The sequence below is a fragment of the Leptosomus discolor genome, chromosome 9 (assembly GCF_034619465.1).
Source record: "Leptosomus discolor isolate bLepDis1 chromosome 9, bLepDis1.hap2, whole genome shotgun sequence".
In the NCBI taxonomy this organism is placed as follows: domain Eukaryota; kingdom Metazoa; phylum Chordata; class Aves; order Leptosomiformes; family Leptosomidae; genus Leptosomus; species Leptosomus discolor.
In genome coordinates this window covers 37,235,217-37,296,164 of record NC_141399.1, presented here as the reverse complement: position 1 = coordinate 37,296,164, position 60,948 = coordinate 37,235,217, and the positions used below count along the sequence as shown (strand labels likewise).

At 49.2% G+C, this 60,948-nt stretch overlaps 1 protein-coding gene across 2 annotated transcripts; it reads left to right on the top strand.

The window, feature by feature from the left end:
• The first annotated feature begins 1,377 nt into the window (after nt 1–1,377).
• LOC104354217 (gamma-aminobutyric acid receptor subunit gamma-4) lies at nt 1,378–42,626 on the top strand. Of its 2 annotated transcripts, XM_086470621.1 has the most exons (9): nt 1,378–1,433; nt 6,833–6,981; nt 7,185–7,252; nt 31,080–31,300; nt 31,877–31,959; nt 33,409–33,546; nt 35,090–35,242; nt 41,031–41,233; nt 42,333–42,626. In XM_086470621.1, the coding sequence occupies exons 1-9, from the start codon at nt 1,378–1,380 to the stop codon at nt 42,624–42,626; spliced, it is 1,365 nt and encodes a 454-aa protein (XP_086326747.1). The 2 variants fall into 2 exon arrangements, with proteins under 2 accessions (XP_086326747.1, XP_086326748.1); XM_086470622.1 differs by lacking the exons at nt 1,378–1,433; nt 6,833–6,981; nt 7,185–7,252 and adding an exon at nt 26,561–26,588 and having other exon boundaries at nt 31,072–31,300.
• The last annotated feature ends 18,322 nt before the right edge of the window (nt 42,627–60,948 follow it).

Genomic DNA, 60,948 nt, shown 5'->3' with positions numbered 1-60,948 from the left:
AAATGCCATCTCAGAGCTGCGATGCCTGCAGCTGGCTCCTATGGCTTGGAGGCTGCTCAGATCTCATGCTTGAGGGCTTAAGGTGATCACTGCAAGAATCAGCAAGGGAGAGCCTGTGTAGGAAGAACCTTGAAAAATCACGCAGGTTATTTACTGCTTGTACTGCTGTAGCACTCCTAGTCCCCACCAAGGCTGGTCCCAGCTACGAGGCACTGAATGCGCCTAGGGAACAGGCATCTCCCTACCCTGCCGAGTTGAGCAAATGAGACATCTCTGCAGCTGGAGAGCAGAGAAGTGATTGCCCGTGCTCACGTGTGCGGGGCCGGCAGGGACAGAGTCAGTTGTCCACTGTCCCACTCCAGCACCAGGGATGGTCCCACTCCGGTCCGGAAGGGGGGCACCAAATCCCCATTTGTCATCAGTGTTACCAGACCCTCTGGGAGATTCAGGACCAGCCCCTCTGGGGATGGGCTCCTGCAACTCTGTGGCTGTAACCAGCTGATGAAGGACAATTATTAGTACCCCATGTAGCTGTAACAAAGCTGGTTCCAAGCAACTCTCACCCAAAACTCGCCAAGACAGAACCCGTCATCCCTGTTTGCAAGTCGGACGCCAGCAATGACAAGAAACGCCCAAGTGCAGCTTGGCAAACCGTGAGAGCAGAGGGTGACAGGCTGAAAACCCAAAGCTCACCCGCGACCCCCGGCTGTTCCGCCGCTCCTACCGACGCACCCTCCCGGCTTTTTTTTTTTGGCGGGACAGCAGTCCCAACAGGTGGGAAAGGACCCTCTCCCGGCTACGTCTTCCTTGCAGCAGCTCAGCCCAGCGGGAACTGACGCCTTGCATATTTTAACAATAATTACCCACGCTTTTTTTTTTTTTTTTTTTTTTTTAAGAAAAAACCACCCAACTGTTGTGCGTTCAAAAAAAGCTACTACTAAGAGAAATCAAGCGCCTCGTTACGGAAAGGGGGAGCGAGAGATCCTTACACCAGCTGACGCCGCTCGCTCCCCGGCGGCAGGCAGATGCGCGGGTTTGACTCCGCCGTGCGCGCCCCCCCGCTGGCGCTCAGCCCTCGGGGGGGTGCGAGGGGAGCCAGCCCCTGCGCGGGGAGGTAGGACCCTGCGCCGAGCCCCTCCCCGCCGCGGAGCCGGAGAGAAGAGATGCCCAACTTTCCCCTTCCTCCCCGGCGGCGCGGAGCGGGGCGCGGAGCGCGGAGCCGGGCGGGCGGCGGCGGGGCTGGAGCGCGGCGCAGCGGGCAGCGGGGGGGCTCCGCCGCCGCCCCCGCCCCCGCCCCGCGCTGAGCCCCGCCGGGGCGGTCGCACTGCCGCCGCTGCCCCCCCACCCCACCCCGGGGTCGGTCCTCGCCTCGCCGAGATGCCCGGGACGGTGCTGCTGCTCTGCCTGGCCCTCGGGCCGGTCCTGCGCGCCAGGTGAGTGTGTCCCCCCGCCCCCGCCCCGCCGACCGGGACGCCCCCTCCCCGCCTCAGTTTACCCGTCGGGGCAATGGGAGGGGAGGGGGCTGGAGCCGCAGCATCCCTCCCCACGCCCCCCCCCCCCCCGCCCTGGCTTCAGCGGCACCTCTGTGCCCGCAGCGGTTCCTTCCAGCCGGCCCCGAGGCAGAATCGGGTCTGGTCGCGGCAGCACCCAGTGCTGCGTGCCCTTCGCTCCCCGGGTGCCCCCTCCGCATGCCGGGAATCAAGAGGACATTCCGTTTTCCACCCTGCCATCACCTCGCTGGCTGACTCCTGCCGGGGGCTGACCCCCTTATGGGGGTTCCCAGAGCAGGACCCGAGGGAGCTCAGCACCTCCTGGGGGCTCCTTTCACCACTGGGGCATTTCCACGCAGAGTTAGGCTGGGTGGGAAGGAGCTTGTGTCCCCTTCCCTGCACTCCATCCCGTGGCACCCCGAAAAGCTTGCAGCCTGGCAGGGGGAGGGCAGCGTGGGCTCCTGCCTTGCTCTACAGGTTGGCCCCAGGTGTCAGCTCTGGGTGCCGGCTGGGACCCCAATGCCACCGGTGCGCTGGGCGAAGAGGCGAGCGGAGGCGTGGGGGTGGCAGATTATGGTTCTCTCCCAGGGCCAGCGTTAGTAGCGCTTTTCTGTAAACAGCGATGAAAGGCCCCACGCACAAGGGGTTTTCAAGTTTCTTTTTCCTTTTTTTTTTTTTTTTTTACAATTCCTAGCCCTGCTGGTGAGTTTAATGGCTAGATGGGGAAAGAACATGTTGTCAGCAGATTGTTGCCCCCAGGGCTCGGGGGAAGAGGGATTTTACTGGCTGAAGCTAATTGGCAGAATAAGCCGCCTTAAAGCTGATCAAATCCCATTACAAATGCAGTCAGGGACAGGGAGCATGAATCCTGCTACTAATGGTCTGCTCTGCCAAGGCTTCCCGACCTCTGGTGCAGGCAGAAAATCTGTCCCTGCCACGGTCCTCCAGGGCTTGGCCTTCCCAGGGTCGAGGCAGCAAGAGCTGCCCCACGGCTCATGCCCTGACACCCAGCCTCTCACCAGCGTGCTGGTGCTGGGGGGTATTTGAGGGCAGAGGGGGGGGTCCATCGTGGTCCCAGTTCCTGTGCCCTACTGTCGCCGCAGCGCACTGCCACGAGCACTGCATTTTGAGAGGGTGAGTCGTAAGCTGCAAGATCACGTGAAGGAGCAGTTAAGTCATGAATTCTCATGCCCTTGAGTGGGATGATTTACCCCGTGGCTGGCCTGGCTTCCCTTCTGCCCAGTCTCTCATGTTTACCTCTTCCCTGAGCCCCACTTTGCCACGAGCAGTGTCTGGGCATGGTGGGGGGAAGGTGGAGCAGGAAAGGAAGCCTGTGGGAGAAGAAAGAGAAAAGGAGCAAGTTATATCAAGGTTTTACTCTGCATTCACTGCATTTTTTCCTGGCTGCAGCTTGTGAGGGTGTCTCGCCTGCCCTACACTTGGTGGGTGCTGGGGTGAGGAGCCTGGTTCTGGTGCCGCACGTGTGCGAGCTCTTCTCCCAGCACAAGCTGCAAGACCTGTCCCCTGGTGCTGGAGCGGGATGGACGCTTTGTGCTGGGTGACTCAGCACTCCCCAGATGGTCCCACCACCACAGAGCCTAATTCACCAGTGTTTCCCAGGGCATTTCCTTGGCTGGGACCAAGACACCCAACTCTTGAGCCCTGAAGGCAGGATCCCTGCACAGCACCGCACCACCACAAAGCTGGGCTTGGCAGATGGTTGAAACTGTGCAGACTTAACCATTGGGGCTTCATGGAGAGTGCTGTGAAATTAGAGGTACAAAGACAGGTGAAATTGGTAGGGTACAGTTTAGTGAGCCCCTTGTCCTTAAATCCTCTGTCCGCTTCTAACTTAGAGTAATTTGCCTGAGCATCCCTGTGCCTGCAACCCTTGGAGGCATTGCGATGGGTGGCTAGAAGGACACGTTAGCATGTGGTAATTAGGATTGACCACAGTGCTTTTCAACCAAAGGAAATGTTCTTTTATTTTGTTGCTGCCTGTTCCTCAGGAGCAGGAGAGGCTTTGAGCTGCATTTGCAAAGGGTCTGGACAATCATAGCCCCAGCATCTGCATCCGCTCTGGGATGTTCCTGCCTCAGGGCTAGGGATGGCTGAGAGGCTATGTGACACCTCCCTGGTGGGTGCAGGTCTCAGTACAAAATTTTGCTGGTCTCAGATTTCATTAACACACCAGGTTGCAAATAGTAGTGGGTATTGCCTCCTGGTCGAGCACCATCAGCTGTCCTACCAGGCAAGCAGCAGAGGTGTCTTCAAGGGCTCGTGGCACATGTTGCTCTTCCCCTCCTCCTGCCAAGGGAAACCTTCTCAGGCAGCTTGGGCACTGGGGGAGCCAGCCACGAGCTCCTCGGGTGACTTTGACTTTAACCATCAGTGTGCTTGGAAACCTTATCAAAACAGGTGTCTGCCTGAGTAAAACAGGATGAGGGAGGCAAGGCAGAGCACTGTCCTGCTGTAACGCCAAGGGTGGCCCAAGGAGGATTGTCCAACCCCATCCATATACGTGAGCACATCGGAAAGGACACCTCCCTGCCATGCAGGCCTCCTCCTCTGGGCAGCAGTGGGAGCTGCCACGGCCCCTAACGTATCTGTCATACCAGGGCTTTCCTCGCAATGTCCCCAGCTCTGCACTGCCATCATCCCCCCCTCCCAACCCCTGCCCACGCTTGCAGCTGCGTCCCAGCCCTGTGGCTGAGCACAAGAGTGCTGTGAGGCGGATGTTTTGACATTTCAAGAAGCAGAGGTGCAGAAATGTGGCCCTGCCTTTCCTCCTGGCTGCACGGAGACATATGAGAACTGGCTGTCCCCTGTCACCAAGCTAGTTGCTTTGCGCGAGGAGACGGAGCTGCCGGGCCAGCAAGTGTTCACAGCGTTTTGGGAATTGCTGCAGGTTTGCAGTGTGACATTTCCATTAGCAGCTGTGGGGGGACACGCAGATGTCATCTTAATTCCTCTCCTCTGCAATAGCTCTTGGACTCTTCCCTTCTTGATTCGAGTGGGGCCACTGGGAAAAGAGACTGGGCAGGAGGCAAGGGCTTGCATAGGGTAGCATGACAGTCACAGTCCTGACCAGCAAGAGCTAGTGTGTGTCTGTGTGTGCACAGACACCCAGAAGAAGCATATTTTCTCCAGCAAAAGCTGGCTTGCTTATGCTAAGATGGCTTAGTATGGTTTAGTAGTCCAGGATTAGCTGCATTAGCAAAAAGCATATTTTTGGTAGTGTCACTCCATCTGTAATAGGGATGTCACTCCCTGGAAATGCTACCCCAAGCCTTGGGGTGTTAATCAGCAACATTAAATGGGGGGAAGCCAGAAGGCTGAGGTCAGAGTAACCAGCCTGGTTTTGTTCAGCCCTGGAGGGATGTTTTAGACTCTACTGTGGCCTTACAGCTTGCAGGAACTGGATTTTGGCAGGGCAGTGGGACACGCAGTGTTGGGTGCCGGCAGGCGACCTGTCTTGGGCTGACTTCGAGCAGGATCAAGGGAACACTGAGAGAAGGTTTTCGGTGTAGCTGTTCCCACTCTGCTAGAGGCAGCCTGCATCACCCAAAACACTGGCAGCGAGGGAAAGCAGTTAGGATTGCTTTCCCCTGCCCTAACCTGGCCTGTGGGTAAAGACACGTGTCGCTCTTTGTGCCCCACAGGAGCAGGGCCAGCCCCAGATTTTGGCTCTGGCCAGCTTTCAGGTGGGCGCAGTGGTGGTCCCCTGTGCCTCCTGCAGCTGCTGGATGCAGCGGAGCTGTCTGCTCGGGTGCCTTTCAAAGGCACGCCACAGCATGACAGCCAGGTGAGCCCTCGCTGCCGCTGCTCAGATAGGGAAGCGCATCCTGACAGTGTTGCTTAAGACTCCTTAAGCATTGTTAGAAAGTGCAGCGCAATCAGACAAGAAACAACGAGCTGATGTACCAATACCTAATGTACGGCGGCAGGCAGGCAGCTGCACACAGCCCAGCCCTTGTCGGGAGACACATCCTGCTGCCTGAAAGCTGGGGATATGCAAAGAGTTTTAAAGTGACTGTGAAAGCAAGTTTTATCTGGGGTTTTAAAACAGGAGCATCTGATAAATTGACTGCAACACGTCAATTCAATGCATTTTTACCCCTTTCAAGTACCTTTGCCGGGCTCTGCCTCTCGAGGCGTTGAAGGGAGATGTGTATCCGTGGTGCCTGATTGCACCTCGGAGCTGGGAGGCTCCAGCTGGGAAGTGTCAACACAGCGGCAGCTCCTGCTGCGAGACCCTTTCTGGTGCTGGAGCACAGGTGACATGCTGACACGGCAGATGTCGAGGGGGGTGTTCGTGGTGTGGGATTGCTCGGCATCCTCTCCTGCATACGACTGCGTCACTCTAGGGACAATCTTGTGAATGAGCTGCCCAGAGCAGCGGCAGGTGGTTAGAATTTCCTGGGTGATCATGTGGACCTAATTTAATTAGAGGGTTTAGGAAAACCTCTTTAAGAAAAGGGAGGGTTACGAAAAGTTTAGAGAGGGCAGATTTGAAAGGCGGTGGAGAATGTGTTGCTAAGTAGATCATGTCCAAAGGAGGATGTAATCTTCCCTTGCATGGCTTGGAACCGGAAGATCGGGAAGATGGAGCATCTTTAAAAGGGAGCTAGTGCCAAAGGCTGGGGAGGAAGGGTTGGTGAGTACAGGGAATGGGTTGTGGCAGGTCTTGGCCCGAGGGCAGAGAAGTTTGCATAAGGCTTTAATTTCCGAGGATCTGGGCAGGGCAGATGGCTGGGTTCCTGGCAAGCCAGACGTGCATGCTGCCTGCTTGGTAGTTTTAGGACCTCTTTTCTCTGAAATGCTTTTATTGTAAATGCCCTGCTCCCCAAAAATGCTGTTTGTCACTATCTTCTTCCTCAGAAGAAGCCTGCTTCAGGTGCAAGTGGCAGGCAGAGCAGCTGAGGTATTTGGGGTTAAGAGGCAGCTCCAGGAGCAGGAGCTGCTGGCAGCAGAGGAGGGCTAGGAGCGAGGCAGGCAGGAACATGGCAGAGGAGGGCAGGGACTGGCTCCCACACTTCAGGGATGAGCAGTGTGTCTACAAAGGGAGCTGGGGAGGATGAGCACCCTATGCCTGCTTGTCCTGACAGCTGGTGGCAAGGCCCATGCAGGTCTGGGGACCCTGAAGTAAGCAAAGGTGCCAGGTGAGTTGTGTCTTCTTAGCAGCGTGGCTGAGAGGAGATCCCTGATCTCCTTATGTTCTGTCTTTTAGCAGCACTGCATCCTCCTCCTTTAGTATCTCTGAAACCCAGCTGTGCCCCTACTCACACAGAGCAGCAGAGAGCTGCCACAGTGATGTCTCTCTCCTTTTCTCTCTGCTGCAGGTGCGAGAGCACAGAGGAATACGACTATGATTACCTCAGCATCAATAAAACCTGGGTCCTCACTCCCAAGACACAGGAGACTGATGCCACACAGATTCTCAACTCACTGCTGAAGAACTATGACAACAAGCTGAGGCCTGACATTGGCAGTAAGTGTCCCCTGAAGCTCCCTGTGGCCATGGGTGGTGATTTGGCCTGGCTGCATCTTGTGTTTTCCATGCTTTTGTGGCTGCTGTAGTTGGGATTTTTGGTGAGATGGAGCCACACTGATCCCAGATGCTCCTCTGGTCCTCAGCCCCTCACAAATGATCCCAGCCTCAGCTCATCCATACCTATTTTACTTTCTTTACAGTTAAGCCCACGTTTATCGATGTGGATATCTACGTCAACAGCATCGGGCCGGTGTCTGTCATCCAGATGGTGAGTGGTGGTGTTGATGTGGGGTTGTGGTATCACTGCAACTGAAAGCGTGGGAGGTAGCTGGCCTAGCACTGCTGGCAGTTTGCATCATGCTGGCTAGACATGGCGTGAAGGGTGTTGTCATGAGAAGAGGTGGATGTGTTTCCCTTCCTTTGGGAAGAGGTGCTCTGACCCACTGATAGCTGGAGCTAGAAGGGCTTGATAGCCATCCCTGGTTAGGAGCAAGGTCCTCAAGTGCCTTGGTGAGCTCAGCCACCCTACCATGCTCACAAGCTCAGGGAGAAGGATGATGATGCTCTTTGGTCTCCACTGGCAATGTATGGACAGACACCTCTGCCTGGTGGCTTTGCCTTCTCTTGCCCGCAAAGCATGCAGTCACCAGGATGCTCAGGGCAAGTCGCACCACTCTGGTTGAGCCAGTGTGGTGGTGGCTGGGAGGGAGCAGCGCACTTCCCAGGAGGACTGAAATAGGTACCTGGAGATGGTTTCCATGGCAATGGTCTGATGGCGTGAAACTTGGGTGCCCAAGCCTGGCCTGCGGTGCTGGAGAAGGGCAGGCAGGGTACCTTGGGTCCAAGGGCTCTTCTTCAGTACGTAGGACCTTAGACTGATGCCACCACAACTGCAGCAGTTTCTGCTCATGGCTTAGGACCCTGCTATACTGGGAGCTGTGGAAACACTCAACAGAAATGTTCTTTGGTCTGAAAAGCCTCCAGGCTACACACTGGACAACAGCTGATTATTTATTTTTTACAGGAAACTTCCATTATTACTTTCCCTGTGAAGTAATTTTTTTTCCTCATTTCTAGCAAGAAACAATCCTGACTGCTCTCAGGTTTTGAAAGACTTCTTTGGCCCACTGGGCAGTGAGCTGGAGAGGACAAAAGCGAGGTACAGCCAGGACAATTTGCTCTTCTTGTCTCTCTCAATGCAAAACAGAGCAGAAACAGAACCAGCCCCCTTAAACTGAAAAAAGAAAGTTCTTGAGATGGACAGATAAACAGAAAATGTCCACTGAACAAACACCTCTGGGGTTGGAGGAATGGCATGGTAGTTGTAGTACCACTTCCACTCCAAAAAAGCAGCCCTTCTGATCAGTCACCACTGAGCATGTGCCTCCAAGCAGCGCCTGCTCACGAGCCACCAGACAAGCACCTGGCTGGGCACTCACTTGCATGATGAGGGCACCATCAGGAGGCCCAGCAGGGGTGGCCTCAAGGAGAGGAAAAAAAAAAAAATTCTTTTCATTGTTTCTGTGGGCCTAGTCTCCAGGAGAAGAAACACAGCCCAAGCCATGTGGATGTCATCCCTGGCTGCCAGCAGATGCTGCAAGCTCCTCCATCCCATGTGGGTCCGTGGACATGAAGCCACAGTGACTTAAGAGCAACAGTGCAGGGGGAAAGGTGCAGGGACTGGGCGTACTCACCTCTCCAGCCACTGCTGTGCCTGGAGGTAGAGCATAAGAGTCATGTTATAGGTGGTTGTCCCACCTGCTTTGCGCTGCCCAAGGATATGCCAAGAAAAACACACAAAACCACAGTGCACATCCTCCTTCCTTCTCTTGCCCTCTCATCCATTTACTTTTACCCCTTTCCACCCCTGTTGGAAGCTCTGCTCTCCTCCCTGTCGCAGGAGCACTGCATAGCCATGCAGGTGGTAGCAGTAGAGAGTGGCTTATAAAATCCAGTCTTGCATTTAGGAGAGTCATCGCTTCTAAACGGAGATACCAGGCACTGCTGCTACTCTGGTTTCCTAAGAAACACAGCTTATGCCCCAGTGATGGGTATATGAGAATGTATGTACGTCCATCCCAGTCTTTCAGTATTTTAGATCCTCTGAGCTAATACCAACCATATATGGCTGCAGACATAGAAGCTTCAGGCGTATTCAGCATCTCCAGTATTTCTGCGAAAGCAGGATGCAAGGCAGTGACAACAGCCATCCCCACTGAGGGGAAAAACTGTTGTGTGAACTCAACCGTTACTAGACACTAGAGAATCATATGGGAGAGTGCTGATGGAGGCAGCCCTGACCATTCCTAGGGCAGCTAAACCCATGTGTTTAGCTCTTTCTAAGAGTCAGCAGAAGCTTTTACACTTCAGGAGGTGAGGCTCCACGAATGCATAGGATCCAAGGGTGTCCCAGCACACTTAATGCGAGCTAGGAGTGTGAAGGCACTTGGAATTGCCTACATCTGCAGGGCTCTGCTGGGGAAGCTGCTGCCATGGGGCTAATCTACCCATTTGCAGCCTTCCCACCTGAGGAAGGTATTGCCGTTGGTGGGAATGGCATGGTGAGGAGCTGCACAGGCAGGGGAGGAAACCACTTGGCATAGAGACAGTTGAGGGATTTTGTGGCGTTGGTCACAACTGGCTGCACTGTCTCTCCAAAGTGCCTGGATGCTACAAGTGCAGGGGTCTCTACTGGGTCCCCACAGTCACCAGTGATCCGAAGGCACCTCCATGTGACTCCTCAAGTACACAGTCTATGGACATCTCTCCTTCCCCATCCCCTTAGGTACCTTCCTAAGCTTGAATCTGTGATGCCCTTGAGATTTAAAATCTTTCTCTCTGAGATGCTGGGCTGATATAAAAGGTACTGAGGACAGCTCGACCCAGGTCTCATAGCCTTGGATGGCAGCTTCCTGCCATCTGTACTCTGAATACCTCTGCCTGCTTGTGAGAGAGGCTGCATCCTGCTATAGTGTCTCCTGAAGCAAGACAAAAGAGCTGTGACAAAGCTGACACAGTGTCACCTCTAGCCTTGGCTGCTTCACCCACTTGTTTTGTGTTTGTTTGCTTTTCCATGCTGATGCAATGAATTAAGTCATTCTGTGGGTCACGCCAGCCACTGGCAGGCTGGCATCAAACATATGATACAGATCGACTTTGCTGGGGACGTGTCATTCCCGCTTTGTCCTTTTTTATATAGCTTCTCCCAACCCAAGAAGCTCTGCCTTCTCCTACCTGTCAGGCCTGTCCCACGTGCCTGATCTTTCCCCTCTCCCATATGCAATCTGAGGAAATGCACATTTCCAAGAGAAGGGAACCAGAATTTGACTTGGTGCTAGATCTCTCCTGAGCCCATGGTGAGATTTCTCTCTGCTGCAGATACAGAGGGTCATGTAGGCTGGAAGGTCCACTGGAGGGTAAATGTCCCATTGATCTCCTTTAGGTGCACTGCAATGACAGCATCTTACATAAATATTTCTCTTTCACATAGCCAGGCTATGTAGAAGATAAAAACCTAGTTCTGCTTTTAAGAAATATAGCAGCATTACTGTGGCTATTAGCTTGGACCAGCACGGTCTGTGCATCTGAAGCTGAAGGATCACCTGACATTCCGGTGGAACAGAAGGCTCCAACTTAAGCAATGTGGTTTGAATACTGGTGTCCTGTGATCTTCTGCTCACCCCTCAAAGGGTTAACTACTCACCGCTGCCTTCAGCCTGGTGATGCTCTGTCAGGGTTTGGAAGCTGGCCCTGCGTAGCCGCTGCTCAACCTCCAAACGATAAATCATGTCAGGATACAAAACTGATTCCAGCCCTTAAAAATGAATAGGTGATTTGTAAACGCCCTGTGCTGGGTGTGAATTCTGCATCCCTTTCATCAATCACTTGTCATAAATAACATTAACATTCAGGAGTCAGCAAAAGGCAGGCAGGTTTGGAGGGGGGAGAAATGTGAAGTGATTTCCTGGTGTCTTTCATAGACCAGAATGGCAATCTTGTTTCCCGTTTAGGTAGTTGAGCAAACTTTACATTGTCTCCTCCCTGGGGAAAGGACCCTCTGTGCTCTGCCGGCCAAAATGTGGCAGTAACCAGAAATAAAGCTGGAAGGTGGTTAAATGATAGGAAGAGGGATGGGGCTTGGTGAAAGAGCATAGGCTGAGAGGGAAAAGGGTGCAGAAAAGTGGGGCCATCAGGTCCCACATCTGTTTGCTCCAGTTGCTGCATGGACTGGGATTTCCTCCCCATCCCCATGACCCTGTTGTCTTTGGGTGGGACTGGGGCACTTGGCGCTTTTCAGGGTGGCGGGAAGCTGCGTTTATACCATCAGGGAAAGGATGCGCTCAGCCCTTCCAGAGCCACCGGGTGCCGGCCAGCAGCACCTCAAGCCACATGAGTTATCACCCACAGTGTCACAGCTTTCCAAGCTGTGTCACGGATCTGGATGCCCCATTAGATCCCCATAAACACAGACAGTGTTTAGGTGTCCTTGGTTTATCTCTAAGCTGTGCCTGGTGCAAAGACCCACCTTGGTTTTCCGAGCATGTTTGCGGGAAGGGGTGCCAGGGAGGGCTGCACCCGCAGGGACCAATGTAGGACACTTTCGGTTCAAATTTTTTGCTGACTGGTTGTTTGCTGGAGGGATTTGCTCCTCGTTTTGTTTTGTAATGGCTTTACTGCTATAGATTATAGCTTTAACTGGTGTCAAGGGCACCTAGAGTTCTGGATCACCTTCCTTTAGGGATGCTTAACTCTCAGGAAATGATGCGGTAGAAGTAAAGCAGTTGCCAACTATTGGGCTGAGTGACTTTCAGTCTTAAGGATGTCCATGAAGTGTCCATGAGAGCCAGCATGGGTGGGAGTGGAAAAAGCGCTTCTGTTCTGAGCTTGGGGATGGAGCAAGTCCTGCCCAGAGCTCCTTGGATCTCTCGGAGGTCAGAGCTGAATATCCTTTTCTTCCTTCCTTGCGCAAAATCAAGCATGAAGCTTGAGGAGTTGAACACTTAGAACATAGCCCAAACACTGTGGTAGCCTCCTGGATGAAGTGAATGGAGACATGCCACTCATCCAGGGACCTGCCTTGGTTACCTGCTTCAGGTGTCTGGGATCAGGGGTGGTGCAGCCAGGGCTAGTTTAGTTGCTGGAGACTCCTGTCTTCGGTTTGTGCAAGGAGATGCCCTTGTGTGCCAAATTCTGTAGCAAAACTTGATGACAGGTCTTCTGCTGAGATTGTGCACCACCTCAATCTCATTACTTAATGATAATAAAGATGGAAAGAGCAAAACTGGCCTCTGTCATTCACGAGGGGCCAGATTCTGCTGCCTCTGAAGCGCCTGTGGTTTCCAGGGGGTAGGGCTAAGCTCCTGCCTCCATCATTACAGCAAATTATTTTCTTATCTCTGTCTGTGAGTGGGGGACTGGAACCCAAAGAGCGTGATGTGTCCAAATACATGTGTTTAATCTTCCCTCCCTCTTTAGGAAGGAGATGCTGTGCACTATTAAATTCATAATGCTGTGCCTGGCTGCATTAGTTACCATGCAACACACTAGCAAAATTAAGGATGAAGAATATATTTTCCCACGTCTGGAGTACTGCAGAATAGATTTAATAGATTTGCATGTATGGTGCATTTGTGAAAACACCATGAAAAAGGAGGAGGGAGGGAGGGAAGGGGGAAATGTTTATTCATTATCAGCTGATGAATAATTAATTTACAAACGTTGTCTTGTTAAATATAAATTAAATCCTCATTTGACACACTTTATAATTTAGAAGTATAAGCCCAGCATGAATGAAGAGAACTCCCCACTGACTACTTTCATGTAAATCCCGAGGAGCCAGGGAGGGAGGTTTGGCTTTCAAAGTTAAAGCTGACAAGGGGTAGCAGTCGGGAAGGGGACTACTGTGACAAAGCCAGCTCGGGGACATGGGGCACTTTGTCTTTGCTCATGGGTGCTTTCAGTGCAGGGATGGCTTAGCAGGACAGGGAGGCAGTGGCTGTCTGCACAACCCTCTTCCAAGGATTGCTTTCTCCCCACTCAGAGCTGCGGGTGGCTGAGCTGCTGAACTGCAGCTCTTTGAGTAAAACCCCCATCGATGCCACGTTATCAGAGTGTGCAGCAAGCCGGCAGCTGTTTGTGAACAGCTGAGCTATCCCAGCAGCAGGGGCAAAGATCCCTAAGAGAGGAGCTAGGCTCCACAAAAGCTGTACGGGGCTAAGCCACCCTTGTGGAGAGCCCTTAGGCAGTCTGAGGCATCTCCGCATGGAAGCGGAGCCACATCCTGAGGAACGAAGGCTGTGCTTTGTTGGAAGGCAGTTAGTGTGGGAGCTGCAGTGGGAAGCCTTGGGTTACAGCCTTGGTGTCCTGCTGCAAGGCTTGGGTTAATATCTTCGTTTCTTCTTAATAGATGGGGAAACCGAGACCGATAATAATTGCCTGGCTCTGAGGAACACTTAAGTCTTGATTATACTTAGCTTTGGCTGCTTTGGAATAAGTGGGAAGAAAATGAAATGAAAATGGCATACTTTTTAAAATGCTTGAATATGTTGCTCTGGAGCACAAGATAAGCCTATAGGTAAAGGAAATTTGTTACCTCCTCCACTTCTTCCCTGATAATAATAGACTCCAGCGGTTGCACTTCTCAACTGAAAGGACTTAAAAATGCTTCACTAATCATCTGTCTAGGAGGCAATAGCCCAGATGCACCCACTTCTAGGGTGGATTGCAATGCCCAAAGCACACTGCAATGCTCTGCCAATGACTGCATACTCTTCTTGGCCGGCCCAGTGTGCAGCAAGAGTTGGGCATCAGCATAAATCTAGTGAAGTTGCACAGGACACGCGTTCATGTAATAAGCTAGGTCGGGTTTTGGTCCCTAATAAAGACATATATCATAGAAATTTAAATTGTTGGGAAATGAGTATTGCTCACTAAGGACCCCAGTGCTTTTTCTGGCCATTAGTTTCCATGCCTGAGCACCGCCGGAGCTGGTGGTGCATTTATAACATCTTTACAAATGCTCATTTGCTTGGAGAGTGCTCATAACTCTTGATTCCTTGATGTTCAGGAACGGTCACCTGAGCCCATTCCTGTGTGCCCAAGTTCTAGGAGAGGGACCGTTCCTCATGTAGCTGCTCGTGTTCATGTGGCAGTGAGGCTGGGTACACAGAGAAGGACAGCAGCTGTCCTGTAGCCATTTGTCATTGCCTCAAGAAAAAAAAACAATCATGGGGCCACTGAGGAATAGCACCAATTACATGTGACTTGTGGGACAAATCATGAACTGCAACAGAAGGTCTAATGAAATAAATGAGTTACTTCCACCCTGAACGTATCCCAAGAGCTTCCACAAGTTTCAGGGTCTGCTCCCAAACTGGAAAAGGGCTGATTTATTCACTATGAATAATTCAACCAGCTCCTTTTATTATCCAGAACATACACTAATCCCCTCCAGATATTTTCTGTGTGACATCCATGTTGGTATTTTATTTATAGTCTGTTTATTGTGCAGAAAACACAAGGAGTCTGTTATCAGAGAAGATAAACAAAAAGCTGGGGTTTTGCCTCTAAAATTGGAGCTAAATGAAATATGAAAATCTGGACAGCAGCCTCCTGGGGGAAAAGTGCTTTTCTTCAGAGGCATTTCTGGAGAACAAAGCCCTAAAGTTAATTAACATCTGTGCTCCCTAGTCTGACAATAAATGGGGCATGTGGCTGTACTCAGTCGTTTCTTAAACTGCAGTGTCAGTCCTGGCACACAGGTGTCTCCACACAGCCCACAGCTCAGGCGGCCTCTGGCCCTTGGGCAACACAGAATAAATCAACGTCCATAATGAAATAAATGGCTCTGGTAAATTCCTTCTGAATGGATCCAATTGGGATCAGATTTTTTGCCTTCTGCTGGGAGGAATGGCTCAATCCCGCATTCACTGTGTGCCAGCCTTTGGAGAAAACTCACATTTCTTCAGCCAGGCTGAACACAGAGGGGTTTTTTTGCCCTGAACCCTTGCAGGCAGCCCGGGAAGGATGCTTAATGTAGGTGCTTCCCAAGTAGCCAGTATGCTTCCTGTTCCCCACCTGAGAGCATTAGAACTTGTAAATCCTCACCCTTACCCACAGCAAACCTTTCTAACGCAGCTCCTGACTGCAGCAGCTGCACCTGGTCTCCCTTTCCAGAGGTGTCTGCCAGCAACTGTGTTTCTGCTTGTTAATAGACCATGATGACAGTTTTCCAGTGACCAGGAGACTCTCCTTACTGGGGTGTGGACCAGGTTGGAGGGATGTCCTCTGCCCTGGCAACCCTGGCAGCAGGCAGCTCGCTCTCGGTTTGGTAGGAGCTTTGCCCTGTGGCAGGGCATTCAAAGAGGCTTTGCCATGAGGCGCAGGCACGGACGTGGCTGCAGCTGCTGGGCGGCGGGAATGCAGCCTTGCCCATCACACACGGGTAGGGATGTGCACGGGAGATGCGGGCTTAGGCTCAGTGCTGCTGCGTGCAGCTACACCTTGCAAAGAGAAGGATGGATGCAGCCGTCTCCATCGCAAGCGCGTGAGCTAGTGGAGTTGCTCTGCGGGTCCCCAAAGTCCCCACTTCTCCATACAGAGACGTGTGTGAGTGGAGAGGCCAGGAAGCATGTGTTTTATTCAGGTACTGGTCTGCGCTGTGAACCTCATTAAACTGATTTTTCCAAGTCAAAGGGAAAGCACTATTGTGTCAAATCTGAAAGATATAGGCTCTGAGCTGTACCAATGGTTGTCACTTGATGGGATGAATTATATTTAAGGCAGAGTTGATGTATCTGAACTGAAGGCTTTAGATCTTTCCACAGGAGGGGTCTGGATATTTCAGGTGCGTGACAGCCAAGTCAAAGAGCTGATCAGAGGCCAGGGTTTCTGGTCTAGGGTAAACAGCCAGCATCGGAGGGGAGGGGGTCTCAGTTTTCTCTCCCACTTGGGACAAACAGCCAAAATTCTTAAGCATTTCTGAGGGAAAATGGATTAGGGACAATCAAAACATTTAAATTCAGTATCATCAGATTGTTTTGATTTTCTTTTCATACGGTGATAAATTCTGTCCTATAAGTAAAGCATGAAAATGAGTATTTGAAAATAAAATTAAAAGTGAAGTAAATCAAATAGATAAGGGAAAAGCAAAATATTTTGTTAGCTTACTGAAGAAAAAAAAAAGGTTCTGAATGAAATTATGAGGTTGAGATAATTAATTTTTTTCTGACAATTTTAATTTATTTTCAACAAAACTTCATTTTTTTTCAGTAGAAATCATTTCTATTTATTTCCTGCATCCTCAGATGAAGCAGTTGTACCATCTCCCCTAAAAGGCTGATGTGAAATCTGCCTGCTACAAATGTGTTATGAAATGCAGACTGTTTCTCAGAATTCAGTTGTGGGTGACCAGAGGCAATATGCTGCAAGGACCTCTTCATGCCCCGATGTTAAAGGCTGAATATTCAGACTATTACATCCCATCTCCGTGCACAGGAAGGGTTTAATTGCCCATGATACAAATTGCAAGCGAGCAGCAGTGGGGCGGTGATACTGCCAGCCTGAGCCTTCTCACAGCACCAGGGCTGGAGAGGCTGAGGCAGGGCTTTGCTTCTCCTCCCTGCAACCCCTCGCATCTCCTCCATGCCTCCAGGCACTTCCTTGGTGCCTCTGTGTCTTCAGCTTCGTGTCTTTTGTGCTGGTAGGAGATACGTGTTAGGGTCAGCAAGTGGGTGGGCAGGTAGATCTCACAGTCATCTGCCGCGGTGCCTCACGCTGGTCGGCAGCAGCCCACCCTTCCCCGCTGCCGGTTTGCTGATGCTGCAGCCGTTTCACACCGGTGCTGCTGACACTGCCCCCACCAATTCCCAGTGCAACAGCTCCTCAAAGCCCCAGCGAAATCGTGCTGGCTGCATGCGGCACTGTGGGTGGGGAATAAGTCTGGTCAGGGGTCAGGTGTGTTGTGTGCTGGGCTTGGTGTGTGCTGGTAGCACGGAGCTGACGGCAGCTGGGGACATAGTATAGGCCTTGCTTGTCCATCTTCGTGTCCAGGGGGCTTTGCTGTGAGGGTTTCTATGGTTGTTCTCTGGCCTGCTCTTACCTGGGAATGGCTCTAACCATCTGATCAGCTTTGCTCTACAGGAGAATTGCAGGCAGTGGCAATGGCTCACCCACAGGCAGATACACATGCGATGTGTGAACCAAAACACTCAGGAGTGTGGGTGGGGGAACACCTTGTCTCCTTGTGGCTGGGGAACAGGGAAGGTCAGAGCAGGGACTTCGCAAATGTTGTAAGCCTTGTTTCTGACACTTCCCCCCGATGTGCTCTCCTTCCCTCCAGCTTTGCCAGTGTACCTGTTACACCTCCCACACCAGAGCTGTGTCCCTTGGTCTATCATCCTCCTCCACAGACACCCAAAGCTACCTTAGTAGTGTAGTGAGGACAAGGAGAGGAAAGAGAGCAGCAAGATAGAGAAGTAGGGAAAAAATGGTGGGAGTTAGTTGGTCGTTCCTACAACCACAGGGAGGTAGGAGGGTGAAGTTAAGGTGATAACTGACTGATCTTCTCTTCATTTGTTCCTTGAAAAGAAAAGCTGAAGGCAAAGAGAACCATAATATTCAAGACAACCATTTCCTTTCATGATCTGGCAGTGGTGGACTGACAGACCTATCCAGAGCTTGCAGCCTTACTTTGTCACATGAATCCGCACCTTGTGAGAAGGCACAATGGACCCTGGTTCCCCCTGCCACAACAAGGAGCCACAGTGGTGACATAGCCTGGAACACTGTGCCGGAGGGATTTGCAGAGTAAATCTCAGCAGGAGGCTTGGGGCAGAAGGGTCTCTGCAGAGAAGGAAGGGGATGGAAGGGGCACTGGGAATGGGGATGCTGGGCACCCAGTTTGAACTGCAAGGGAGGAGTGAGCCATTGTGTGAAGCCAAGCTCCCTTCCCGCTGCTCACAACTGTTTGGATGCAGCTTCCTGCAAGCTTCAGTCCAGTTCTGCAGCAGTGAGGTCGGGGGCTGCTTAGTTGCTGGTCCTCTCTCACCGGATCAGCAAGAAGGGAAGATGAAAATACGTCTGCTATCACAAAAAGCCAAAGGCAGGTCCAAGTACTGGATTTAGTAAGGAGCACCAGAGAATGGGCTGTCCAGCTGCTGGGAACTTTGGACTAAGCTTAAAAGCCAAAATTTTTTGGTTTCTTTATACGTATGATTCTGGTAACTCTGCCAGTGCATTCCTTATACCTCTGTGTAGAAACCTGAGCCTTCATCTTCTTCACTACGCCCCAAAGATGTCCTAAAGCCATCTAGGGGAGCTAGGGAAGGTAGAGTAGTTGAGTTTTAAAGGAGGCATCTGCAGTAGGCTGGGTAGAGACCCAGCTGTTGGGAGCTGGAAAAAAGGAATGGGAATACCAGTCCTCAGTTTCTGAGGAGAGTCTTTTGGAGCCACCAAATGCCATGGGAAGTGAGCAGCCCAGAGCAGCAGAGCTCTGCAGGTCCTGCTTGCCCAGTGGCTGGTGTCATGGCTTCCAAATGACCGCCACGCTTGGTCTGAAGGGTGGGTGTATGCTTGGAAATGAGAATCAGCTGGCCTGGTGTCCCTTCTGTAACTGCAGTCCAGCTCGCTTTGCCCTTTAAATACCGACCAGGGGAGACAGAAAGAAATTGTTCTTTCTCTGTAACCTGATTCATTTCTCCCAGCTGCTTTCCTCAGCCTGGTGCTCCCTTGAAATCTCATTAGGGCTGGGCTGTGATTTTGTGGTGGCTTTAAAGAAGAGCTGCAAAAGGAAAAACAAAACAAAGCAGGGACAAGGAGCTAAATCAAGGAACTGGCAGGGCAGGAAGAGAAAGCTGGCAAGCACAGCAAGGGGGCATGAGGGACAACATGAAACAGGTTTCCTTGAAAGGGTCAGTGGAGCAGAGTACACTGTCCCCACCTCCTTCTTCATCTGTGGCCAGGAGAGAACAGCGTCAAGAGTGAGGATAGCTGCAGGGGGCACAAACCCCTCCCCTTTTATGAAAGCAGAACTTTCTCAGATTTTTTGAATGTGCTTTTTTCCGTGAGGATAAGGATTAGAAAGGGATTTATACAGGCAAACGGTGGTTTTCCTCCTGGCCAGCACAGGCATTTCCATGCAATGGATGGCATCCCAGGGACGTGTGTGCACTGTGCTTTCTCAGACCTGTCTTGGTGGGAGGAGGACAGAGTAGCTTCAGGGTTTGGGAGGTGGGCCTCTCTCTGAGGTGCCACCCTGGCTCACTGGTTCTTGGAGAGCTGAACCACACTGCCCACCCAGAGCCAGTTTCCTTGGGATGCTCTGTGCTGTGTCACGAGTCCTCGTGTGGGGCAGCCCGTTAGCTCACTGCAACCTGCGATTCATCCCCCAGGCGCAGTGCACCATGGCTGGTGGTGAGCATCGCTTCTTCAGTGCCAGTTCTGGGCTCTGCTGGCTTCTCCACCCTGTCAAGGCGCTGCCCATGAAGGCGGTTTGACAGAACTCTGATTGTTGGAAGTGAGTGGTTCTCTCAGAGGAAGGCATATTTAGGAGAAGGCTGTAGTGATTTTCCTGCTCATTATACTCTGTCCCTAAGCTCCTGTGACTGGCCACTGTAGGAGCCTCTTGGGACAGAGGGACCGGAGTGATTTTGTTTGTCCATTTTACTGGTTTTGCATGCTGCTGTGCCACGCCATGCAATTCCTGCACTGGGAAGGAAGTTTCTGGCTCTGATACACACAGAAAGCAGAGCCCCTATGGCTCCCTGTATCTGCCACCCTTTCCTTCCTGTCTTGACCTCAAAGTACAGCTTCTGTAGCGATTTCTTCATCACTAGGACTGTAGTGGGAGGGACTTTGTCTGTTCTCTTTGCATGACAATCAACATCCAGCTGAGATCACTAAACACCTTTCAGTCCATAGAGAGAGACAGTCCCTACCCTGGAGAGCATATGGCCTTATTAGACAAAGTGCAAAGAGAAGGTGGGAAGGGGGTGGGAAATGATGTGATGCTTGAATAGGGCCATTACAATTGAAGCTGTTTCTGTTTGAGGAGAGGTATGGGCAGGGTGCTAATGCCTTTCTTGCTGAGGCAGAGAAGCAGAGTGGTGAGCTACAGACCAAAGAAATTGTGGAGAGGGGCATGGAGAGGAGGAGGAGCAAAGAGGACTAGAGCAGGGAGTGAAGGAAAAGGAGGGAAAACACAAGAAAGCCTGGAAAGATGAAAAAACAGCAAAGAGAACTGGGCAGCAGATGTGGGCTGTTCAGTCCCTGAGCAGACAGGGGAAGGTGCTGACACCTTTACAGGAGTGTACAGACTACTGTGGACTACTCTAACTCTCCAAAACCCTCAGTTCCCCCAAATAGGGACTGGATGTGAGAATCAGACTCTAAATCTCAGATGCAGTGTTGGCTTTGCCACCCCCTAGTCCATCTGGTCGGCCAGAAGCAGCAGTAGGCTGTACCGAGGTCTGGCAAAGCCAGTGGTGAAGCCAGTGGTGGTCCCTTCTATATGAGGTACTAGACTGGAGGCAGGAAGACAGGCCCAGCTGACCAGCCTTAAGCCTAGAAGGATACATGCTCTAATACTTCAAAACAACACAGCCCCATGCCTCTGACAGTTGAAGGCATTTGTGTCATTTGATGTTTTGAGGACTTTCCTGCCTTCCTTCGCTTCACCTGAGGGCCATTTCCCTGCTGCTGCAACAGCATACTGCTCTCGTTCCTGCCTCTCCATCATAGGGAGGAGGCAGTGAGGCTGCAGTGCCCAGCTGAACTGAGCAGGAGCCTGCAGGCAGGCTCGTGGGAATCCAGCAGCCCAGAACAGTGAGTTTTGTAAGGACAGAGAGATGGGGCAAGGAGCACGTCAGAGCTGGAGGAACAGATCATGTTCCCAGGCAATGGTAGACTTGCAGATGTCCCCATGGGGACAAGCTGATTATCCCAGACACCCCTTCCCAGGAGCGCTTAGGACTGGACACCTTGGGTGATTTGTGGGACCTCCTACATTCCTTTGCCTGGTACAGGGGAGCTGCAGCAGCTGCTCTCCCAGTCCTAGGCAGTATTAGACTGCCCATCCCAGTGTTTCATTTTAATCGCAATGGGTGGCATGGGAATGGGAAGTGCAATTAAAGAAATTCCAGCTTTTCATCTGAATCTTGCCAAGCTGTCCTGGAGGAGCAGTCTTGGGGAGTTAATTGTATGCAGTGAGAAGGTTTGTCTTTTGGCCCTTTCAAAGGAGATTTCTTTTTGTCTCATCAAACACTCCATGAGCATAAAGGACAAATAAACAAGAGCTCCTGCCTGAAGTGCTAAGCATTCTCTTCCAGTTATCCTATGTGCTTCTGTCCTCACCTCTTCTCTTCCCCCACCTGCTTTCTTCTTCCGGCACAAAGTTGCTCCAAGCCGGGAGCATTTAAGCATTTAGCAGTAAGGTCTGACATGCAAACAAGACTTTGGACAAGTGTGGCTTTGCTCTGCAAGCAGCCCAGGCATTTTCTAGAGATCATGGTAACAGGGCTGCATCCTTGTTTACATCAGAAGGTGCTTACACATGACTTTCCACCCAGGCCATGTCCTGTCCTGAGAGTGGTGAAAAAAACAAACAAAAAGGAGGCGGCTCCTTCCCTGTGGTGCTTTGCATAACGCTTCATTGAAGTGTTTGGTATCTTCCCCTTTAATTAATTCTGCCCCATCTGCATACATCATCGTGTGTCCGTACCTCTGCCTTTTCAGCAATAACCTCGTCAGGGACAGTGCAGACAGACTGTGCTTCTGTAAACCAGAGTCTGGCTGATGTCATGTCTCGACTCAAGGACTTTCCTTGATCCTTTGGGTAATGACTGTTAATCAGAAGCTAAAACACACGTCTAAGTCGTGCCTCTGGGGCTCACAGTGAAACTGTGTCCCAGGCTACCTTCCCATGAAAACAGGAACAGGCACCACGGCAATCAGCAGCCATCTTGGGGCTGCACGTGAGGAGATAACATCACCGAAGCACAGGAAGCAGTGGTACAAGGGAACAGCTCAGAAGAAAGGGTTTGGAGGGAAAGAAACAGTCTGGAGCGGTTGGCTGTCATGAGCATAAAAGCCTGATTTTTAGATGTCCCTGCTTGCATATGCATGGGAGCAGGCATGAACAGAGGTGTGTGGGCAGGTACAGATCTCAGAAGTCACCACTTGGTTTTGAAAGCTGTAATGAGTTTGTGTGGCAAGGTTTTGGTAGTGGTGGGGTTATGAGGGTGGCTTCTGTGAGAAGCTGCTAGAAGCTTCTCCTGCGTCCAACACAGCCAGTGCCAGACAGCTCTAAGACGGACCCGCCGCTGGCCAAGGCCGAGCCCATCAGCGACAGTGGCAGCGCCTCTGGGATAACATGTTTAAGAAAGGAAAAAAAAGTTATTGCACAGCAGTAATTGCAGCGAGAGAGAGAGGAGTGAGAATGTGTGAGAGAAACATCCTGCAGACACCGAGGTCAGTGAAGAAGGAGGGGGAGGAGATGCTCCAGGCGCCGGAGCAGCAATTCCCCTGCGGCCTGCGGTGAAGACCATGGTGAGGCAGGCTGTGCCCCTGCAGCCCATGGGCGGTGGAGCAGATGACTGCCTACACCCCGTGGAGGGCCCCCACGCTGGAGTAGGTGGATACCTGAAGGAAGCTGTGACCCCGTGGGAAGCCTGCACTGGAGCAGGCTCCTGGCAGGACCTGTGGCCCGTGGAGAGAGAGAAGCCCACGCTGGAGCAGGTTTGCTGCCAGAGACCCCATGAGGGGGCTCACGCTGGAGCAGTCGGTTCCTGAAGGACTGCACCCCATGAAGGAGACCCACGCTGGAGCAGTTCGTGAAGAACTGTAGCCTGTGGGAAGGACTCACACTGGAGAAGTCATGGAGGGCTGTCTCCCGTGAGAGAGGACCCCACATTGGAGCAGGGGAAACATGTGAGGAGTCCTCCCCCTGAGGAGGAAGGAGTGGCAGAAACAACAGTGTGATGAACTGACCCCAGCCTCCATTCCTTGTCCCCCTGCGCTGCTCAGGGGGAGAAGGGGGAGAAACTGGGAATAAAGTTAAGCCCGGGAAAGAAGCGAGGGGTGGGGGGAAGGCGTTTTAAGACTCGGTTTTATTTATCATTACTCCTGTCCAAGTTGATTGGTAATAAATGACATTTTTTTCTCCCCAAGTCAAGTCTGTTTTGCCCATGACGGTAAATTCTGAGTGATCTTCCTGTCCTTCTCTTGACCCATGAGCCTGTCGCTATATTTTTTCTCTCCCCTGTCCAGCTGAGGAGGGGGACAGTGATAGAGAGGCTTTGGTGGGCACCTGGCATCCAGCCAGGGTCAAACCACCACAAAGCCCTGTCCAGTTCCTGTCTGCAGAGACTCCAAGGGTGAGCAAACCATGACTGGGGAGTTTGCAATCGACAGAGCAGCATGTACAGCATATCTTGTTTGAAGGCTTCTGGCACGAGCACAGGACACGGTGATGGTTTTTAACAGCGAGTTTGTATTATAAAAAGAACGCTGTCTCAACTGAGATTCCCTGGGCAGAGGCGAAAGACATTCAGACAAGGACAGCGCTGTCGGTGTTTCTGCAGAAGTAAAACAGATGGGAAGTTCAGTGTGTCACCTTGAAAACACAGACCATCAGAGCTATGCTCCCTTTGTCCTTGTGAGCTCCCTTAGTCACTCCAGCATCATGTCCAGAAAGCTCTCTGGGGTTTGATTTGGCGAGAGGGGGACCTTGGAAACATGATGAAACTTACATTCTCATTCTTTTGCTGTTTGTTTTGGGGAGACAAAACTCACCCAGAACAGGGACACAGAGGCATCCACAAGCAAGGTGTCTCACGCTACTAATGGGAGAACTGAGAGAAGCTTGATGCTGCCCAACCGGTCACTGAAGTGGTCAGTGTCAGACATTAGCATATGCTGTTAGTACATGTCCTCTCTGCTTGCTGCCTTTGGAGAGTGCTTGCACGTGTCATGCTAGAAGCACGTTCCTGCCCACAAGATGTGGGGACAAGAAGTTGTGCATCAGGTTTGAAGATTATTCTAAAATAAGGTTATTTTATTCAGTTTATTTATGTAGTCTGGAGAGTGTCTCCAGACTTTTTACTATTATCGACCATGTTCCCTGGGACACTGAGCCGGCTGCTGGGGGCAGCCCAGGGTTTGTCAGAGATGTTTGCAGGCTGGGAGGGATGTATGGCATGTTGTGGAGAGGAAAATACTCACCTGTGCAGGGTTGTGGAACTGCTGAACACAGTTCTGTCTGAAGGGGAGATGCTTGGGCTGACCCCTGTTTTTCAGAAGAGGGAGAATGGAGGAGAGGCTTCCTAGCTTGCCTTGAGCTGCACAGAGCGACCTACCAGCCCTTGAAAGAAATACACCCTGTTCCTGGGTCTCCTCCAGTAACTCCTGAGATTTTTCTGAATTGCAGCACCCCAAAGAGTTTGCCTGTGATACTTGCTTTGCTTAGCTCTGTGACTGACAGCACGGACCTGTCAGATTCACATCAGCCCACCTGAAACGCTGGCCATGCTTCCCAGGAAAGCAGCCTGCCTTATTGTACTGCAGCAAGGGATTTGCTTGGAGGTGCAGAGGGAAGGGGGCTGTATGAATAAAAATAAGTATCAGAACAACAAAATCTAGAATGAGACTGGCTAGGATATTAACCTCTCAGCCCCACTGTTTTTTAGGAATTTTCCAAACTATCTCTCCAGCACAGGAAAATGGAGGAACCTGTTTCCAGATCTCTGTCTCCTCTGTTTGGTTGAATACAAGTGAAGTTGCAAAAAACATCTTTAAATCCTTAATTTTATCCTAACTTAGGAAGACATCTAAGACATCTTCACCTGATGGTTTTGCTTCTCTCTTTGGTATTTGTCAGAAAGCTGAGCTCTTAAAGAACACAGAGAAGCTCATAGATGGATACAGAGGAACCATGGGGTACTAACTCCTCTGTATCCCACTAATTTCACGCTTGAGAGGGATCAGCTGAACTGCGCACACAAACTTGCTTTGAGCCATTTGAAAAGGATCTGCTGGCCATGCGCAGCTATATTTGTTTGGTGTATAAGGTAACCTGAAAATACAAAATGCTAATTTCAAGTTGTGTCATGCTAACCCTGTGAGTTTAAGCTGTTAGTCTGAAATTGGGTAGCCTCCAACTCATATCTGCTCTGAACTCAGCGTGGAACTTGGTCTAGAGTAGAGTTCCCAGGGCCAAATCCAACTGGAAATACAGGCTGATTCCCCATGTGTGTGCACATACGCACAGTGGTGAGAGAGGAGGCACAGGGAGGAGCTAACTGGGGCCAGGCTCGATGTCCTTGCTGTATCAGGACATAAGGATGGGCAGTAGGGCAGTGCTCCAGGGCCATGAAGATTAGGGCAGAGTGGCTGGGGCTGGGATGATCCAAGGAGCAGGGCTTAGGGTAGTACATAGTGAGAACAGTGGCCAGCTCCCAGCTCTCTTGTGCTGGGGACAGGCTGATTTCTGAACCTGCTTCTTTTCTCTTGGATTGAAAATTTTGGGGGTTTCTTGAAACTACTTTCCACACAGAAATCCCATAGCTTTTCACTTAAACTATGTTTTTAAAAATGAAAGGGTTTAAGAGTTGTCGTGGTTTAACCCCAGCCAGCAACTAAGCATCACACAGCCGCTTGCTTACTCCTCCCCACCAGTGGGATGGGGAGAATTGGAAAAAAAAGTAAAACTCATGGGTTGAGATAAGAACAGTTTAATAACTAAAATAAAAGTAATAATAATAATAATAGTAATGCAAATGAATATAGCAAAAAGAGAGAGAGAAATAAAACCCAAGCAAAGACAAGTGATGCACAATGCAACTGCTCACCACCCACTGACTGATGCCTGAGCAGTGATCCACCCCTCCCAGCCAACTCCCCCCAGTTTAAATACCGAGCACGACGTTCGGTGGTATGGAATATCCCTTTGGCTAGTTCATGTCGGCTGTCCTGGTTGTGCTCCCTCCCAGCTTCTTCTGCACCTGCTTGCTGGCAGAGCGTAGGAAACTGAAAAATCCTTAACTTAGACTAAGCACTACTTAGCAACAACTGAAACATCAGTGTGTTATCAACATTATTCTCAGACTAAATCCAAAACACAGCACTGTACTAGGAAGAAAATTAACTCTATCCCAGCTGAAACCACCCCTTATTCTATACCATTTACATCATGCCCAGGTCCCACACCTGCAATACACTGATGACATCATCATATGGGGCAACACAGCAGAAGCTTTTGAGAAATGGAAGAAAATAGTCAAGGTCCTCCTGGAAGATGGTTTTGCCATATAACAAAGTAAGGTTAAGGGACATGCACAGGAGGTCCAGTTTTTAGGAAAAAAATGGCAAGATGGACATCATCAATGCCAATGGATGTGAGCAACAAAATAACAGCTGTGTCTCCACTGACTTTTTTGGAGTTGTGGGTTTTTGGAGGATGTGTATTCCAAATTACAGTGTGATTGTAAGCCCTCTCTATCAAGTGACTTAGAAGAAGAACGATTTTAAATGGGGCCCTGAGCAACAACAAGCCTTTGAGCAAATTAAATGGGAGATTGTTCACGTGGTGGCCCTTGGGCCAGTCCAGGCAGGACTACTAACTAAAATTTGCTCTATACTGCACCTGTGGAGAAAGCCCCTACCTGGAGCCCCTGGCAGAAAGCACCAGGGGAGACTCAAGGCCGACCCCTAGGGTTTTGGAGTCAGGGATACAGAGGATCTGAGGCCCACTCTACTCCAACTGACAAAAAGGTATTAGCAGCATATGAAGGGGCTCGAGCTGCCTCAAAAGTGGCTGGTACTGAAACACAGCTCCTCCCGACTGCTGCTGCTGGGCTGGATGTTCAAAGGGAAGGTCCCCTCTACACATCATGTAACTGATGCTATGTGGAGTAAGTGGGTCACACTGATCACACAACAGGCTCGAACAGGAAACCCCAGTCTCCCAGGAATTTGAGAAGTGATCACGGACTGGCCAGAAGGCAAAGATTTTGTAATGTCACCAGAGGAGGAGGTGACGTGTGCTGTAAAGGCCCCACTGTACAATAAACTGGCACAAAATGAGAGGCAATATGCCCTGTTTACTGATGGGTCCTGTTGTACTGCAGGAAAGCACCGGAGGTGGAAGGCTGCTGTATGGAGTCCCCTACAAGTTGCAGAAATTGTTGAAGGAGAAGGTGAATCGAGTCAGTTTGCAGAGGTGAAAGCCACAAAAACATAGTAGTCTGCTACCTGGATTTTGGAAGCCAGTTTCACAAAAGGCCAGCTACTATTATTATTTATTATTATCCTATAATATAGTATGAGCCTAGCAAGTCTTTGTGCCTTTGTGCTCTATCTCAGCCAAAACCAGGACAAGAGTGCAGCAAAATCCTTTTGTTCTTTAATTTTTTTTTCTTCCAAGATTAAATATCCTTGTCAACTCCACAGCCCCTTATTTTCCACAAATGCTCTTTTACAGGACAGGGTTTTTTCCATTAAGTGTTTTCAGATTTTACCATTTTTTGGAACTGGGTTTCCACCAGCATCTGTGCTGCCCACATGAGGAAAACGAGGACTGCTCAGTGATGTGCGGCAGTGCCAGGTGATGACGGTGACCAAGGGCCAGCAGGGACATGCTGGAAGGCTAAATTGGACACGAGCCCACACAGCTAGCAGCAGCAACGCTGCAGGGCATTCCTCAGCATTGGATGAACTCACATGATAGTATTTAGGGTAGGCAGTCTTCAGTTTGCTTTACGGGTAGTTTATTATTTTATGACTGAAGTTTGATGCAATATTGCATGCATGCCAACATGTGTGTGCTACCCCATGTGTGATTCAAATGGCGTGACCTAACTGTTAGAGCAATTCCTCTTATTTTGCTAGCTCCTTCTGTTGAAAACACTAAAAAAGCCCATGCCTTTACAGAGAAGTTAACAACCTCCATGTGCTGCACAGCAGATGGTACAGTAATGTTGGAGGCGTATTTTACAATAACCTTTTTCCACATGGGGAAATTGAGGTATTGAGAAGTCTTTCTCTGATGCTTGGGAGTGAATCAGGGGCAGAGGGAAGCTACAGGGATAGTGTTAGGGGCTGAGCTCATCCCACCAATCTTTAACTATTCAGTCTTGATCAGCCTGGACTCTTCTAAGGTCAATAAGAATGTGAGGCATTTCCAGAAGACAGCTTGGACTGCTTCATATTGGGATCTCCCTCCAGAAGTGCCTACCCCTCTCCAGTGACTGTAGGGAACCCATGGTCAAATGCCTCCTATGTTTATCACCTTGGTCAGATACCTACAGCTAAGTGGGATCTGATTAATGCTCAGAGAAAGGTCTGGCCCACAGTTGATCAGTGCAGAGCCGCTGTTGTGCAAAGTTCCTCAGCATCAGTGCAAACCACACCTAATGGGAACAGGTGCCAAAGTCCTCAGGAACTGCTGCGGTTTAACCCCAGCTGGCAACTGAGCACCAGACGGATGCTTCCTCACTCCCCCACAGTGGGATGGGGGACAGAATTGGAAGGGTAAAGTGCTCCCAAAGGCCAGAGCATTTTTGTATAAATCTTGCCTCAGATAATTCTGAATGAAAATACATTTGTAAATACCAACATTTCCCAATGGGTTCCCCCACCTAGAGGCCCGGGAGCCAGCTCAGCTAGTAAGTCTTCTTTGTGAATAGCTGTGCTAATAATAGCCGCTGAAATTAGATCAAACCACAGGACAGTGACAATAACAGCTCAGATTTTTCAGAAGAGCTGAATGACTTGTGCACTACACCTTTTGCAAAGGCTGGCTATGAATGGCACAAGAGGAGATCTCTAATGCTGATCCTTTCTGAAAACCTGGACTTGACAACAAATACTAAACCCCTGGGATAGTTGACCCCCAGCTCTCTCAAAACATTAGCATTGGTCATCCCAGCCCTGAATGCTGAACTTTACAGCAGGACATCTAACCTGACCAGCCAGCCCAGAAGTGAGATCTCACAAGTCACTCCAGTTAGGAGTTAGAAACTGATAGTGACATCTAACATGGATTTATCATTGCATTTTTGGTTGCTTTCTCCTACACCAGAGATATTGCTTAGGAGGAGCAGTGTAAGCTCACACTGGCTCAAACAGGGTTTGCAGGGGTGGGGGAGTGTATGTCAAATGTTGTGTTATTTTGGCCCCAACAGCTGGCAAAGAAAAGAAAATGGCCCCAAACAGAATAAAGTCAGCCCTCTCCATATATATTGTTTTCTTGGGCTTCCATTGCCCCATCTTGTCCTTGCTGTGCCAATGCTTCTTTGCCAGCCTGTGGGCTCCATTTCACTGTTTCACAACCTGATCCATGTCTTCATCACCACATACCCTATGCCCAAGCAGTATCCTGTGTGATCCAGAGAATTCAGATGCTGGAACGGGCTTACCCCACCTCCTGTTTTTGGGCAGTGGCCATGCTTGTGCACTTGGCTTTGAGGGATGATGCTATTCTAGCTCTGTGTCTCCTCATGTCTGTTTTGAATGAACTATAGAGGCAATGCCTTCACTTTTAACCTGCTGCATCTGTCCCCATTCAGAAACATGTTAGGACCTCACTGCCACCACCTTTGCTCACCCCTATGTTTAATGAAGGATCAGCCCAGAGAGTGACTCGACCGCCTGACAGCAAATGCTCTTTTCTCATGATCTCATTCCTATGCAAAGGTCGTTTTAAGTACCAATCACTCATCACTGGTTGGCTGACAGCGGAGCAAGGGTGAGGAAAATGAAGCAGGGAGTCCTGAGCTCGCTGCCCTGTTCTGCCTGCCCCTGGTAGGACATGCTGTCCAAGGGAGCACACTAAGAGCACCACATCTTTTTTAACAGCATGGTTTGAGAAGTCGGCACTGAACCAGCAACAAGGGAAGAAGAGGGAGGATGTGCTGCAGTCATAAAAATTCCACTGAGATAAATCAATAGAGGGAGGAGTGGAATGAGAGGGGGAGATGTCAAAGTCAGACATTGTTCATCTCTGCCTACAGGAGAGACGGAGACAATACCTCTGTGGTCATGGAGGTTTAACAGGAGTGAAAGGGAGCAAAGTCCAAGTCAGAGAGAAGCTGTTAGGAGCAGGTAACAGCCTTTAGTACGGGCTGGATTTGGGGTTTGGTTCAGACAGCCACTGAGTGCCAGACATGCTCCTGCATGGCACTAATTAGCACCTTCTCAAGCTGGCTGAAAGAGAGGGTAAGGAGCAAATTGGCTTGCAGCAGCAATCAGCAGAACCATGGGCTAATGATGTGGACTACTGCCAGTCCAATCCAGACAGGAGCTGCCTCCCAGAAATGCTAGTTATCAGTAAGCTAGGACACACTCTCTCTCACCAAAACCAAAGGTCCTCATTATGATGGAAACTCTGTTTTCTGCCTGCAAAAGATTCAAGATTTTGACCTGCTTGCACCAAGAGCTGGGTCCATAGCAGTGCCTGTCCCAGCTTCCTTTTCTAAACTTCGGCAAGGGGTACCTGCCCAGGAACCCACAGTGCCTTGGTTTTTCACATTAACCATTTACAGTATACGTCCTGCAGTAAGGAATGGGTTCTCACTAGGTTTATGCACAGCACTACTTTTGCTATATGCACAAATTAAGTGTATGGAGCACTGCTGGGCTGTACCCTAATAAATAACAGAAAAGGCTGACTGTCTTCTCTGACAAGCTGGTGAGCAGCTTTTTTTTTGCCTGTGTTTGAGAGGTGTAGCTGAGCTTAGGACTGGATTCACCCAACATCCACACTGTTCCTTCATGCCTGTGCTTAAAAGGAGTGTTTGGCTTGAGCTGTCCATCAAGAGGAAGCTCAAGCCTTTGTTTGCATCATCTTGGCTTTCCAGGCATGGGTTAGGCCAAACGTGCTACAGCTCAGCCTACCAGTCAACACACAGTCTTTGGCTCCTCCTAAGTGTCCTGACCCCAAGCTAAAGATGAGCCTGGAAAGCTATCAGTGGTCACCTGCTCCCAGAGTTAAAAAGCAAATGTTCTGGCTGTCACTCCAAAACAATGGCCTGCAGACCAGAGGAGAGGGCTCCGCTTTGCCTAAATCCCTCCCAGAAAGACATGTTCTTCTTTCTCTTTCACAGGAATACACCATTGATATCTTCTTTGCTCAGACATGGTATGACCGGCGTCTTCGTTTCAACAGCACCTTGAAGGCCCTCACACTGAACACCAACATGGTGAGCCGCATCTGGATCCCAGATACCTTTTTTAGGAACTCCAAGAGGGCTGATTCCCACTGGATAACCACTCCTAATCAGCTCCTCCGCATCTGGAATGACGGAAAAGTGCTCTACACACTCAGGTACATCCAGCAGGCACTGTATTTTGCTGCTGAGGTGAGGGAACTCAAAGCAGAGGAGGTTTCCAGGTGCCCTGGGAGATGTCTCCCAGTGCTGATGGGAGTACACATGCAGTACTGGTTGCAGAATGGGCTTCCTCTTCCCAGGATAAAGGCTTCCAAAAAAACCACTGTTTTTTCCATATCATACCTAGAAAAAAGTCAAAACTACAAATGTTTTCCTAAACTAAAATCCTTTAAAAGTTTATGTTAGTCAGTCCAGCTATTGCATTCTGATAATAAACATTTGGCTTTTGTTCCCATAAATTCTTACTCCCACAAATGAATCTGAAAAGCTTATTAAAAAAAAGGCTTTTTTGAATGTGAGAATTATATGGTTTTTCTTACTTTGAAAATATCCAAACATATGTTTTCTTTTCCTGCTGTTTTGAAATGTTCCTGCAAACAGACTGATCTTCAACAAATTAGTGTTTCTCTCTCAAGGAAGCAAGAATTCCTCTGTCACATTCCGGTGTTGGAATCAAACGACCTTCACCAACACAAAATCTTAGTCTCCCTCTCTCTCTCTTCCTCTTTCAGGCTGACGATCGAGGCTGAATGTCTGCTCCAGCTGCAGAATTTCCCAATGGACACTCACTCCTGCCCTTTGGTTTTTTCCAGTTGTGAGTATACATATTTTTTAAACAGTTTTAGAAGGCAAGTAAAGAAACCTCAGTAGACTAAAACTTCTGGGGACACCATCCTCCCTTTTAGCATTTTTTCACCTAATCTCTTTGAACCTCTTCCTGGGCCATTACATGTCATGCTCTGAAGCATCCTCCCACTCCTGGGCTAGCAGAGGTCATCAGGGACAGATTCACAGCACCCCTGAGTTTCTCCTGAGTTTGGGTGGACGGTTGGAGGTGATTATTTCACTCACCTTCATATATCCCTTCAGCTGGCAGACAAATGGCACCCATCCTGCCTTGCATCTTCCCCCTTCCCCTGCTCTCTGAGGGGACAGCTTGGCTTTCCAGACCTCAGACAGGCCCACTTTCTGCACCCAAGGCCATTGCAAAGGAGGGGCACTCAGACCTCCCCTCTCAGTCCCCCCTTGTCCATTCTGATCAGCAGAGAGGGCTGCTGATGTTGGCACATCTCCACTTGGAATTTTGCAGGGAGCCTTTCTGCACCAAGAGATTTCTGTCCTCATGCGTTGGCTGAAAATCTGATTTAGTCATCTTAGCTCGGGTTCACCTCTCCCGCTTCCCCTTCCACTGAAGAGATGCAGCTCACGTGGCTCTGAGGTGCTTCAGAGGGAGGCAGCGTGCTGAGGAGATACCATCCCCTCGTCTCCCACCATCCCTCATTCTTTGCTAATTAACAGTACATGCCATACATGCTCGCTAATTAGAAATACAGTTTTAGTTAGCTGCCAAGCTCTTGCTCCTTCCCTTCTCTGAGGAACTCTCTCGTAGGTGTCGAGGTCCCTGCTTCACAGTAGGCTTGTTTCTTTGTCAAGAAAGACAGACCAGGAGAAGCCATGCTTCAGCCTGCAGGAGCCAGGTCTTCTTCTCCAGGAAGAATGCACCCCTCCTTTTCCATACATAGATCGGGTCCCAGGACACAAGGTACAGAGCTACAGCAGCCATAGCCATGCTGCCTCTCATGTAGGCACCTTTGTGTTCCTGGTGTACTCATGCTTGGGAAGGGAAGGTAGTCATGAGGAGCAGCTGAAGGCCCCATGCTGCACCAGGGAGATAAAACCTCAAAGATTTTAGGCTGGTGCAGTCCTCTTACACCAACCCAAGTCTCATTCCCACCAGTGCAGTCCTTAGAAAGGCTCTGTTTCCAGCGTTGCTTTTCCTATCCCTAGGATTTGAAGTGGCCCACAAGGGATGGTGTCCCTACTCCTACTGCTGTCCCTACTCCCATCCCCTTTTGGGATGCCTAAAGGAATCTAAACAAAAGGTATCAGAAATACCTGCCTGAAAGTTTCATGTTCACAAAACAGCTAGAGTGAGATGCCAGGTCTTTCAAAGTCAGGGTGGTGAATGATGTGGAGGCACATGGTGAATGATGTGGAGGCACATGACATACTCTTTCATTGATGTCCTTGCCCCTTTTCCCAGATGGCTACCCACGCGAGGAAATTGTCTATCGCTGGAGGCGCTACTCCATTGAGGTCTCCGACCAGCGGACCTGGAGGCTCTATCAGTTTGACTTCACAGGGCTGAGAAACACCTCAGAAGTTCTCAGGACTGGGGCAGGTGAGGCAAAGGGAGACAGCCCACAGAAACACCAGTGTGTTGGAGACCACATGGGAGGCAAAGGAGTCATGAGATAGCTCCACAGTGGTGGGGAAGGACGGTCACAACAGGACAGTTAGAGAAACATAAGAATGAAGGGATGGACCTTTGCTAGAGAGCGCAGTAGTGATGGAGATGAAGGGTGAAGGAAAGATGAAGCAGGGGTAGGCCAGAACCACTGACATTTGTGAACTGTGGGGTGACAATGCTGACGTGAATGAAGCTATCCCTAATTGAAGAGTCAAGAGGGAGAGGAGATAGAGCTCAGATCCACTCTTGCTGCCGTATGTGCATACTATGTGATCTCTAGGTGATGGTTATAATTAGAACAGGGGTGGGGAAAACAGAACTTGCAGGTCTCTCCTTCTGTAAAGTTGTGTGGGGCTGATGAACACCTGAATTATGCTTTAAGAGACAGGAACAAGGCTGCATGTGTGAAGAAACTAGGGAATGGAGGCCCTTCAGCTCCTCCTCCTCATAATAGCTCACATCCCCTTTCCTTCCCACAGACAACTGAGGAAAGACTGTTTGGATTCCTGTAGGTGGGATGAGCTCATATTTTGAAGCCCTCTGAAGCAGCAAGTTCAGGTAGTGCTTCTCCCACTCTGCAGAAAGCTGCTGTTGCCAACACTGGCAGCCAGCCTCTATCCAGGGTAAAGGCAGCACTAACTGGGACAAGAAGTGGTGCAGTGAAAGTGTCTTGAATGCACCAATGGCTGTCTGACATTTGTAATTCTGTTTTTTCGTAATTGCTTGCAAGCTCCATCTTAATCCCAGAGCTGTTGGGTGGCTTTCTTCCAATGCTTACTAGGAGCCTCTGAAAAAGAGGAGGAACCTCAGCTGTAAGTTGCCAAATGAGCAATTAGGATGTACAGCACCACATGCCTTTTCCAGGGGCAGAACCAGAGTCTCAATGAAAGCGATTGAAAGACGCCTCCTTTGTCACAGCTCAGGCAGGTAGTTAGCCAGCCAGACCGTGCAGCCTGTTACATCTAAATAGCTTCTATAGAAAAGAAACCCTTGCAGCAAAGAGCCGAAGATGAATACTCTCTATAGCTTCTTCCCTGAAACTTTTCCAGACAGTGTGCTTTTCAGTATGCTTGGACACATAGGCAGGCCAGTACAAATGCAGCCTGGTGGCCACACAGCCAACCAGGCAGGCAGCCAGCCAGTTGGGCAACCACAAAATCAGCTCTTAAATTAGTCACAAAGACATTAAGTCAGACAGCTACAGAGCCAGCCAGGTAGCCACAGAGTCCACTAGCCACAAAACCAGCAAGCCAGCCACAATGCCAGCAAGTCACCAAACGTGCTCAGCCAGTCGCACAGCTGTCCATGAAGCTAACAATCTGGGCAGCCACAAAGCCAGCCACAAAACCATCCATCCAGGCCCTTAGAACAAGAAAACCTCAGGAGAAACATTACAAATTCTGAAACTTTGCTGATTTTTGTGTTTTAGGAAGCCACATGTTACAATTCCAATGTCCCTGTTGCTTTTTCCTAGGGGAGTACATGGTGATGACAGTTTCTTTTGACCTAAGTAGACGTATGGGTTATTTTGCCATTCAGACCTACATTCCCTGCATCCTGACTGTTGTTCTTTCCTGGGTTTCCTTCTGGATCAAGAGAGACTCCACACCAGCCAGGACATCTTTGGGTAAGAGACAGATTGATGCATGTCTGATGCTTGTCAAACTCTGCAAGACTAGCAGACTGTCAGTGTTGGAATACAAAATCAGGATCCTAAAGCACTTTGCCATTTTCTGGCGTTATTCAGCTCACTGGAGGATAGTCCACTCCTCCATCTTTCAGTTTGTAACACTGTCCTCAAGCTCAACCGAATCTCCAGATGTGCTGGCTTGGACTACGAGATTATTTCAGGATAGCATAACACTCATATCTTGATTTGAGACCTGAAGACAGCCTTTTCCAAGCTGAAAATGTGGTATTCTCATGCACCAAAAGGGAGAGGGAAGGGGTGAGCTGTGGCACTGCAATGCTGGCCAAAGGGCTCCTGTAACATGCATCTACTCTGCATTTCCTCATGACTTTTCAAGGGCTCAGTGTAGGACTAGTGACATGAAGGTTGTACGGTAATGAGCAAAGTTGCTCGGCTGTATCCATAGAGTCCCAAGCTCTGGCAGGATGTGGAAGCCCTGTAGGTACAGCCTTTCTTTGTCAGTCACACCACAGAGGGAGTCCAGGACGTGGCAACAGCTCTGCCTATCGTTTAGATTTCCTCTGCAACCTGCAGTGGCTCTTTGAGACAGGAAAAAGCTTACCTTGATTGAATCCTGCTCTGATAGGCATTAGAGAGGTCCTTACAAATCTTTAATGCACTTTGGCTGTATCTGCATTTTGCAGCAAGCTCTGCTTCCCAGTGCTGTCCTTCCCATCAGCACTGCTGACTTTCCCTTTAATTGGAGGTAGCATTCAGCCTGCCTGCCTGCAGGCAGAGGAAGGAGAGAAACAAAGGACCAGGAGTATCAGTCAGGGCTAGTCAAAGCCCATCCATTCTGACCATCTTTCCCCACCTCCCTATCAAAATCAATTTCTTTGGTGCCCATGGAGAGAGGAGGAGGAGTACTAGGGTGTCACTTCCAATGGAGGTGAGGGCACACCATAGTCCATGGCTAGGAAAGGAATGAACAGCAAGATGCAAAATGTTCTGCAAGGCTGACACCACTATGGTGGCTGTGTCAAATAACAAAGGCATGTTTCCCCAGGAGGGAGGCCCCTCTCTGTGGGAAGGGACCTCAGCACATCAAGAGTAATGTATTCTCTCCACAGCCCCTGTTGTACTTCATATAAATGATCCCCAGTACATTTCAAGTCCACCAGCCTACATTAGCGAAATGTAAAGCAGGCCAGTTCCATTGGCATTTCAAATAAATGGGAAGTCACAACACATCTGCTAACGCAAATACAGCTGGAAAATATGAAAATCTCTTGCCATGCTCCCATGCAGATACATTGCAGTGACCCCAGGAAATGGTGGCAGGTGGACTTAGATGAATGCTAGAGAAGGTGGAACAGGTGGAGTTCCTGCTTCTTCTTGGCATCATAAAAGCAGCGGATGAGATCACAATACCAACTCTTGCAACTGATTCTTTGTTGGCATCTGATGCTTCATCTCTGGAAACAGGTCTGTGAGCATTACTGCTGCTGCAAAACCAATTCCAAGCCCCATTCAAGTCAAAAGAGACCCCTTATTATCTGCTACCTACTCGCCCTCTACGTCAATAAATTAATAGATTGTGAAGAGCTTTCTGTGAAGAATAGCCACGAGCACGCTGAAAGCTTGTGGGTGAGAATTAGACCAAGGCAACAGAGGGAACCTTGTAGATCGTGTTTACTACAGACCACCCGATCAAGGGGAGCCTATGGATGAAGCCTTCTTACTCCAATTACAGGAGGCTTTGCGCTCACAGGCTCTTGTCCTGCTGTGGGACTTCAACCACCCTGACATCCGCTGGAAAAGTAGCATGCTGAGCTGTAGGCAATCCAGGAGACTCCTGGAATGCATTGAGGATAACTTAAGCCAGGTAGTAGACAGCCGTACCAGAGGGGATGCGATACTGGACTTGATAGTCACCAATGCAAGTGAGCTAATCAGTGATGTCAAGACTGGAGGCAGCCTGGGCTGCAGTGATCGTGTACTGGTGGAGTTCACAGACCTGAGGGACATGGGTCAGGTGAAGAGTAAAGTCAGGATTCTGAATTTTAGGAACGCAAAATTCCAGCTGTTCAAGGAGTTAGTCAACAGGACCCCCTGGGAAACTGCCCTCTGGGACAAGGGAGCAGAACAGAGCTGGCAGGTCTTTAAGGACGCTTTCCATAGAGTGGAAGACCTCTCAAACCCCAGGTGTAAGAAATCAGGAAAGCAAGTCAAGCGGCCAGCACGGATATGTTGAGACCTGCTAGTCAAACTAAAGGGCAAGAAGGAAATGTTCAGGCAGTGGAAGCAGGGACAGGTATCCTGGGAAGAGTATAGGGGCACTGCCTGGTTGTGTAGGGATGGGGTCAGGAAAGCCAAGGCATGGGTGGAGCTGAACTTGGCAAGGGATGTAAAAAATAATAATAAGGGCTTCTATAGGTATGTCATCCAGAAAAAGAAGGTCAAAGAAAGCCTACCGCCCCTGATGAACACAACTGGCAAACTGGTAACGATGAACGAGGAGAAGGCTGAGGCACTCAACAACTTTTTTGCCTCAGTCTTCACTGGCAGCCTCTTTTCCCACACCTCTCGAGTGGATGGGCTGCAAGACGGGGACTGGGGGAGCAAAGTTCCTCCCACAGTAAGAGAAGATCAGGTTCGTGACCACCTGAGGAACCTGAACATACATAAGTCTATGGGACCTGATGAGATGCATCCCAGAGCCCTGAGGGAATTGGCTGATGTAGTCACCAAGCCACTCTCCATGATATGGAGACACAAGCCACACTTCTTAAGCTTGTCCAGGTCCCTCTGGATGGCATCCTGTCCCTCAGATGTGTCAACCGCACCACTCAGCTTGGTGTCATCTTCAAACTTGCTGACGGTGCACTCAATCCCACTGTGTCGTTGATGGAGATAGTAGAAGTATTGGTCCCGGTACGGACCCTACCCACACCAACCTGGGTGGTGCAGTCAATATACCAGAGGGATGGGATACCATCCAGAGTGCCTTGGACAGGTTGGAGAGGTGGGTCCAGGTGAATTTCATGAGGTTCAACAAGGCCAAGTGTAGGGTCCTGCATCTGGGCCGGAGCAACTGCTGGTATCAATGCAGGCTGGGAGAAGACATGCTAGAGAGCGGCCCTGTGGAAAAAGACTTGGGGGTACTGGTGGATGAGAAGCTGGACATGAGCCACCAATGTGCAATTGCAGCCCAGAAAGCCAATCGCACCCTGGGCTGCATCAAAAGAAGTGTGGCCAGGAGATCGAGAGGTGAATTCTGCCCCTCTACTCTGCCCTGGTGAGACCTCACCTGGAGTACTGTGTCCTGCGCTGGAGCCCCCAACACAGGAAGGACGTGGACCTGTTGGGAGCATGTCCAGAGGAGGGCCATGAAAATGATCAGGGGGCTGGAGCACCTCTGCTATGAAGACAGGCTGAGAGAGTTGGGGTTGTTCAGCCTGGAAAAGAGAAGGCTCCAGGAAGACCTTATAGCGAACTTCCAACACCTGAAAGGGGCCTGTAAGAAGGCAGGGGAAGAACTGTTCGTAAGGGTTTGTAGCGACAGGACGAGGGGTACTGGTTTTAAACAAGAAAAGGGTAGATTTAGGTTGGACATTAGGAAAAAGTTCTTTTAATATGAGGGTGGTGGATCGCTGGAACAAGTAGCCCAGAGAGGTAGTGGAAGCCCCATCCCTGGAGACATTCAAGGTCAGGCTTGATGGGGCTCTGAGCAACCTGACCTAGTTAGAGATGTCCCTGCTTATTGTGGGGGGGTTGGACTAGATGACCTTTAGAGGTCCCTTCCAACCCGATACATGATAGGATTCTATGATCCTATATTTGAAGAGTCACAGCAGTCAGATGAAGTCCCCAGTGACTGGAAAAAGGGAACCATTGCACCCATTTTTAAAAAGGGTAGAAAGGAGGATGCTGGGAACCACTGACCTGTCAGCCTCACCTCTGTGCCCAGGAAGATCATGGAACAGATCCTCCTGGAAGCTATGTTAAGGAACATGGAGGACACAGAGGTGATTCAAGACAGCCAGCATGGCCTCACTAAGGTCAAGTCTTGCCTGACCAACCTAGTAGCCTTCTATGATGGAGTGACTACCTCAGTGAACAAGGAAAGAGCAGGCATCTATCTGGACTTCTGTAAGGCCTTTGTCACAGTCCCCCACAACATTCTGCTCTCTAAACTGGAGAGACAGAGATTTGATGGGTGGACTGTTTGATGGCTAAGGAATTGGCTGGATGGTCACATCCAGAGGGTAGTGGTCAATGGCTCAATATCCAAATGGAGATAGGTGACAAGTGGCATTCGTCAGGGGTCCATATTCAGACCAGTACTGTTTAATATCTTCATCAACCACATAGACATAGAGATTGAGTGCACCGTCAGCAAGTTTGCTGATGACACAAAACTGGGAGGAGTGGCTGACCCACCACAAGGCTGTGCTGCCACTCAGTGAGACCTGGACAGGCTGGAGAGCTGGGCGGAGAGAAATGTAATGAAATACAAGGGCAAGTGTAGAGTCTTGTATCTGCAAAAGAACAACCTCATGTACCAGTATCAGTTGGGGACTGACCTGTTAGAGAGTAGCACAGGGGAAAGGGACCTGGGGGTCCTGGTGGACAGCAGGATGGCCCTGAGCCAGCAATGTGCCCTCCTGGCCAAGCAGGCCAATGGCATCCTGGGGTGTTTTAGAACGGGTGTGGTCAGTAGGTCGAGTGAGGTTCTCCTCCCCCTCTACTCTGCCCTCGTGAGACCACATCTGGAATATTGTGTCCAGTTCTGGGCCCCTCAGTTCAAGAAGGACAGGGAACTGCTTGAAAGAGCCCAGCGCAGAGCCACAAAGATGATGAAGGGGGTGGAACATCTCCCTTATGATGACAGGCTGAGGGAGCCGGGTCTCTTTAGCTTGGAGAAGAGGAGACTGAGGGGTGACCTCATTAATGTTTATAAATACATAAAGGGCGAGTGTCAGGAGGACGGAACCGGGCTCTTCTTGGTGATGTCCTATGATAGGTCAAGGGGCAACGGGTGCAAGCTGGCGCATAGGAGGTTCCATATTAACCTAAGGAAAAACTTTTTCACTGTGAGGGTGACAGAGCACTGGAACAGGCTGCCCAGGGAGGTTGTGGAGTCTGCTTCTCTGGAGACATTCAAAACCCGCCTGGACGCGTTCTTGTGTGACCTGCTCTGGGTGGTCCTGCTCTGGCAGAGGGGTTGGACTAGATGGTCTTTGGAGGTCCCTTCCAACCCCTAGCATTCTGTGATTCTGTGAAAGACAGAACAAGAACAGAGGCCTTTGCATTCCAGCTCTGGTTCACATCAGACAGAAACAGCAGTCCTGTGTCATCTGAGGCATTGCCATGGCTCAGCCAGACATCACTGACTGAATCCAAACTCACCCATTGCCTGCCCAAAACCATACATCCAGTGTTATTGCCTCTTAGCATCTCCTTCCTTTGGACTGTCCTCCCATCATCCAAGCAGTTGTTCCTGTCTCCAGCCTTAAGCAGAGTCCAAGTTCCCCACTCCTTTACCAGTCCACGCTGAAGGCCTATGTGACACCTGGGTTTTGAACAGCTCTTTTTCCATAGAGCTTTGTCAGAGGGCACCTCAAAACCAGAGTCTGGCTGAACAGAGCAAAAATAGGACCAGACAACCAGAGGAATTTCTGTCCCACAGGAGAGGGGAAATGGGGATATTTTGGGGTCTGGATGCATGTAGAAGACAGAAGTGCTCTTCTTCATTACTTAAACCAACTCTTTTCTCTCTTAGGTATCACAACCGTGTTAACGATGACCACCCTGAGTACCATCTCCCGCAAGCACCTTCCCCGTGTTTCCTATATCACAGCCATGGACCTCTTTGTCTCTGTGTGCTTCATCTTCGTCTTTGCAGCTCTCATGGAGTACGCTACACTCAACTACCTGGTGGGAAACAAGAAACCACTTGAGCACAACAACAGGAAAGCCAGGCTGGTAGGTCAAAGGAGCCAGCAGAGGTGGATGCTGTTAGTACCCCAGGCTATTTAGAAATATCCCTCCTGAGCCTGCACTGGAAACTGCTGACATGGTTTAGTGCCTGACCCATACTGTGTTCACAAGGTCTTCAGACCACTGTGTGGGTCTGAGCACCTGGAAGGTGTGACACGACCAGAAAAAGCAACTGAGGCTCCCTGTTATCAGAGCCAGGCACCCTGTGCTCTCTTCAAAGTTGCTGGAAAGCTTATCAGTACAGTTTAGGATGACTCATACGATCAAAGGTAAATGTCCACTCTAAGACAGGGTGATCCACACCCAGATTCTTCCACCTGATTGATATCTGTGGATTACAGAGTTATCTTAGGTCACAGAGATGCAGAAACCTCCTTTCTTTTATGGTCTGTCAATCAGAAGACCTCCTGAGTGTGGTGATGGTGAATCTAATGTGGTCATCATCCTCTTGAGATCTGCCCAAGCTCATGGCAGGTACTTCAGATACATCAGCTGAAACAGACCCCTGAACTGGGATAGAACTGAAACCAAAAAAGACAGATCTCTTCTATGCCATTCTCATTTCCCAGTATGGGTGGAGAGAGCTCTTCCATGAGACCGATGATATGCCTCTTCTCCTGGGCCAAGAGGTTATGAGTCACATGCAGCCTTTCCCAACTTTTCTCCAGCAACTGACAGCAACCAGAAGACATATCTGTACTGTGCTGTGTCTTCAGAGACAGCTGAGCTCAGGGGAATGAGAGACGAGGCTAGCACAGCTGAAACCAAACAGGTCCTGTTTCTGCCCTAACTGTTAGTGGCAGAGATGGGGAATCAGAGCAATTAGATCTTTGCTGACTAAGGCTATGCCCTTGGGTGCCAGGGAGGAATATCACAGTCATGCAGGGTGATGCCAGTCCCCACAGTATGCCAAGGTGGTGATTTACAACCAGGTGCAGAGATGGGGGATAATGAGTCATCCCTCTCCATTGAACTGCACCTATGCTATGAACTGATCTATGGCCAATTGGATGGGTTTTGGTGTCTAAAACATGTTTCCTTGCCTTTTCCTTCCCTTTAATCCACCTACCCCTCTTCATTACAGCCACCTGCCAGTGCACAGGTGATGCCATCCTTTACCACCATCAACATCAACAACATCATGCACTGGCCCCCAGAGATAGAGGAGGATGAGGATGAAGACCCTGGCTCCCCGTGCCTGGAAGGAAAGGAATGTGAGAGGTTCTTCTGCTGCATTGAGGACTGTCAGACTGGAATGTGGCGGGAGGGGAGGATCCGCATTCACATCTCCCGCCTGGACTCCTACTCTCGCGTCTTCTTCCCCACCGCCTTCCTGCTCTTCAACATTGTCTACTGGATTGCCTATCTCTATCTCTAGCCGTTCTTTGTGCTCAGCTGGAATTGACTGGAGACCAGCAAGATGTGCTTCTCAAGGAGCATAGAGAACAGCACCTCCTCCATTGTAGTCGATTGTCAGTCTGAACAATCCAGCCTGGTGATTCCCTCTTCCTGCCCTTTCATCTCCTCTGAGAAGAACCAGACAGCTTTTTTTAGCCTTCTAACATATCTTTTTAGAGAATCTACCCTTCCAAACAACCCCCTCTCCAGCACCACCAGCATTTTACTCCCTGTAAGATTGCCCAAAAACATCCTATTCCCATCTTGAACATTAGGGATTTTGTCAAAAACTAAAACCTTAAAGCATTTCATTTTTCCACCCAATCCTACTACAAAATTCCATGGGAAGTGATAGCAAATCGAGTTTTCTGCATAGTTATTAAGACTGCAAAGGAAATAAAGTAGATCTTACAATTTCTGCACCACTTCCACCAGAACAGAGTTTGTGGAGTGCTAGAGGCTTGGAAGGGTCAGAAGGAAAGTGTGAAAGGGGGCAGCAGTACAGCTTTTCCACAGTAGCTGGGCTTGGCTAAAATGTTTTGAACCTGCCCAGAAAGCTGACAGTGGCACTGACAACGATGGAGTAGCTGCAAGCCTCCACCAGCTCCCCGTAGAGTATCTGTAGAGCACTCCTCGTGGATCACTCCACTTGTTGTACCAAGTGGCACCCAAGGCATCTGCCCCACTGAGGTGTTGCTGATTCTTATTGGATGGTGGTAAAAAGCACTTCACAAGTTTGAAGGGCCCATCTGCCTTACTGAAGCAGACCCTTCAGGGCCCACGGTGACATTCTGCTTTGTGATCAGGACTTTGAGAAGGCTATGGACCTTACATTTGGCATAGCCAAAAGAGGGAGGAAAGTCTTTATGCTACAAAGACCAGAAGCAGTCTCATGAGCCCGTTGTGAGGTAGCTTTCTTTGTCCTGTCTCATGTGAGTTGGGCCCTGTTGTACCATGCATCATATCAGGGCAGTGCTGTCCTCCACAATGACACTTGTTGAACCCAGCAGATCCGTGCTTGGTGGTAGGTGCTAACCTGAGAAAGGGGTACTAGAAAAGGTGCAGCTACCAGTGCTGCACCTACCAGTGGTGGGGAGAGAGCATTCCTGCAGCTCAAATGTGTTTCCTTACTTCTTTTTTTCATAATTACATTAAAAAACGGACTTCACTAAAACAGTATGGCTCCTCTCAGCTGCCACCAATACTTGGTCTTTTTCTTCCCAAAATCAGGAAACAGAGTGAGTTGTCCTTGGTAGATTTCAGGAAGGTCAGACACAGTGAGATGGTCCATCTTAAAGGGAAAGAGAAATGCATAATACCGTCTCAACTGGGAAGAAACTGCTTAATGAGGAAACTCAGGCCCAAGGTCCGTAACGTGTAAATCAGCTGCCTCTCCATTTATACCAACTGCTGATGTGGCCCACAGCATGATTGTGAAAAACAGTGTGCCATTAACAGTTACTTACTGTGTAAATTACAAACATAAAAAAATCTTTTTAAAACCAGCATGTTTTAGAAACAATTAGTACTTAAAAGGCTTGTCACGAGAAGAAAGCTGACATGGCTGCAGAGGAAAAGTTAGGAACGGCTGGCTCATAGGACAGCTAACAGGACCAGGAGGCTTTACGTATTCTTAGAGAGCAATTTGATCTGGTTTAAAGATGGATTTTGTCACTGTTAAATCTGATCTGAATAATGAAGTGTCATGTTTAATTCATTCATAAATACAGCCTTACCTTGGTTCCAGAGGAACAGCTAGAGCACCTAATTAAGTATACAATAGTACAACACTCAGCTAAGTATAACCTAATGGGGTCAGACCGGCATAGCTCTGGAAGGGGAAATTGTGCCTGTCCAACCTGTTACAGTTCTTTTAAAATACCGAATAAGAGATAAAGGTTACCCAGAAGCATAATTTGCTTAGCTACTCCGACAGCTTTTGAAAGGATGGAAAGAAACTATGGCGGGTGGCTCTAACTGAGGAAATGGATTTAGCAAAAGAATTATTAAGGAGGTTCTAATTAGAGGAAATTAACTGAGGAGAGGGGAAAAAAGAATTGTTAAGGAGGCTCTAATTAGAGGAAATTAATGTTTTAGAGAGAAAGACACAGAGAGGGAGAAGTCTAAGAAAAGAATCAAAACAACCTCCAGACAAGCAGAGCTGCTGGGTGACAGTGCCGACTCCCAGCCAAGCGCGTTGATGTTCTGCTCCTGATAGCAAAGTGCTATTAGATGTAGCAACAGAAAAACCTCCTATGACTCAACCGTACACCGACAGCGAGCTGGATTAAACAGGGTCCTGTGATCTCTGTGGGGAGCCCACAGGAAAGAGCATCCTAGATTAAAACTGGCTCACAGGACAGACTCTGAGTGAAGCATGGCTTCACATGTCAGAAGGCAGCTGCTAGCGTGTGTGTGGGAGGGGGCACCCTGGTGGCAAACCAGGGCCCGTGCCAATATGCTTATTAACAGTACAGTGGCACAAAAGGTGTGCAGGCAATGTAGGCTGCAGTGAACACAGGCAGAAAATGTGGAAGGGGAGCATCTGACAAAGGGATGGTGGAAAGGAAAATTTAACATCCATGTGCAAAGGAGTCCAAACATCTGCATTTCACTGTAGCTTCGAAGAACTTGGGAGATTTGCTGGATACAGATGATCATCATGGGCACTGGAGTACAGACTTCAGCCCTGAGAGCAGCAGCTTGTTGAAATTAGACCTTTTACAGAATCAGCCCAGGAGAGAAGCATGGTGTACAGGAGACCTAAGAGGATGACAGGGACTTGGGCAAAATAAGCCTTGAAAAACTGTAAGATTTCACCAAAAAAGATAAAGCCAACACACACCTAGGTAATTTAACCAATGATCGAAGATCTGACAGAGGAAAATAGCCTAGCGTGGGCTGGAGCACAAGGAAGCTGATTACTAAGGCTGGGTAAGGAGGAGGGAGGGGGCTTTTTGGCTTAAGGAAATCTGTGCCCATCATAAATAGTTCAATAAATAAAGGCATGCATGAATTCAATCATATTTTTAAGTTTCTACAGTATCTCAAAAAAGGAAAGCTAACAAATGCCAGAAAGAAAAATCTGCCATTTTTTGGAATTACTTTGCAAAGCTCCAGTTTTCTGAAAAAAAAAAAAGGTTTCCCTGCTATCACCAGGGAATCCAGGGCACAGAGACACCCAGTAGCCCCACATGGCCCTGCTCAGCAAGGCAGTGGGAGCCAAGCCCCACTGGTCCCCTCCTAGACCAGCATAAACCACCTGCCCTTCCCTGCATTCTGTAGTTTCTGCCATCACGCTGAAGTAGGTTATGGTACTGCAGCATCTTTCAGCCCAGGACAGTTCTTGCCTTTTCACCAGCGTCTGACTAGCTCACTCCAGGGAACACAGCCCGAGAACATGGGGCTGAGCTGTGCCACGCTGGACAGGAGGGACAGAGACACCTGGGTGGCTGTGCTGCCTCCTCCTCTCACATAAGTTTTGACTTTCTTCCCCATCCAGAAACATGGTAGAGGAGCCACATATTGCCACATCACAGGCCTAGTTGGCACTGGGCTTCCCACACCTCCTCCCTCCCCTTCCCAGGAACGTGTGAGTCACATTCCCACCGCCAGCGCCTACAGAGGACCTCTGTCAGACAGCTACTACATGACAAGTTTGCTTGTTGGTGGTCCCAGAGTGCCTGATCCTGGCTATCATGGCTGATCCTGTAGTAGAACAGGCATCCCAAGTTAGTGAACTTTGCTGTGAATGTGGACAGTTCCACCTCTTGCTGGACAATCTTCTCTACAGCTTCCAGGACGAACTGGACAATGAACTCATCTGCCATATCTGCCTTTAGGCTCTGCTCCAACATACGGATACCCCCTGTGGACATACGTATTGTTTCAAATGCCTTGAAAACCATGCCAGAGTATAACTTTTGTCCTGTGGGTTGGAATAAGCTCTTTCCAAGCAGTGCCACAAGTCCAGCCTTCTAGTATGAAATCTGTTGGATAAGCTGATTGTCTTGTCCTTTCAAGGCAGAGTGTCAGCAGACAATGAGAACTTGAAGCTCATCTGCAGAACACGTGTCCTGGTTTCAAGAAATACAAATCTGAACTACACCAGAAAAAGAATCGCTTCCCCCTACCAAGGTGGAGACAAATACACCCAAGGATCCAGAGGTACCAATTGGAAGATCATCACTTGTAGTAGAAAGCTCTGCAGCTGCTGTGGTATCACTAGGGACTGCAGAGCCTGGACTGGCTAATCCATCTTTTGAGGAGACTGAAGAAGACCTTCCTCTGAGAGTTAGTCTTACGGCTGAAATGAACACCATCTAAATTCACCAAGAAGTCCTGCAGGAGAGTTGAGGATGAGGACAGCGGGGCGTAAAGACTCTCCACTAAGAAACATTGTTGTTCATGAAGTCTTGCAGGATTCTGTCACTGCTGCAGATGGAAGAATAGCACCTGGGGACCATATTCTTGAGCTGAATGGTGTCAACATCAGCAGTGTGACTCACTGCCCAGCTGTCTCCTTCCTGCACCACCCAGGGCTCAGTACTGGGGCCAATTCTGTTTAGTATCTTAATCAATGATCTGCATGAGGGGATCGAGTGCACTCTCAGTAAGTTTGCAGACAACACCAAGTTGGGCAGGAGTGTTGATCTGCTTGAAGGTAGAAAGGCTCTACTGAGGGATTTGGACAGGCTGGATCGATGAGCCAAGGCCAGTTGTATGAGGTTTAACAAGCCACATGCCCTGTCCTGCCCTTGGGTCACAACAACCCCATGCAGAGCTACAGGCTTAGAGGTGAGTGGCTGGAAAGCTGCCTGGCAGAAAAGGACCCGGGGGTGTTGGTGGTCATCAGCCGTCTGAACATGAGCCGGCAGTGTGCCCAGGTGGCCACGAAGGCCAACAGCATCCTGGCCTGTATCAGAAATAGTGTGGCCAGCAGGAGTAGGGAAGTGATCGTGCCCCTGTACTTGGCACTGGTGAGACCACACCTCGAATACTGTGTGCAGTTTTGGGCCCCTCACTGCAAGAAGGACACTGAGGTGCTGGAGCGTGTCCAGAGAAGGGCAACGAAGCTGGTGAAGGGTCTGGAGAACAGGTCTTGTGAGGAGCGGCTGAGGGAACTGGGGTTGTTTAGTCCGGAGAAAAGGAGGCTGAGGGGAGACCTTATCACTCTCTATAACTGCCTGAAAGGAGGTTGTGGTGAGGTTGGTGTCAATCACTTCTCTCAAGTAACATGTGATAGGACAAGAGGAAACAGCCTAAAGTTGTGCCAGAGGAGACTGATTTAATATTAGGAAAAATTTCTTCACTGAAACGTTATCAAGCATTGGAAGAGGCTGGCCAGGGAAGTGATTGAGTCACCATCCCTGGAGGTATTTAAAAGACATGTACATGTGGTGCTTAGTGAGATGGTTTATTGGTGGACTTGGCCGTGTTAGGTTTACAGTTGGAGTTGATGATCTTAAAGGTCTTTTCCAACCTAAATGAGTCTATGATTCTATGATTCTAACATCTGGCTAATGATGGGGACTGGAAACTACAACCTCAGCATTTATGTTTTATGGCTTTTATTTGGAAGATGAAAGGAAGTCAGAAAAAAGGTTGATTTATTTTTTCTCTGTCTCCAATACCTATCTTTCCCCTCCAAATTATGCCATGTAAGGGACCATTTTTAGCCTGTATGCTCTTCAACGCAGGGACTCTCTTACTGTGTGTGTGTACAGGGACTAGCACACTAGGGCTTGATCCTTAACTGAGATTTCTGGATGCTGCTTATTATACATAATAAACAACAGTATGGACTACCCATCTTCAACACCACTGTCTATCCTCATCTTGTAAGAAAGCTAAAAATCATCCCCCTCCTGATGGGGTTACTGGAGCTGGTTAATATTTATGTTTCCCCAGAGGAAAATATCTTGTTGGAAAGTGGGGAAAAATGTTGGTATGATATTTTTGGAGTGAGCGGGGGATTTTTCTGATTTTTTTTTTTTAAAGAAAGAAGTTGCTTCAAACCAACACTGATCAGAAGCAGTCTCTACCACTTAAAATCATTGTTTCTAATTCAAGAGAAACCCTTGCTTGGTCCCCTCAGTGTGCTGCCATTGTAAAGAAAATAGCAATGTTTCCCCAAGTGTTTGGGGGAGGGGGGAATTGGCATTAATATTTGGTGGAATTTACTTTTGCCTTTCTGCTCCCCATCACAATGCTGGTGATTTTGGGGACAACTCCAGCCCTGAAGGCCTCCCCCAAGAGCCACTCAGCCTCCTGTCCCCGCACTGCCCAGAGGAGCGAAGGCCAGCAGTGCTTGCACAGCCCTAGCCCCACATAGCCAGGCACGTGAAACCTGGCCCTTTGCTCCTCTGGAGAAGCATTCATTAGTCATGCCTGATGTGCTAGAGAAATTAACTGGCCTCTCGTTATCCCTCCCTCCAAAACGCTGTCTCCCTCCTTCAGCGCTATCTCCCTCTCTGCATCCTGCTTGGTCCCGCCACACTGCCGCCACTCCCTTGGCCTTGAAGCTCCCCTAAAATCTCCCCTAAACATCCAATTCACCGAGGGAAGAAGGAAAGGGAGTGTTGACAGTCGTGAAAAAGCCCCCTCCAAACCATCAAAACCACCACAAGCCCATCCTAACACACCAAGCGTGGCGCGAGGCCTGAGGACGGCCTGCTGCCCCGAAAGGCTCCTCCACCTCTCCTCTCCGGCCCACTCGTGCCTCAGGAACTCGCAGGGGGAAGCGGCTCTGCCATCCTCTCCTCGCCCACGACACGGAGGAGGGCTGCGCCGCCTCAGCCCACGCCACCTCCCGCCCCCTCACGCTAGTTCCTCGCCTCAATCCGTCTCGGGGCACTCGCCTTCGGGGTTTCGGGCCGCACCGCACCGCGCCCCGGGCCGCCCGTCCCTCCCCCGCCGCGCCAGGGCTCGGCCACCGCCCGCCGCCCGGCAGCGTCTCCCGCGCACGCGCGGAGCGGGGCCGCGACAGCTCCCCGCTCCTCGTCGCCGTCGCCGTGGAAACCATTAGGCCGCGGCGCTGCCGCTGGGGCTCGGAGTGTAAAATCACCGTGTTCCTAACGTGGCTTGTCCCCCGCTTTGGAGTGCCAACGGGAGGCGTCGTTGGTTTTGTGGGAAGGGCAGCGCGTGAGGGCTGTGGTTCCTGAGGACGGCCGCGGTGGCCGTGTGCCCGGGGGCGGAGGGGCCTCGCTCAGGGGAGAAGTTCCCTGCAGGCACAGCGTGTACCAGCCCGCAAAGGGGAAACCTCCCTCCTCTTTCCAGCACACATTATATCCCTGCAGGCTTTGACAGTTCCCAAAATGTTAAAAGCATAAGGTGCGTAAGGTTGGGGGGGGGGGGGGGGGGCAGAGGGAGAGGAGAAAGTTATTAAGTCGTTACTTTTTATATTCCTAAAACACATTCATAATAATTTGTCTTACTCTTAAATGCCTCAGATTTATAGGCTTTGGGAAGATTGACTTTAAAGAGAATGAGTGTGGCCAAAAGTGCTAGAAGCTGTGCGCCGCAGGGCAAGAGGGTAGACAAACACTTCTGCCTGCACAGCGCCAGCATGGTTGGGATGAGAGCTGCCACCCCAGGCCTGCGTCAGGGTGACGGTCATACCGCACCAATCTGTAGTCTTTGTCTCCTCTTGGAGAAATGGCATCAATCACCTGACAGCACAGCACAACTTCTGGCAGCCCATTAGGGCCAGGAGGTACCTGCTGTGAAGTGTTAGGGTATATATATAACATGACTAGGTTCCCAGTGTTCCCATCAGACTGGGGAGGAAACCCAGGTACCCAGGGGAAATGCCCTATTGCCTGCAGACCTTCAATAGAGTACTGTGTTTGGAAAAAAACTGGGTTGTTTTTTTTTAAGGAATGTGCAAGAGAAAGTTGACTCAGTTTTCTGTCAGAGGAATCTCAGGTTTCTCAGGTTGGGGTTTTTTTGTTGTTGCTGTTGCTGATTCTTTATACTGCTGCCTGGCATGATTTTACTCCTCTCTCGTTGTTTTTTCCCCTTCTCCCCACATCTTCTAAAAAAAAGTAAATAAGACAGTCCAGGCCTCATCCATTCCAGCCACACTTCGGGCATTATCTGAGCCCATAGGACAATTATAACACCACAGGATGGAAGAGAGCAACCAAAGCCTTAACAGTTGCTGTAAGCAGGTCGGCATAGCAACCTCTCCAGAGAGAGCTCTCCATGGGGTCATTTCTATTCACTTTAAAGCCCACTTGGGCTGCTAGAGTGGTATAAAGTGGACTCAGAATAGCTGTTAATTAGGATTAGCAGCTTCAGGAACACCAAGCCACAGTGCTCCAAGCTGAGCCATTTATCTGAGAGAACTCAGGCCTCTTGACTACCTTCTGAACCAAGGCACAGGACACCATATATAAAGGCAGACAACTTTGAAATCAGATGGCAGAACCACCCAGTCATCTATGAGAGAAGATTCTTACCCCAGCTGCTGCATGACACTGCAGCACCTCTCCTGCAATCAGACTGCCCTTTGCTGGACCCGAATTGTTGGCAGGTCCGAGGAGCAGGGGAGAAGTCACGGACCCATGTTATCCATATGAGTTGCACGTGGCATGAAATCCACAGGGCATATGGTGGGTGACCCCGGTGAGGTTTCTGGATGATACATATGCCATAACAGGTCTGTAGGGCTCCAAGAGAAAGCAACTACTGCGGACAAGAGCTGCCATCCATGGATGTCAGCATGCTCTTTCAAGGACAATCACAGACTCCATGGAAAAACAAGGTAGTAACTTGTGTTTCACATCTTCTGGGATATGACTTCTATTCTAGTGCCATAAGCTTCCTGCCCTTCATCAGTCTGCAGTGTGAAAGACCCAAGGAAGGTGCCAAGTCCCTCATGGGTAGCAGTAACACAGAAAGCCAGCTTTGCAATAGCTTCTGTCACACACATGAGCAAAACAGACTGCAGGGAAATGTTGAGCCAATGCCAGCTGCCATTGGGCTGATTGGCATCTCTCATGTGTTACTGACCCTGACAAACCTCTGAAGGCAATCTTTTCTGACACCTCCCCTTTCCAAATGCAAGGTGAAACACAGATGTCTGCCTTACATTATTCTGCTTCTCCTGGTGTTTTCATTTCCTCAGGATAAAACACTACCTGAATTAGAGCCAAGCTGAAGGCAAAGCATCCACTCTGGGAGTGGAGTATTAGCTTCCTTGTCTACATCAGTCTTCCTGGAGAAATACATTAGGTCTGGTCAAAGAAATACCCAAGGCAGCAATTCAGGCATTCACACTGCAATCTGTTTTTCAAGATCACACAGTTCAGGGCTGCTGGCAGCCATGCTTTCAGCTGTGTCTATCATAAAGGGAAAAATCTTGTACCGTATTGACAGCTGGACCAGGTTCAGGCAGATCTAAAATCAATTTTAAGGCAGAACTGGGCCTACACCTTTCTCCCATTTTAGCCACAGAAACTCCCAGAAGCCTCAAAGAATACATATGGCGTCAGAGACTCACCAGGCCAGAAAACCAGAAATCCCTACCAGAGAGCTTACAGTCATCATCTTGAAAATGGTAGGTACTTGCTGTAGTCCTTGCCATAATGAAGATCTTCTATTGCTCCTCTCCAGGAAATGTCCTTCACCAACCAACCCTTCTATCACAGTCTTTCAGCCAGCACCCAGTACCATCCAACAGAAATCAACAGCTCAGGGAAAAAAGTCAAGACAATGTGTGAGAAGAAAAAGCTGTGGGAATAATTTAGTAAGCTAGAACTATCACACCTCAAAAGAGTATGTACAATGCTAGGTGACTAAATCTGTGAGTAAGACCATATGTTAGTCCTTTGGCCAAGCAGGTAGTATCATAGAATCATAGAATAGTTTGCGTTGGAAGGGACCTTTAAAGGTCATCTAGTCCAACGCCCCCTGCAATGAGCAGGGACATCTTCAACTAGATCAGGTTGCTCAGAGCCCTGTCCAACCTGACCTTGAACGTTTCCAGGGGTGGGGCATCTACCACCTGTCTGGGCAGCCTCTTCCAGTGTTTCACCACCCTCATCGTAAAAAAATTCTTCCTTATATCTAGTCTGAATCTACCCTCTTTTAGTTTAAAACCATTATCCCTTGTCCTATTTTGGTGCTAAAACAAAAAGCAAAAGAAACCACACAGCTCTTGTGGAACCATCTCAAAGTCCTTGCATGCTCCCCCTGTCCAACACCGCTGGGATATGGAGAAACATGCTGAACTCATTCAGACATTTCTCATTAGTTTCCTAAGACTTCTCAATATTCTGCTTCTCAATATATTCATCTGGCAGCAATTATAGATGAGGGAAAAGCATCTCTCCCTAAGCCATCCAGAGAACACAAAGCAAGAAAGCAAAATCGTAACAGACAGGGAAACTTCTTGTGAGTCATCATCTTCCCTCCTTTCCCACTCCCTTTCCAACATTGCTGATATCCTTGGGATTGTTCCATGCAGCCTGAAATCAGAAGGTACCTGTTCCTGCTGCAGGCATGAATCACTTCACTCCGGAGGAGAAAAGAGGATTTTTAAACACAGCAAGACTTTTACTTTCATTTTACATAAGTAAAGGAAGAAAACAGCAGTTGCATCTTTGTATCTCTCTACTTAGGCACCTTGTACATGCTCTTCTGAGATGTATGGCCTGGTTATGCCAAATGCATGAAATAAAGTAACTATCTTTTTCCCAAAACAGTCGCCATCGTGCCCAATATGACACACACCCCTCACCAAAAAAAAAACCAACAAACAACAAACCCAACCCAAACCAACAACAACAACAAAAAAGACGAACAAAACCAAACAAAATAAGCCAAACGAGGGGATTCATCAAAGACAACACAAGAGCAGTCATGATCAGTGTAAAATAAGCCTCAGTGGCTACACATATACAAAGTCAAAGGAAAACAGCCTTATGTCTGTAGAACAGAGGAAGTTTTTGTCAAATCTTCATTTGACCTTCACTGCAAGGCATTTTCAATGGCATTGATTTTGCAGTATCCTACCACGTATTTGAAATTGTGGCTTGATCACCAACTTTCATTGCTCAAAAAGGAAGATATAATCTTGTTCTAGGCTGATACATTTTAAAGAACAGTTTCTGATTTCTTTGGCCAAATTGTCAGAGCAAATACATTTGTCCTTGAGATAAGTTTTATTTGACCTGCATTGATATTCACAAAGTAACCCACTTCTCCCTGGCTGAAGAGACTGAAATGCTTGCTACAGAGACTTCAGATAAGCCATTAATACATGTTGCTGGGTTTACAGGTGTATAGGGTCACCATTCCATGAGGACTACAGGTAGCAAACATTTCTGCAGTGTTTAGGACTGTTTAAATTCAGCACCAGTACATATGTTTATATTAGGGGAAAACTTGGCAGGTTGAAACATAGTTCAGCATATTTCTAGCGTGGCTTCCTCAATGCGTTCTTCATCTCCCAGGGAACTTCAGAATTGGTCTAAGGGGAGGTCCAAGCAGGGACATTGTACCTCATCTGAGGAAGCCTTGCTTTTCCACTTGGTGCACAGAGACTCCAGGCTCATGTAAAGGAGTTACTTGTTGGCTCCTACAGCTCCCCCAGTTATTACAGCCCTCGATCTTCAAGAATCAGAACCCAGAAGATTTTATATTGGATTAATTTCAGCAATAGGTCCATGTGTTGCCTTGCCAACATCATTATCAGACTCAATAGCATGAGTCTCTAGCCATAAAGCGCAATACCACAAGAACTGTAACCTCTGAAGCTGAACTGGTGGCATAAAGTTCTGCCACATGCTACAAAGTCTCATAACCAAGTTTCGATTGATCTTATAGAATCACAGCTCACAGCATGCTACACATTGATCCCCATCCTTCACTAGCTGAAGCAATAGAAACATCTAGTTTGGAGCTCTTGGGATCCAAAAGTACAGAAAACTGCGTCCACATATGCTGTCCCACTGGTGAAAAGATGGATAAAAAGCAGTGAGGCTCAGGCACAGCACTCCAGAAACGGAACTCCATGAATTCAGCTTGTTCCTAGTGCCTGCCACCTTCTTTCTGCTCTGATTCATTACACTTAGGCTACTGCCCTTGCAAACTGGAAATCTTTATTAAATAATGTGCAGAAAACATCCAAAGACACAGGAAGTGCTCCCCCTGTTTGTTCCATAAGCCACACACACTTTTTGCCACCAACTATCTCTTGCAGAAACAGCTTTCACCTGCTGATTGTCTGTGCTCCTCTCCAGGGAAGAGTTTGTCTCGATGACTCTTGAAAACACCAAGTCAGGAGTTTGTAGTGCTGCAGTGTTGTACATGATGTTTGTTTAGGCTGGGGCACTGGAGTGTATGAGGCATTTCACCATCCTAGGCCAGCCAGGGGTCCAGGCTCTCCAGGAGCTCTGTAGAGGGAAGCAAGAGTGAATCAGCAAGGGTCTCAAGAGATCAGAAATGCAATGGCTGATACGTGCGTTTACAGGAAGAAAGAGGAAGAGCAGAATATGAGTTTAGAAGAAGTTTTACCCCAAAAGACAGATGATGAATACAGATTAGATATCTGCTCTCACGTGTAGTTCATGACTTTGGATGGAGCAAGCACAGCAAAAAATCCCAAAACAGAACAAAACAAAAACCCAAACCAAAAATAATATAAAATTTTGGCCACCTAAAAATATATCAGAATGGAAACAATTTCTCACTGTGATCAGATTCTAGAGCAAAGCCAGAGTTCTCCTCAGAAGATCAAGACTCTTTGTAGGCTGCTTAAAACAGTCTCTGTGAGGATGAAGCACATGGACCTCACTTTCAAGCAAGTAAAGAGCCTACTGACCTCAAGCCACCCATACCAGCCTGCTGTGATATTTCCCAGACCCCAGACTGGCCAGAATAAGTCAGTGGCTCCTACCCGGTCCCACTGCATGGAGGCAGTTGAAAATTGCTCCAGAGACCTCTGCTACCTGGGAGCAGGTCTCCTTCCCCAGCAATCCTGCTGCTTGACCACACTGTGCCCCAGGGGAAATTACTTGATCCCTATACTGTATTCAGATATCCTGCCATAGATTACCCCCAAAGCGTCTAAATGAAAAGCAATTGATTAGATTCAGGCATTAAGACCCTGCGTTAAGTAGTCCAGGAATAGCACTAGCCCCTCCTTCATACCAATGGCATCTAACTTCTCTGGGGCAGCCAGGACACAGACAAGCCTTTCCCGAGCCCTGAGATGGGGCAGGGTCCATAGCAGAGCCTGCTCAGTGCCTCTTCTCCTCATCTCAGGGACTGCTGCATTGTAGAGGCAGATTACTATACTGCAAAATTTATTTTAGCTATAACTGGAAAAAGTAATCAAAGCAAATGCAACAGCTCAGGAGGAATCAGGGTAGGATTAGACATTTATATGAATAAGAATAGCTTCTGTGCTTCAACTTACTGTGATAAAAATAATAAGAACCTCAGTTTTCATGCTCCAGGGTAGAAGCATGATCTCTGAACAAGGTGTTAGAAAGAAATTTCCTCTCCCAATACTAATCCCCAACTGTCCAGGCCACAGCATAGGCTTTAGTGGTGTCTAGTGGCCACCTCTAGAGACCAAGCTAGCCGGAAGCCCATGAGCTTGTTCAGGAGCCACTGCAGCAGGGAGGGAGTGAGGTGGGTTGCAGTTGCATCAGGCATAAATTAAACAAGCCCATCACTCCCTTTTCTTTTTGCATTTTCTTGCTAAATCTTAGTCCCTGACAGTCAGTGGGTTTCTGTACTGGATTCTAGGGATCTCCTTGCTTTGTTTGGTTTGTTTCTGTGCAGATATGGATCACGGCCACCCCTTGCCTCCTCTGTCCCCACCAAAGCTGAGCCGTTAAGCTATAATGGCCTTAGCCCCAGCTGATTAATAAACTGGCTCGGGACTGCTGATCTCTTTGGACCATTAAACCTTTCCCCAGCTACTAGTCATTAATCCCCCAAAGAGTCAGCCTAGATGAGGTTGTTGTTAGCCCCATCAATCCTTTTTAAAGCCTCAGTTTGCAGCAGAAAGGAGCAGGGAAGAGGAGGGGGAGATAGTCTACATCTATCAGGCAGTGCCATCTGTTCCCCTGGGTTACAGACAGCTATGCCAGCCCCTGCATGCCAGAGCTTACCGTTTCCACCCAGGTGAGGGCTGTCACTGTGCAGCACAGACCATCCACCAAAGAACAAGATAGTACCTCACCGGACATCTGGGGTATTAAACAAGACCAGGAGAAAAAGCCAACATTTGTTTCCTTAATTGCAATGCCTTGGGCTGGGGCCAGAAGGCATCATAACATATGGTTACCATAGGAATACCTGCCGTATCAATTTCAGCAGAGATGCTTTCAAACAAACAGGTTTAGGACATGAATTACCCAGAGCATTACTACCTACAGGCCTGAGCAAGTCCCCTTGATTTCTCAGCTTCTGTTTCTAATCGCAATGTCTTCATTATTTAAACAGTCCACATCTTCAACCAGAAGACTGGATTTGCCTTAATGATGAGTCTGGAAAGTGGCATTTCAGCCACCCTGGCCATAGTCTCCCACACTTTTTCAGCCTCTTCCCTCATTGTCAGCACACGAACCCTGATTATCTTTCCTTAGCTCTTCTAGGACTCTCTGATATCCTCAAATCTCATTACCATGAGCTGTGCTTAGGGGCTTGGAAGGAAGATGGTGGCAGCAGAGGAGTCAAATCTCACACTGTGCCCTCCAAAGCTCGTCCTGGATGTAGCATAGAAATTGCATCTGCAAAACCACAGTCAAATATTTCTGGATTTTCACCTAAAAACTCACAGCTATTTTTTCCCTCCCCTGTCTGTGGAAAGTTACAGCTTCTGAACTCTGGATTTTATGTCCATGTGCAGTTTTGAATGAATGAGTGGTGCATGTTTAAGACCAGGTTTTATAGAGATGAGGTCATGTAAGCCTGTCAGCTGGAACCAAGCTACATTTGTAGCTCCACTCAGAGCAAATTGTGCCCAAATCTGGTCTGTACTACTGCATTTAATGGTCTGCTGGAGGAATCATAGAAGGGAAGGAAACGAGGGGTGTTGCTGGTACACAGCTTATGCTATGGACAACAGTTATCTTCTGGAGCTAGTTGTGTCAAGGATGGCTACTGTTGAAGCCCAGTGCTCAGGAGACATCAGAGAAAATAGCTTCAAAGTTTAAATAGGTAGCTTAACTTAACTATGATGCTACTGCTCCCACAGCATGTCCAAAAGGGGGAATGAGTGGGCAAACCCCTAGCACTAGCAGAGCGTGGAAGAGGACACCTCCATCCTTGGTGAAAGACTTGGTCAGTGCTATGCTCTTCATTAGACTTCCCATATGTCTGTGTTGCTTCATGTCTGTGTGCCTCAGCTGCCAGCTTTGATTTGGAAATGACCGTCCCGGTTCTGTCTTTTCAGTGTGAGATTTCTTACACCATGAAATATGTACCATTAACAAGCAAAACTTTTACACGTTCTCATTAGAGGTCCTGGTATGCTTCTTTACTACCAGCACAGTGCGTGACTTGCATGAGTGGCATCCTCAGATTAATGTGAACATGAGTCTTCAGAAATTATTTCGGCTTTACCAATGGCTTGGCTGATGCTGAGCACACCAAGTATAGCTAGTAACAGCTGGACTCCGTGGGGAGTGGGGAAAAGAAAACCGCACACACATGCATAAACCATCACTTAGGCTCCTTTTAAAGGATTAACACAGTGCACAGTGAAAGGCTTTTCTGCTCTCAAATCTTCACATCGTTACATAAGCCTTAACTCATCCCAGCTACCGAGGACCTGTGTTTGTTTGTGGGCATTAACAGCTGCTGCAGTGTTACAATTAGAGCAGAGAATGAGGAGTCCCATGGGGAAATGAAGGAAACCCCACATTGCTCAAGTCATTTAAACATCCAGGGAGATAAAACGCTGCAGGGAGGTTCTGGAGGGAGCAACGCTGGGGGGAGGGAGGGGTTACAGCCACCGCAAAAGTTGTTTCTGCCTCTCTTGGGTCCATACAATTAATTGTGGTTATTAATTATTTAGGATACTACAGTAATAATTGGTGCAATAACCATCTCAGCCACTGAAATAGCCCCTTCCAGCCCCTGAAGATCTTACAGGACCTCACGCATTCCCATGCATTCTCTTGCCTTGCTGTCTGTGGTCTTAGACTCCCTACTGGACCCTTGGGAAAGCAAAGACTGGTGGCCCCAGCAGGGAGAAAGGACCACCACAGCCAGGGCCCCAGATACATGAACAAGGGCCTGAGTAGAGGGCAATGGGACCTGCTCCCACATGGGAGGGTAGGAGGGAGCACGTGGTTTGGATGCTCCACCTTTCCTGGGAAGACTTGCAGGGTGCCAGCATGAAGTGGTGAAGGACCCTGAGGGCCTGCTAAAGCAAAGCCTCTCTGGGGGCGATGGGGAGCTATGGCATGGTCCTGCTGGCCCTGTTCCCCAGCCCTCTCTTGGTTAGCTGTCCAAGAGTAACTTGCATGTGACCCAAATTCATCCCCAAAGAGTGGCTTTCCCCAAATCCATCACACTTTTTTGTGCTGGGGACTCACATGGCCGGTCCCAGGGGTGCAGCATGTGTTCCAGGACTGCATTTGCAGCATGCTGCTGTGATTTAATCCTCTGTTCTCCCTGTCCGTGGGCATCACAGGCCAAGAGGCACCTGAGGACTGAGGACATCGTACTGATGCCGGAGGTTTTGCTTCATCTCAGGGTCTTGTAAGCAACTGTGTTCCTCAGTGAGCAGCCAACAGCCAGAGGTCACTTCACGTCCCACAGCCTCCCACCTTCATCTACCTATCAGGTGTGCCCAAAGGACAGAAATGCCCCAACTCTCCTCCAGCCCCTCTCCTTCCCATCATGTCAAGTGACACCTCATGCATAAGGATTTAACTCAACCAAAAATTAACGTATTTTACAATGCCCACACCCTGAAGAAACACCAGCCATCCCCCACCATCAAAGAAATAACTCTGAAAAACAAGAATCAGCTCTCCTTCTCCACATCCAGCCTCTCCTTCCTCCCATAGGCAAGTCCGGACTGCTGCTTACAGCATCTGTGGTCCTCGGTGTGACCCAGCAGGCCATATCGCCCAGCCTCTCGGGGGCTTGCATAATGGGGAAGTGTCAGAGATTAAAGACAAGAGAGCAGCAACTGCAATATAAAAGCAAACTGAATAATTAAAGAGAGAAGCTGTTCCTTGCAGAGAACAAAATGAAAGAGTTGTGTGATTTGAGCAGAAGTGACCTTTACACTTCATTACACGGAGGTGGCGTCCTTATAGGGTTATTAATATTTCCAGCTGAATTAGCTTGGGTTAAAAATGGCTCAAAGGAATGAAGAGGAAGAGAGAGACTGTGCACAAAAATATATCATTCTGTCTTTTTCTCCTCCTCTTTGATTTTCACCTTTTTTGTAATTTGTTGACCTGAAAGCAGAAGGGGTGAGTGTCCAGCAGGAACAAGGCTTCATTAGAAAGAGTGAGAGCTGCAGGATGACCCAGCTGAGAGATCTTCCCTTCCCACTTGCTGTGCTTCAGCAAGAAGCCTGTGTGATGCCTCTGTGTCTGTTTCCTCATGTTCTCATCTAGGGCATAGAGCATGTCTTCTTTCACCAAGCTGCGACACGTCGTGGGTCTGACATCCAGGCAATTTTGAGACAGCAGTGGAGCTCAGTGATGCTGATGTTGGGTCCACATGGAGTCACTAGGATGTCCTAGGACATCGCAGGTCTCACACGTGCTCTCATGGTTACTATTCACCTCTCTCTGGGCCAACTGATTCCACTTCCTGCTGCCCACAAAACATCCTCCCACTTTCATCAGTGGAGAAATGGACAACTCTGCTCAGTAAGCTTTACCCCATCAAACTGTGGAAGCATTTGCACCCTGACACAAGGGGCAGACATACATCCTCACATCCAAAGCCAAGGCCTTCACTAAGTTTATTTTAGCAGAGGACAGACCATAAAAACGCCGCAGAGAGCAGAGCTGCTCTGATGCTGTAGCTGACAGTTTATACACAGACAGGCACTTTTTTCCCCCAACGTGCACACAGAAAAGGACCTTTACTTCAGCATGTCCCAGACAACGCAGGCCCACGCAGCCTTACAAAAGCATGACTGTCAATAATGTCCCAAAGCACTGAGTGAATTAAATGAGCAAAGCTGAACTCGTCAATCTGAACCTAAATCCAGGCTGCAATTTTGCTGCTCAGAGCCTCGAGGTGTACACAGTTGTGCTTTTTGCTTGGATCACTCAGTCTCATGTTAGTCCCATCACTGACTTTGCAGA

Excerpts from the sequence above, each read along its gene's own strand:
- LOC104354217 (XM_086470621.1), top strand. The coding sequence starts at position 1,378 with ATGCCCGGGACGGTGCTGCTGCTCTGCCTGGCCCTCGGGCCGGTCCTG. Across the intron at positions 6,982-7,184 it reads GCTGAGGCCTGACATTGGCA|TTAAGCCCACGTTTATCGAT; the intron begins GTAAGTGTCCCC and ends CTTTCTTTACAG. Across the intron at positions 35,243-41,030 it reads ACCAGCCAGGACATCTTTGG|GTATCACAACCGTGTTAACG; the intron begins GTAAGAGACAGA and ends TTTCTCTCTTAG.